Source organism: Pinus tabuliformis, chromosome 8, assembly GCF_031772625.1.
Source record: "Pinus tabuliformis cultivar Carrire ecotype Pingquan chromosome 8, CPIR1, whole genome shotgun sequence".
Taxonomy (NCBI): Eukaryota; Viridiplantae; Streptophyta; class Pinopsida; order Pinales; family Pinaceae; genus Pinus; species Pinus tabuliformis.
In genome coordinates, this window is record NC_142294.1 from 1,436,365,746 (window position 1) to 1,436,437,834 (window position 72,089).

The 72,089-nt window shown below is 37.5% G+C and overlaps 3 pseudogenes; 1 reads left to right on the forward strand and 2 right to left on the reverse strand.

Moving 5' to 3' along the window:
- Window positions 1-1,472, forward strand: part of LOC149241074 (uncharacterized) — a 2,400-nt pseudogene extending 928 nt beyond the window's left edge.
- Window positions 1,473-15,222: 13,750 nt separating this feature from the next.
- On the reverse strand, window positions 15,223-16,548 carry LOC149241075 (aluminum-activated malate transporter 10 pseudogene; annotated as a pseudogene).
- An 8,181-nt stretch (window positions 16,549-24,729) lies between these two features.
- Window positions 24,730-25,470, reverse strand: LOC149241076 (14-3-3-like protein GF14-C pseudogene; annotated as a pseudogene).
- Between the last annotated feature and the right edge of the window lie 46,619 nt (window positions 25,471-72,089).

The following is a 72,089-nucleotide window of genomic DNA, read 5'->3' on the forward strand; positions in this document are numbered from 1 at the left end:
ATATGATGGAAATTATCACATCGATGGTAATTCATGTTCAGATCATCTAGAACGTGTAAATGATGTTTCAACTTATGAAAAGACATTGAATTTGAATCATGAGCTCAATATATCCATCGATTTTGCCAACAGTGCTATGAAAATGGGACATTCATTTGACAAACAACAACCAATCATGTCCCTAGACACCCCAAAAATAGCAAGTTTTTCAACTTCTTGTTGTACACCAAATCAACCCCTCGAGTGCAAGCCTAAAAGAAAAATATCTTGAGATTTTCATAACAGTGAAGAGGTTGAAATATAGTGGATGACTCATATCATTGTGGAGCGAAATCAGCATAAACAAATGAAGGAACATTTGAGGGTTCTGACTCCTAAGATCCCTTATGCCCAGTTCCTAGATTCAAAGGGTATTCATACTATCTCTTCAACACCTAGTTAATTTATGCAATTAGATATTGCCTAAGATTTTGTAACTTTCTCAACTCCTTTAATGCATGAATGGATTTAATAAAACTAACTAGAATATTTTTATTTAATGTAATAATCGTTACATCTCAACAACATTACTTCACTATATAGTATGCAAGATCAAATAAGAGAAACCTTTGTGAAATAATAGTAGGAATTCGTTATGATAATATTATTATTTGTTTTGATAATTGTAGCATCCCCTCTCCTAATCCTTACCATAACATAGATTAAGAGGAGGAGGTTACTATGCTGACTCAAGATCTAAGGTGTCATTAAGGTTAGTATGCTACAACCACCCTCCAAAATTTTGGCTCGCATGCAAATTTTGGAGCCTACCTTGGATCCTACGATTGATCATCCTTGGTCACTTTTTGGTAAGCTGATGATTTCAAGCTCCCCTCCTTGATCGTAAAAGTTGTCTACATTATCATCTTCATGAAGCATGTGTCATCATCGAGGATAGGGGTTGTTGTTCATCATGCAAAGGGAATGTTGTCTTGCTTCAAGGGAATTATGTGCGTATGAGTAGTTGTCATCACATAGGCATGTTTCACACTCACTTCACGCACTCTTGTCACGAAGGTTGTTGCATCAAGCAAAGTATGTCGTATGCATTCTGGATGGTCTATGTCGTGTCACTAAGTGTCTGTGTGCGATCATAGTCAAGTCCCACCAATGTTTACATATGTTTCATTGATCTCACACTTAGCCATTTTCCCGAGAAACCTAGCCCCATCCATCTTCCCGAAATTGTGCACTTTGCTTCTGCAACCATCAAGCTTCCTCCCTTGCTTGATGAAACCATGCAATGTGCAGAGAAATTGACCTCCATTTCCTTCTAAAACCCACAGCCCATAAAGACCCAAGCCAGCACTGCTCTCCAGAAATGCGCAGAGAAGTCAGGCATCCAACATTGCTCTCCAGAAATGCGCAGAGCAGTCAGGCATCCAATATTGCTCTCCAGAAATGCGCAGAGAAGTCTAGCTGCACTGCATTGAGAAATTGCGCAGAAGTGTCCTCCCAGGACCCCCATCCCGTAGCAGTGTCATGTGCCTCAAAACTGCGTAGAGTTGTCCAAGATTCCCTGTGTGTCTTGCATGCAGAAACTGCACAGATGGGCCTCCTAGGGCCTCATTATGGCAGCAGTCACTGTCTATTGAAATTGCATAGATCTATCTCTCAGTGACTACAGGAAAATGTGACATGTTGAAACCGCTTCCAAAGAGTTGAGGAGAAGGACCAAGGAACCAAGTAATGGAAAATATCAGGACCACTTGAAAACTCCGTTGGATGCATGATCATCTTGAGGGCAAGTATGGTAAGTAAAGAACACTTTTCGAGGTACACCTCTTAATTGAGTTTGCAGACTACTTTTCATTGTCATATCATCTTGTGCTTAGTAACATGAATGTGTGCAAATGTAAAAAGACATTTACATGTTTCTTCTACATGCCTTGCTTCATTTTCACTTGTTTGACCAATTATTGTCTTCGGCATGTTGATTGCAATGTCATGCTTTCAGCCATGTTCTGGCCATGCACAAAGTCCCTCTTCGTGTATACAAGTTGTATTCTCAATGTAAACATCTGTCACACTCACACACGAAGTTGTAGGAACTGTTGCACAAGCATCATCGTCGTCGTTCAACGATCTATCACAAGTGTCGCACTTGTTGCTCACACTGCTGGTTAGTCACAATGAGTGTATGTTGTCTTGATGGTTCGAGGTGTCTTGTCGTCAAGTCATGTTGAGTGTGTGTTCGCGAGGTCATGCATGTACGAAGTCACTCATTCACACACTTGGTAATTTTGTTGAAACTCTGTCGATCGGACCATCCTCCAACAGTTGGACATCCGTTGAGCTGCATTACATAGTTTCAGCTCTTAGTGATCATGTACTATTGCCCAGAATTGTGCAGAGCTTGAGGCTTCCTCCCAAACAGTCTGCACTGCAGAATCCTAGAATCAACTCAACCGACTGTCACCCAGAATAGTGAAAAAGTTTCCCAATAAGCCATTTCAATATGTGTTGCCCGCAAGCACATCAACCAAGCCTTCAGCTGGTCAACTGGAGAGTTTAAACGAGTAGTGACCCTGGGCCTCACTCCCCCAAAAAATTGTGTAAAAGCTGCAAAGCATGCCTGCTCTATTGACTGAAGAAACTACATAGACATGTCGGATAGACATCCTGTGTCCGTCTCTGTCTCCCTCAAAAAATTGCACATTTTTTCCAGTCGGTCACCCAGTCAGCTGGCCTGCTACTAGCCGGGAAAACTATGTAGTTTTGATGAGCAGTTCCCCAACTTCCCAGCATCTCGCTCAACTCAGAAACTACACAAGGATATCCAGCAATCTAGCCTCCTAGCATTTTGCAGTTTTTTTCCAACAGCACTCCCGCAACCTGCTTCGAGTGCCCTAGAAAAGTTGTGCAGTTTTTGTCAGCAACACTCCTGCAGCCCGTTGCCAATTCCCTGGAGAAATTGCGCAGTTTTTTCTGCCAGTCCCCCTCTACTGCTTGCACTGCCTCCCTGAAAAAATTGTCCAGATATGCCCTTTAGTCGAGCCAGATCCCGCGGACAGTCACTGCTAATCCGGATCGTCCATCTCAGTCTCCCAGTGACCTCTGCCCAATTTTCACCAACAGTGCTCAAAGCCCACATCTCGGCTTGAATTCTGCCTCGTGCAGCTTCATATCCTTTTCCTCTCTCTTGGTTACCTGCATCTAAAATCGAACAACAATTCATCATGGTAGACTAGGAGATTTCTGGATTTGATGTCGTCTCGTCATGAGTGATTGCAGATACGGGTACGTGGATGAGACATGACGTGACAATGAACGGGATGAACAATGAGATCATGCGAGGAGATTTGTTTGCGAATAGATGAATGAGGAATGCATGCAAGGAGATTATTTCGCGAATGGACGAATGAGGAAGGCATGCGAGGGGATTGTTTTGTGAACGGACGAACGAGGAATGCATGCAAGGAGATTTCTTCACGAATGGAAGAACACATGAAACATGCCAAAGTACAAGCGAAGGAGCGACGTGCAAATGCAACATCAAGTGAACACCAAGACCATCGAAGACTCCACACACCTTGCCATGTGGAGGTGAAGTTATGATACACCAAGAGGACATCCATCACTTAGAAACACTGCAGCTTGAAATGTACACCACCACCAGCATGAACACGCCATCTTTGTCGTGTCGAGTCATGTCATGAGTCATATCGGCCACATCACTACTGTGGGCCACAGTGTTGTAATCAATGTAATGTAACGTGGAATTCAAAGAGACCCACATGTAAATCTAAAGAGTCATATAAGTCAAACAGTCATGAGGGAAGTCGAACAGTCACAAGGACCAATTTTACCCTTGGCTATAAATACCCCTCATTTGTACATGCAACAAACTTTTCACCTTGGCTCCTCCCACATAGCCTTGAGAGTCTATAATCTTTTCTTTGAAGAGCGAGTCATGGCTCCAACACCCCACTATTGGGGTTAGTGATGTAATGGTGTACGAAACTGTCTTGGAACTTTCGCTTAATTCAGAAGCCTGTTAATAGGCCAGGATGTTTTCACACGCGTTTTATTCGTTTGTAAGACTATTCTTTGGACGCTTGTAATGCATGTTGTTTTAACCTGTATTAAGACAGTTGAACTATTTCGGTTGTTTTAGTACATATGTTATTGGAAATGTGTTGTATTAGTTGTTAACGTTTTCTTTCCCATGTGGGCTATCCCGTGGAAACTCGACAGATTCATTCTTGTAAACTTGTTATAATGTTCGTCGCACTTGTGTGGACTATTCTGTTGGGTGTTGTACATGTTATCTGTTCACCTTATGTTTGTAATTGTCACAGCCATGTGGACTACTCCGCCGAAAGCTGCGCATGTCCTATTGTGTTGTGTTTCTCTAGCAAAGTTTGGACTATACCCTTTCAACTTGAAACTCACTTCCACCCTCTGCCTCTTTAGTGAAAGAAATTTGACACAAGCGGCAATAAAAACTCGCTAGGCATGCAAACCTCGTTGTTCGAAGACAAAGAAAACTACTCTCAGGTGCTAACAAGCAAGAGCTAAGGCATATCTTTAAGATAATGGCAACTGGGCCATCATACCAGATGGGACTCCTACACCAAATGGTGTGAGGTCTAGTTGGGACTTCATACCAAGGAGATCCCCTGAATGTTGGCGGGTCTAGTACCGTCAACATTTCTGGCACTAGAAGGAGGGCCAGATGACAAGCTAAGTCCTCACAATCTGTTTTGAATCTCCACATACTTATCATGACTAAACACAAAATTTCTCTTCCGGAGTGTATGTCTTATGGAAATGACTTTGAAATCTCGGAAGAGCTCTGGAATAACTTGTCACATAAAACATACGATGGTGGAGGCCAAGTATCCTTGGTTAGACACACGGTTAGCATTGTAGGCTCCTGTGAAAGGAATGAAATCTTTGAAGATTACATGACCTGCGTGTTGTTCGCATGCACGCTTCGAGGGCTCCCGCTACACTGGTGTGCCATGCTTCCCAAAAAATCTATTCACTCTCTCCCTCATCTGGTCACAGAGATAGACTGTGCTTTCAATCATTTTGACTATAAAGCACTCAATAAAGAAATTTTGAATATGGAAAGCACTTGATGAATCCGTTGAGAAATTTCACACATGCTTTTGTAATCTTGCATACCGATTTCCTAAAGATGAGATTGATTGGGAATTTCTCGATGGAAGATTTGAGTATCTTCTTTCAATTTCTAAAAATCCTCAATTCTTAAAATCATTCGAACCCCTCCCAACATACCTCAGTGTTAGAGTTGCTAAATATAAGATGGGAAAGGTTGTTGTCACAAGTTATTGTCTATCCTCTTCTCATGAAACAGTTCTAGCTCTGCAATGCAAGGTGGGAGAAGGTGCGCGCACATTTGTTGAACTGTCACATCCTCCTACCCCACCTACTCTAGGTATCTATGCATATTTGGCTTGCAAGCCTGCTGGTTGTCATGTGGACTTGTTACCTCAACCTTCGTCCTCGTGTTCTAATGGTTGTCTTGTGTTCTTCCATTCCGGACTCCACACTTTTTATGAGCAAGAATCAAGTTGTTGACGGAGTTGGTGTTTTGCAGCCAACCTGCACTATTATTCATGATGAGTGTGTGCGGGAATCTAAAGAATAAAACACGGTGAAGGATGACTCCCTTCCATCCGTGCATCAATCACTCTATCCTGACATCCCTTATGATTCTGCCACTTTTGATTCTCCCTGTGAAAACTCATTTCCAGATGTTTCTACTTCCAATCATTCATAGGACGCACCGAATGTCAGTATGTCATTACATTGTGAAGAGGAAACATATTCCTCTGAAAAATTTTCCCATCTATCATCTATCATCTATCATTTCTGAAAACACAGAGGGTGAACATCCTTTCTTCTCATCTACCCCTCTGCATGATTCATCAAATCATGAGGATGTCGATGAACATCCCGAATTTTCTGATCATGGCTGTCATGATATTTTTACTTCTTCATTTGATCACAATGTTGATTCACTCGATGTTAATCTCTCTAGGCCACTGGTCTCCGGTGATCTACCTATTGACAGAGTGGAAACCCCGCAAGCTGTCGAGGCACTTCAACCTGGGTTGATGGTTATGTCAGGCCCTCGTTTTCCTAAGGTTGGTTCCACTTCTGATCTAAAAAAATTTGAAACACCCAAGGCTCCTCATCACTCTCTGCTTCGCATTGAAGATCAACCAAACACCCATATTTTGCTTCCTCCACTCGAATCACATGATCCCATCGCTCAAGCTTTGGAGGAATCTTACACAACGAGTGCACTTGCAAAGCATAATTTGTTGTTCTTTCTCATGTTCGCTCATATGTCATAGTCCAAAGAGTGTATGTTTACTGTCTGCACGTAGTGCGTCGCAACACCATGGTACGTCTGCAAAATGTTTGTTTTGTGCATTCACTCTTTTCTATTCTTGTTCATTAGTTTACATGTATATCTTTCTTGTTAACCATACCTTCACCATCATGGCTCAGCCAATGCGCCAGTGGTTGCATTGGAAATATTACTTCACGTGAGTAGGCCCATGCATTGTTTAGCGTAGGAGTAGGAGTAGTCTTTTCTTCTTGCTTTGCTTTGCTTTTATTTTTGGTTTTCATGTGTGTTTGCTTGCTCACTTAGTTTGGTTTGCTTGCTTTCTTGCTTTGCTTAATTGTTTTTCTTTCGCTTTACTTCTGCTTTTTTTCCTTTTTTCTTTCTTTGCTTGCTTGTACCCGTAGGTTAGCCTCTCGTGAAACCGTGTTTGGCTCTCGAGACAAGCTGGGAAAATCTAAGAGGACTTGTACAGCTATCAACACTTGGTTATTTTTTGTTGTCTCTCTTTATGAAGAGCTTGTTGTCTTCAGTTGATGATGCCTTCATGGAAAATATGTTCTGTACAGAGTGAGTCTTGGTGAAAACACAATGCTTGCGCTCTAACTAGCACCAGCTACTCTAGTTGGTTGTTATGGGTTAACCCCTGTCAGCTCATTCAAGTAGAGTAAGGTGAGGGGAAAACCTTAACAAGTATGTCAAAGGATACATAACATACTTCTCTGAAGGAACAACCTCTTCATCTCTCAATAAGTCGAGATCCCTCTTCTGCCTCTGAAATAAATAAGTGCCTACGCATAGTTCTTTAAAAAATGAAAATATAAAAATTCTGAAAAAAAAAAATGAATAAGGTGAAAGAAGAGAAAAGATTCATGGGCAGAGAGGTGATGCAAGTAACTTCACTGGGGTACTGGCTAGGCTCGCTAGCAGTGGAGCGATGCTTGTGTTCCTGTGTGACTCTGTCGGGGTACTCTCTAGGCCTATTGGCAGTGAAGAAACACCAGAGATAAAACTTAAACTCTGATTGTCATATTACTTGTGCACCAATATACCTCTCATCCCCAATCGAAACAACTGGGTTGACTTGGCTTGGATGTGTGCTGATCGATCAAGAGAATGGTAGGGACTACATCTTTCAACCAAGTTAGTGTGGAAACCATGATGATCAAAGAATTGAACAATACTTTTGGAAGGGTTAGACTTGCTTTTCATGAAACAAGATCCATACAGAGAGCTGGAATTCTACTAGTGTGTCGCCAAGTGTTGTAACGCCAACAACCACCCTCCAAAATTTTGGCTCGCATGAAAATTTCAGAGCCTACCTTGGATCCTGCGATCAATCATCCTTGGTCACTTGTTGGTAAGCTGATGATTTCAAGCTCCCCTCCCTGATCCTAAAAGTTGTTCACATTCTCATCTTCATGCAGCATGTGTCATCATCAGGCATAGTGGTTGTTGTTTTTCATGCAAAGGGAATATTGTCTTGCTTCAAGGGAATTGTGTATGTATGAGTGGTTATCATCACATAGGCATGTTTCACACTCACTTTAGGCACTCTTGTCACAAAGGTTGTTACATCGAGCAAAGTATGTCTTATGCATTCTGGATGGTCTACGTTGTGTCACTAAGTGTCTATGTGCGATCACAGTTAAGTCCTACCAATGTTTACATATGTTTCACTAATCTCACACTTAGCCATTTTCTCAAGCAACCTAGCCCCATCCAACCTCTTGGAACTGTGCGCTTTGCTTAAGTGCATAGAGACATTGACCTCCATTACCTGTTGAAACCCTGCAGCCCGCAGAGAACCTAGCCAACACTTCACTCCAAAAATGCGCAGAGCAGTCAAGCAGCTAGCATTGCTCTCCAAAAATGCAGAGAGCAGTCCAACTACATTGCACTCAGAAATTGTGCAGCGGTGTCCTACCAGGACCCCCATCCCGCAGTAGTTTCATGTGCCTCAAAATTGTGCAGTGTTGTCCAAGATGCCATGTCTGTCTTACATGCAGAAACTGTGCAGATGGGCCTCCCAGGACCTCATTATGGCAACAGTCATTGTCTGCTAAAATTGCGCAAATCTATCTCCTAGTGACTATAAGAAAAGGTGACATGATGAAATCGCTTCCAAGGAGTTGAGGAGAAGGTCCAAGGAACCAAGTAATGGAAAATATCAGGACCGCATGAAAACTCCGTCGGATGCATGATCATCTTGAGGGTAAGTATGGTAATTAAAGAACACCTTTCGAAGTACACCTCTTAATTGAGTTTGCAGAACTGCTTGTCATTGTCATATCATCATGTCCTCAGTAACATGCATGTGTGCAAATACGAAAATAAATTTACGTGTTTCTTCTACATGTCTTGCTTCATTTTCACTTATTTGACCAACTGTCGTCTTCAGCATGTTAATTGCAATTTCATGCTTTCATCCATGTTCTTTCCATACACAAAGTCCCTCTTTGTGTGTAAAAGTTGTATTCGCTATGTAAACATCTGTCACACTCAAACAGAAGTTGTATGCATTGTCGCACAAGCGTCGTCACGGTTTTTCAACGATCTATCACAAGTGTTGCGCTTGTCTCTCACACCGTCGGTCAGTCACACTGAATGTATGTTGTCTTGATGGTTCAAGGTGTGTTATCGTCAAGTCATGTTGAATGTGTTTTCACGAGGTCATGCATGTACGAAGTCACTCGTTCACACACTTGGTCATTTTGTTGAAACTTTGTCGATCGGACTATCCTCCAATAGCCGGACATCCACTGAGCTGCATTGTGCAGTTTCAGCTCTCAGTGATCATGTATTATTGCCCAGAATTGCACAGAGCTTGAGGTTTCCTCCTAGGCATTCTACACTGCAGAATCCTGGAATCGACTCAACCAACTATCACCCAAAACAGCGTAGAAGTTTCCCAGTAAACCATTTCAATCTACTTTGCCTGCAAGCGCATCAACCGAGCCTCCAGTTGGTCAACCAGAGAGTTTGACCGGGTAGTGACCCCAGGCCTCACTCCCCAAAAAAATTGTGCAAAAGCTTCAAAGCATGCCTGCTCCGCTAACTGAAGAAACTGTATAGACATGTCGGACAGACACCCTGTGTCCGTCATTGTCTCCCTCAAAATATTGCGCAATTTTTCCATCTAGTCACCCAGTTAACTAGCCTGTTGCTCGTCCAGAAAACTGTGCAGTTTTAATGAGGAGTTCCCCAGTTGTCCAACATCTCACTCAGCTCAGAAACTGTGCAAGTATGTCCAGCGGGACAACCTCCCAGCATTGCGCAGTTATTTCGAGCAGCACTCTCGCAGCTCGCTACCATCTCCCCATATAAATTGTGTAGTTTTTGTTAGCAACACTCCTACAGCCTGCTACCAGCTCCCCAGAGAAATTGCGCAGTTTTTTCTGCCAGTCCCCCTCTGCTACCTGCACTGCCTCCCTGAAAAAATTGCGCAGATCTTCCCTCCAGCCGAGCCAGTTCCCGCAAACAGTCACTGCTGATCCGGATTGTCCATCTCAGTCTCCCAGTGACCTCTGCGCAATTTTCACCAACAGTGCCCATAGCCCACATCCCGACTTGAAATCTGCCTTGCGTAGCTTCAGAACCTTATACTCTCTCTCGGTCACCTACATCCGAAAGCACACGACAATGGATCATGGTAGACTAGGAGATTTCTGGATTTCTAAAATTTTTGATCTCTTCAACTATCTTAAAACCTTAATTAGACATCATTGTTGTGTTTGTCTCGTCAAAACGATTCTAGGGATATAAAAAATTTCCTCAATCTGGCCTTCTGATCAAGAGATATGACCTTGAAATTCTAGCGAATTAGAGAGTGCCACATCATCAGCCTAACCACGTGGTTACCATAGTTAATTTGTTGGCGCCACCTGGCAGTGGTTTATTGGTTGTTAACCCATTCATGGGTTGAGTTACTACAATGCATAACCAAGCACGAGGCCAACTATGGAAGGCCAAGATTAAGTGGGGAAATCAAAGACTGAGCAAGGGCCTCGTGCCTGGTTATGCATTGTAGTCATATGGCTAGTGACTTAGCTTTCAAGTGATCCTCACGGAGCCTGATACATCCATCCAAGTCATGGATAAGGTTACGAGGCTAAGAATGTAGCAAATTCTTTCTCCCACGCTACACTTTGTGCCATTTGCAAAAGGATCAAACATGGATTGGCCATAGTGATTCTAAAATTGATTAGACTTACAACAAGGTTCAACCATCACTATTAAAATTATGTGAAGCAAACGTTAGTGCTATCCCTCATAATCTTACAGCAAAGTTACCATCTTTGAGTCCTTGACAGTAGAGCTACTAAACACAACCAAGGGACTCATCCATCCAGTCTATCAGAGTTTTGTAGTCCCTTGCACCCAACGATTCATATAGGGAACAAACCATACTCAATGGATACTTTTATAGGCCTCAAGGAGTTCAACGTTCCTCAAATAAACAAGAAATCCTCCTTTGTGGTATGATTATAGACATAAGCCATAAATACAAGCACATAAGTGACTATAATACAAGCCTACAAGCATTTCATTCTTAAGGACGAGAATTCCAAGCATGAGCCACATAGTTGGTCATCAAACATTCATTGCTACAGACCTGAAACCAACATAGATGACATTCAACAATCATATATAATATAATGGCATGACTTAGTCCTACAACATCACCCAAATGATTATATATGTGTGGGTTTCCTGCATAAAGGAAAGTAATGCAATCCTCATGGTAACAAGCATACATCCATCAGAATTTAACCATTCCAACCATAGTGAACCATGAACCATTCTTATAATAAATACAACAATGGCTTATGGCTCAATAATGAGCTCAATAATAAGGAATGCATTTATAGACACTTATATGGAATTAATAGTGGAGTTGGAAATACAATGGTATATACAGGCCTTCCTTAATATTCCTCCTAAGCTTGCAAGATTTAGATTAGGGCCAAACAACCAATTCATTCCTAGTTTATTTATCTATTTAATTAATAGAGATATGTTTATCTCACCATACACAGACCTTAAGCCAAATTTCAAGCCCAGAATGAACACAGAAATAAGCATATTCCTGTAAAGATATTCACAGCACTTGCAATATATTTTTTATGTCCAATTCACATCCTTGACCATTAATCTAGGCAGTTAACAACTTTGTGCCAAAATATAATATATGACACATGAATCATAAGTAAACATAGATACATTATTCCTTCAGGAATGAACCATTCCTCATCCATTTCATGGACCTTTAAGATTGTTGGGGAATTAGTTATGCCTCATCACTGTGGGTGGGCTAGGAGGGGTATAGGGGACGTTAGCCACCTGGGCGAGGATGGGTTGGGTGGTCGTGTCCATGGCGAGGCAGTTGACCCTCATTCTCTTTAAACAAAGGCAACATTGTTCATCCCCCTTCCTTGGAATCTTTGGAGAATCAACTCAATGAAGTTACTCATTTGTTGGAACAACTTGGTGAGGATCAGCATGAGGATCGCAATGTTATTATAAGTTTCATGAATGCTCTACAACACAACTAATGGCACATGCAAAACTATTTCGCCAGTATTTAGAGAGGACAAGGGAGATTTCAAGAAAAGATGGAGAATATTGAAGGAATGCTAGCCCACATGGAGAAACACATTCAATGTGATTTCAAACCCTTTCCATCTCTAGGATTTGGTCTTGATCACCCAGCTCTAGTTAATTCCTCATATGCATAATGTTTGTTGGATATATCTTAATTTTGAACACCTTTTGGTATGTTTGTTCTATTAAGTTTATACTACTTCGAATATTTTGGCATTTACCTATCTATTTGGGGATTTATCTTTTGACCAATAAATCTGATATGAGTGAGGCCAACATATCTTTGAGAAAATGTAAGCACTGTAGAAATCTTTATGATTAATAGAATGGTTTTGATTCACAAAAATAAAAATTAAATAGGTATTTATGATGAGGCATAAATTATTTAGTTTGAGTGGGATTTAGTCTCTATTAAGTCTCAAGTTCAAACCTCGTGATAAGGATTGAGAATGAAACTCTAATTTTAAAGGAATTAAACTATAATTTTAAGTGAGATTTAATCTCTATTGAGTCTCAAGTTCAAACATCATGATAAAGATTAAAGATAAAACTCTAGTTTTACAGAAATTAAACTATTTAATAAAGTTTCACAAAATAATAATAAAAACAAAAGTATATTTTTTCTTTTGAAATGAAAAACATTCTTTTTTAAATAATTAGAAAATCTATTATAAATTAACAATAAATAAAAAGAGTCATTATTAAATACTCTTTACAAACTACCATTCACAAATATAATTTAACTTATCACCATTAAAAATAAAAAATAAATAAATAAAATAAAATAAAATGTTTTTAAAATATTGGAAGAAAATTTATTATTTTTTTTCATGACAATCCTTTTAACTTTTATTTTTTAGGATGTTACAACTTATCAATACCTTGTTTAATATAATCTCAATTGTTTGTTATGAGCGAGAGTTAAAGTTAATATATTGTTGGTTTACCGTAAACTTCATCGTTCACCTTTCTTGCGGGATATTTATTATTTAGTTTAGTCAATAACGAGTAATGGTTTTCAAAAGTGTAAAGTATACAGAAGGAATAGAAGATTTTGGAAGATCACTTTGTTACTCACTCTAATACAAGTAAAATCGCTTCTCTATAAGAATATGTAGATGACAGATATCTAAAGTCACTTAGAGAAGTTAGAAAGGGGCATACAAATCTCTGAAGAGGACTCCGCTTATTAGATTTTAATGACTAATGAGCAAAATTAGGCTACTATTAGGATTGAAGAAGGCATTTTTGGTATTCAGAAAGACGTCATTCAGTTCCTTCGGTACAGTCTAGTGTCAAAGCAAGAGAAATGGAAATGACAACAAAGGAAGTGGAATTGGAGTAGAGTGACGCTCTTTCAGAGGTGGAAAGAGAGACACTCTTCTAGGAAAAACAATCTAATTCCGTTAATCATTTTTTGGTTAAGTTCATTTATGTGCTAGTTTTGAACTTCTTTATTCTAAGTTTTGTGAATATGGGAATCATGATAATATAAAAGTCCTTTAAAAAAAGGTAGCACATCTCACTTGTGGTGACTACAATTACATAATATTTTTTTTAATATGAGTTATCTTCTAAAGTAGACAATCTTGAATTCACCAACCAATTTCTAGGTCAATTGTGGGATCCCAAGCACATTGTCTGTGATCTTAGGCTTGGGCTTGTGAATAAAACTATCAATCTTTGAATGCTTCAAGTCACCGTCCAAGTCCCCATAATTTGCCATTATGGGGTAAAAGCAACACCAATGGCATTGATTTTGGCCAAAACTTTGATAGATTACACGTACATCCAATCCATATTGATTAAAAGAATGTAGCACAAAAGCGACATTACTCGATGATTAATATACAAGAATTAAATGTCTCCTTACACTCTCGATGAAGCTCCATCACATCTTTTCTTTGTTCTTCATTGTTGCTAAATATTTTTGTTCCCTCTTTTATGATATCATAATATAGTATAATCATAATAAAAGGATAAAAAATACTTATATATTAATAATATATATTTAAATTGTGTATAATAAATATTAGAAAATTTATTATAAATTGAATTTATAATATTTGATTAGTTATTTCGCCATAATGCAGAGTCGATGCTCATTTAAGGAGGAAAAGATAGGAAGGAATGTCGGGATGAACCGACTATTATTTATAGCAGCTGGTTGTGACAGATAAACCAAAGGATTTTGACAGTACATGGGAGAATTGCCAAGAAAATGGCCTCAACAAGCAATGGAAGCAATGGAATTGGTGACACTGTGGAGTCGGGGCACAATGGGAACATATGGGACGTTGTTGATAGCTCCTGCAAGCAAGTAATCAAGGAAATATTGAAAGAAAACAACGAAAACATGGCAGTCTTGTATGCCCAACTATCGGGTCTTGGTAAGGACATGGAATTGCTTCAGAAAACTATGGAAAGTCTGAACACATACGTCTTGAACCAAGGCCATAAGGTTGAAAACATTGAAGTTAAAGTTGAGACAGCGACTATGGGTGTGTTGAAAGAAGTCTTTGGATTCGGGGATGGCTTTAGCCCTCATGCTGAAGGTGTCACAGTGCTACAATTCGGGACCTGGATCCTGGGGTTGGCAGAGTTGAAGAACTGGTCATGCCTTCTAACGAGGCTCTGGGAGAAGTTGACCTTGGTAGCAGCATAACAACTGTCTTTTTCTAGTTTAAATATGTTTTTTGAACAATAGAGTATGGTGCAATCTTTTGGAAGGTCTATAGTATAAACTATGTAAAAGGTTCATATGTAAATAACACAGATAGTAATAGGGTCTTTCTGGTTAAAATGTTGAACAATATTGAGAGCTTGCTCTCCTTGAATATATGGGACCTGAGCTGTTTCCAATTTTGTTAATAAGAAAAGGTACCAATTTTATTGAAAATTAATAATTAAATTAAAATTATAAAAATTCTATTCCAAAATAAACACATCTATCGATAGTTAATATTTACTCTCATATTATCAAAAATTATTAAGCCCACATTAGCTTTTCTAATACAGGGGGGAAAAGACATATATTTTAAAATATGTTGAAAAAATAGCAAAATCATATATATATATATATTATTTTTTAATAAAAAAATACTATATAAATATTATTTTATTTTAACATGTTTATAAATTTTAGAATATTTTAAAGAATGTAAACCAAATCAAACAGTGGTACAACAATTAACTTTGTTAAGAGAATTCCCAAATCTATAGTACTCTCAACATTCACGTTGATTAGTCCGTTATTATTGTTTCAACCCCACCGTACCTTGAAGAGATCCAGCCAGTCCTTCCATGTTACCTATGATCAAATTGTGAAGATCATCTCCAGCCCATAAAGGGAAAACACCCAAATTAATGACGAAACAGACCACACAACCAATTAGTATGGTAGATATCCTTTGACTGGCCATTTTGAAAAGGTTTTCCACTCTGTAACCAGCGACAGCGACAAGATTGAAGGTGAGAATGAAGATGACTACCCCGTAATGGTATATTTTCTTCATCACTAGAAAGAAACGTGAATATGTGGAAGTTGCGCCTGCATCACCCAAACGATTTAGCAGATGTATCAGAATCGTGAAAACTAAAAATTTGAATGCGACTCACTACTCATTTGTAAATGTTGGAAATGAGAATGTAATGACCTAAGGCAAAAACAAAGACACCCGGTATAACTAGTTCGAAATTTTGCCATGCATGTTCTACAACATAGCTGACTTCTACTCCGAATAATACAGCTAACACAGTGGCACAACATCTGTTCAGACTTTTGACCAACGTCGCACCTGTAATATATTATTATAGAACAAAAAACTAATTTGAATGAGCGCAGTAAGTTTCTACTGATGCTATATACTCACGAAATCTTCATATCCAAATTCTATAATTCCAGAGAGAACAATATTGTAATAGATACTTGAATGACTGTAAATTTAGGAATATTTAGAAAATGAGATGGGCAAGAGTGAAATTTTGTTGTTGTTTATCAAATTTTCAAAATATTCCAATATAATTAATTACTAATTACTAATAACAAATAACAACAAAAAATAATAATAATGTGTTCAGATTTACTATTTAGTAAGTATTTAAACCTTCTGTAACTACAATCCATGGATCCCAAGTTGATGTTCAGGAGGGTGAATAGATCTAAACTAATCAATGTTTTATGTGAATAATTACCAACATTGAATCCAAAGACCAGGCCAACAGTCATGACTGCCCATATGGCATTTCCACCAACGGTGTCCAACAACCAGGCCAACAGTCATGACTGCCCATATGGCATTTCCACCAAAGGTGTCAAACAATGGCCTCACGAAGTAAAAAAGAGAGACCAAAGACAGTGCAAGGCCAACTTTGATGGAATGGATAACTCTTCGAGGATCATCTGCACCCACTTGCCAAATCCTCCTGCACACAGAAAAAACAAATAATTCCCATCGCTGCAAAGCTTCAAAAATTCTCCCGACCATAGGCTTGCGGGGTTTGATGGTATTCGCAGCCATTCCTTCCTCGACATTAATCTTCCACTCCATAGGCTGTGACTGAATCTTCTCGTCATCCATATCCGACTACTGCTCTCTGAACAAAGTTGGGGTCTAAACTTCAAACTACTAGAACCTTAAATATATGTTGCGTTCTATCTATGACTTGATCAACGCCTGGTTACCATGTACCGGTAGAATCCCTGATCCCCTCGCCGTGCTTCTAGAAGGTTTCGCGACCGACTTGGTGCGGACATCTTTTAAGGAAGACTATATGACAAGCTGGTCATAACTGTCCAAACTCAATTTAAACCTCTTTAAATCTCTAGCATCTCTGCATTTCCAATTGCTTACATGGTAATAGGATAGTACCCGAATTGAGATTAAAATGGGATTTGTTGGTGCATTTTCCAATTGTTTTGTTGGAAAAAATAAATAAATAAAATAAAAAATTGTAACAAGGATAGTATTGGAATTAAAATTAAAAATAATATTGTTGGAATTTCAATCAAGATCAAGGAAATATAATTTAATTATAAATGTCAGACCAGGAGGTAATTCCTCAAATCAAAAACTCATATATTCATTCAAGTTGTTCATTATTATAAACAAGAGGGAGTGAATGTTCAATTCATCTCCCAATGACTCTCTATCTTCTCTATTATTTATTTACATTAATTACAGTGGTACACCCAATCCCTCCGATTAGGTGTCAACATTCCCCCCCTTAATCTGAAGGGATGTTGGTGAGTCCAAGCATCGTTCTGAATTTTTCAAGCTTTTCTCTTCTAAGTGCTTTGGTGAACATGTCTGCAATTTGCTCATTAGTGGAACAATGGCGGAGATGGATTGTTTTGGCCTCAACATGATGTCGCATTAGATGATATTTAGTATTGATGTGCTTTGTTCGATCATGGAACTTTGGGTTCTTGGCCAACTTTATTGCAAAGGTATTGTCAATCATGAGTGGAGTCAATTGTATTTGTTTTACCTGCAAATCTTCAAGAATTTTCCTGAGCCACACATATTATTTTGTTGCCTCAACTGCTGCCACATATTCTGCCTCTGTTGTGGAATCTGCTGGAACTGATTGTTTGCGTGACCTCAAGGATACAGCTCCTGATCCAAGACTCATAACATAACCTAAAGTAGAAACCCCAGTTTCTTTGTCTCCATCGAAGTCTGAATCAGAGTATCCAATCAAGCTGAAGTCGCCCACCTGTGTATACTTGATTCCAAAGTCTTAGGTTCCCTTCAAGTAATTTAGAACTCTTTTTGCAGCAGACCAATGTCTCTCACAAGGCTTTTGCATAAATCTGGAGAGGATTCCAATAGCAAACGAAATGTCTGGTCTGGTAGTAGTTAGGTAGTTGAGACTTCCTACAAGCTGTCTATACTTTGTTGCATCCTCAAATTCATTTCCTTCAATGGATGTGAGCTTTAAGTTTTGTTCCATTGGAGTAGTCATAGGATTGCATTCAGTCATGCTAAATCTGTTCGACAGATATCCAATGTACTTTTTTTTAGAAAGGAATATGGACTTCGGATGTTGAGTTACTTCAATACCAAGATAGTAATGAATATATCCCAAATCAGTCATTTCAAAACCCTTCTTCAATTCCTTCTTTATGGATGCAATGTAGCTTTCTTTGTTCCCTGTCATCAAAAGATCATCTACATATACCACAAGATATACAACTGTTTTTCCAACTTTCTTGAAAAACAAAGTTGCATCATCACGATCATAATGTTTGAAATTGAGTTTCAGAAGATGCTCAGTCGGTTTTTCATACCAGGCTCGTGGTGCGTGTTTGAGGCCATACAATGATTTCACAAGTTTGCATACTTTATGTTCATGTCCTTTCACAGAAAATCCTTCAGGCTGAGACATAAAAACATTTTCTTTTAGATCTCCATTCAAGAAAGCAGTTTTTACATCCATTTGATGGACTTTCCAACCGTTCTGAGCTGCTAAGGCAAAGAGTGTCCGGATGGTAGCCCATTTTGCTGTGGGGGAAAAAGTTTCCTCATAATCGACCCCTTCCTTCTGTGCAAAACCTTTTGCCACAAGCCTGGCTTTGTGCTTGTCAAGTGAGCCATCAGCTTTATACTTGTTCTTGTAGACCCACTTGTAGCCAATTGGTTTAGTTCCCAATGGAGGATCAACCAGCTTCCAAGTGCCATTCTTTATCAAGGCATCATACTCCTTTTGCATTGCTTCTCTCCATTCATCATGAGAAGCATCTTCTTTGAAGGAAGTTGGTTCAAAATCTGTAGACAAATTGAATTCACAATCATAAGAAACATCCATATCAACAGGTGAATCAGAGTCATCTACATTACCTCCATTTGTCCGGTTTGAATTTCTAGTTCCTGTCTTTCCAACCTCATCAAGATGAACACTTTCAAGTGTCTTTGTCAGCCACTTTGGGGGACCTTTCTCAGATGGTCCAGGCTGCTCCGTTGATTGAGTTGGGACTGAATCAAGATTGAGTCTCCCAATTCTGTCAATCACATCACTCAAAGTATCATCCGTTGTTGGAGTTTCATGTAGGGGAGAGAGTGTTTCAGAAGAAGATTCCACAGATTGATCTAGTATAGGAATCCCCCCTTCAAGATGTGGAATCTGATTATCAAATTCTTGAAATGATTTTGCATTTGTGAGTCTATCCAAGCGATCAAGTTGCCTTTCAACAACATTGTCAATTTTGGATGATTCAAGAAAGATTACATCTCTAGATACAACAAACTTTTTGTTGGCTTCATCATAGAGACGATATGCTTTGGAGGTGTTTGAATACCTTAGGAAGATACACTTACGGCTTCTTGCACCAAGTTTGTTTCTATGTACCTTTGGTATTAAGGCTTAGCAGGTGGAACCAAAGACCCTGAGATGCTTTACCGAAGGAATGTGCCCATACCACATTTCATAGGGAGTCTTGTTTCTGATAGCATTAGATGGACATCTATTCTTTATATATATAACACATAGAACTGCATCAGCCCAAAACATCATTTTTACATTTTTGAAGAACAACATGGAGTGTACCATATTTAAGATTGTCCTATTCATTCTTTCAGCTACTCCATTCTGTTGGGGATTATAAGGCACAATTGTTTGATGTTTGATCCCATGTTGGTGAAGATAGTTTTCAAATTCATTTGAAGTGTATTCTTTTCCATTATCAGTGCGAATAGAGCCAATATGAGATTGTGCATCATTTTCAATCCATGTATGAAAGTTCTTGAATGTTTGAAAAGCATCAGATTTGTTCTTCAATAAATAAACCCAACACATTCTGGTGTAGTCATCAATAAATGTCATCATATATTTATTTCCATTTGCAGAAGGAACAGGCATTGGACCACATAAATCTGAATGAATGAGTTCAAGTTTTCTATGTGCTCTGGAGTGTGAATCATGAAAGCACTGTTTTCTATGCTTTCCTAAAATGCAAGCATCACATTGCTTAAGCTTCCTAGGAATTGTAGGCAAACAAGTAACACCATTTTTCTTCAACAAGCAGAGGTTGTCATAGTTCAAATGTCCAAATCTAGCATGCCATAATAAACTTGATGGAAGTGTACCTTCTTCATAATGAGAATTGTATGAGAAATGTTGTGCACGAGCAGAGGTACCTTGCAGCTTGAGAAGCCTTTCTTCTTCTATCCCTATCATGACAAGTGAGTGGTCAGATGCTTTTCTCACCTTAAGCTTGCCATAAAACATATGAATGGAGTGACCTTGCTGGCGAATCTAGACCAAGGACAGCAAGTTTCTCCTCAGCTATGGGAGATATAGAACATGATGCAGAAGAAAGTCTGGAAGACCAGGGAATTTAAGCCTGAATGTGCCAAGCCCTGATAGCTTGAGTTTTGATTGGTATGCAAAGTATATTGCTCCATCAACATTGTCAGTAAATTCTTCAAAAAAATCTTTTCTATGAGTCATGTGGCAAGTTGCTCCTGAATCAAGCAACCAATCATTTTTCGAAGAAGCAAGTGAAGCATTAAATAAGTCTTCATTTACTCCAATATTACATTGTGCCACAACATAATGAGCGGATTCAGGTGCTTTACCTTTGGGTTGGTTTCTTTGTTGCTCAATTTTGTCCCAAGGTAACTTGCATGTGGAGGCATCATGTGATCCATTTCTTTTGCAGCGTATGCAATGCAAATCTGACTTTTCTCCTTGAGAGTGTCTACCCCCCCTGCCTCTGAAATATCTTCCTCTTCCTCTTTGACCACCTCTTCCTCTAGAAGAATCTTGGGCAAGATTATTTCCTTTATGAGCAAGGCACACAGCCTCTTCAAAAGATTCAGGGCTTGTCTTCTTTCCAAAAGCTCTCTTTCTTTCAACAATTTTTTTCACAAGAGAGTCAAAGGTAATATCTTTGAGATTTCCATTTGCTTGCAATGACTCAAGATAATTGGAGTAAGTACGATAAAGTGCCTTGAGAAAAGTGATCAAAGGAATATCCAATTCAACCTTAGTGGCTTTGAAATCATGCATTATAGATTTTACTTCGGATGCAAGAGCAAGAGGATCATTATTTTGTAATTCAAGGGTGAAGAGTTTAATCATGAGTTGAACAACTTCAAGTGCAGAGTGTGAGTCATAGAGTTCCTTCAGCTTTTGTAAGGCTTCGAATGCATTTGAAAATGGAAAAATGTGTCGACTCACCTCTTCACTTACAGATGCTACAATCAATGCATAGGCTTTGTTGTTCTTATTTTCCCAAATGGCGAGCTCCTTGTCTGAGGTAGGTTGGACTGGCGCTTCGTCTCCTTCTCCAATACACACTCCTTTCCATAGCTCATTAAAAATGAGAGTGTTGGATTTTCCTCGACCATTTAGGATAATTCTCCTTACCAATGAGAACTATTCCCACAATAGATATGATTGAATGCATATCGTTATACCAACAACATTCAACCTAGTATCACCTTCTTTCACCTGTATACTAGAGTTTGACGTTTAAGAGATGAACGACGGAGATGAACGGACGAGATGAACGGAGGAGGGTCATCGATGGTAAGTGATCAACGATTATCACAAGCAAAACAAGTCGGGGCGATAACCACGGCTAAAGGCGGATTTCGGGTTACAAGTGGGATTTCAGGCGGATAAAAAATGGTAAGTGGTATTGAGAGGGGAGCGCCTGATTCCACTGAGGGGTTGACACGTAGTGACTAGGGGAGAGAGAAAAACTGCTCGTATCGGGCGGGTAACTCTTGTGCAACTAATGCACCCGAAATCGCTATAAATCGTCGAATTTGGAGGTTACAATCAACGATGGAGATTAAAAGGCACTTTTCAGGTAGGTAACCGTCGTGCAAGTGGTCCCCTCCGAAATCAATGTCAGCCGTCGGATCTGGAGGTTGAGATCAACAGTGGAGAATGAGCCAGATAAAGTGAAACCTTGGGAACTGTGTCCGAGTGGGTTTAATGAAGGATATGATCGCATCGCAAACATGCAGCGGTATTGATCGGGGAAAGAGATTTGCGATATGCGATTAAAAAGCGGACTCGACGATTTATATATGGGTTTATAATACTTGAGATCTGGCTCAAGGGAATACAGAAAAGGATATATGTGAATACGAAAAAAAGATATATGGTTTTTCAATGCGAAAGGGTATATATACCATACTCAGAGCAGGAGGAAATCCAAGTCATTACAGCACCTTCGACAAATGTATTAAACGAAAAATGAACGAAAGCTCTCCTTCGGCTTCAATGCACCATTCGACGCAACAACAATGAATGAGATTTCGCAGGGTTATGACAGAAATGTCAGCCTGCAAAAGATGCAAAACAAAGGCAAAACAGAATAGGAGTTACAAATTAAAAGGAAGCCAAAAAATGGCACCTGCTCTGATACCATGTCAGACCAAGAGGTAACTCCTCAAATCAAAAACTCATATATTCATTCAGGTTGTTCATTATTATATACAAGAGGGAGTGACTATTCGGTTCATCTCCCGATGACTCTCTATCTTCTCTATTATTTATTTACATTAATTACAGTTGTACACCCAATCCCTCTGATTAGGTGTCAACAATAGATGTTATCTAAAGTACCTATAATTAAAAATTATTTTTTCCAAATTATTCACGTCCCTAACTTAAAGAGTGACAAGTCAAAATGCAAAGATAAGAGTTTACATTGTAAACCCTACCTAGATATGTTATAATAATATGCTTTAGATATTGATATTTTGAATGTAATTTTAAAACAATCATATTATATATTTATATATTAAAAATAATTTCATTTTTAAAATGTTAAATTTATTTTTAGATTCAAAAATATGATTAAAGATGATAAAGCAATAATGTTATCTTAATATTTCAACTTTCGTTTTTTCTTGATTTGATGCTAGTTTGCATGAAAGGGGCTTATAACTTTTATTATAATTGGCCCATTATATGTGTTTTAGTCATTATATCTATAATGGTATAAAGTTGGCATAACTTTAAATATCATTTGAATATTGAATATTGCAAGTTTTATAGGGAGGTAAAAGAGGACTCAATAGGAGAATTATATAGATTAGCAAAGTTGGTGCAAAAAAAGAAAAAAATAACAATGTAGATGGCAAGGTGATCATTCTAGCTAGGAGATTAGCTAACATATCATTCTCTTCGGATGAGAGTAGTGACCACCCAACATAGATGCTAGATTCTGCCCAATGGTTGCTATGACTCATTGGCTTTTTGCTTGCGGTAGGAATTATCTTTTTTGTCTTCCCATGTCAATGCATGTCAAGATTTAGCACACCTAGTCTATTTTTATAAGTTTTTATTTACAATATGTTCTAGTTATACGAGGTCTTGGCAACCTCAAAACTCTAAATTTATGTTAATGGTCTAGTTTATCTTCATCCATACGAAGTAATAATTTTTTTTATATGTAGTCTTTATTAAATATAATGGAAAGTGCCTAACTTCAAAATAAAATAATCATAATGTTATCCCAATAAATAAATTACAGCATGAGTGCGCCTAATGGTTAAGAGCATGTGTTTCCTCCTAAGAGATCACTGTATGTATGCCTTCGTAGACTTAGCAGTCAAATCGTTGCGTGGAGATGGCTCTCTTGTCCCACAAACAAGGGGGTCTCATACACCAATTTCAATTAAAAGGGCATATGCAGCACTTCAAAAAAAAAAAGACATTTTAACGAACAACAATATATTATTTCTACATTTCATTTTCAATCAAATTTATTCCAGCAATGGTCCTTAAACCATCTATCCCGAATTTCTATTATATAATAAATGTGTCCCAAAAACTTAAATGACCACTTAAGTATTGTTCTTCTCTATCAAAGTAATCACTTTTGATTTTTACCTTTTGTTTTTCATGTCCTACTATTTGGTTTGGTATAGGATCTTTTCTAGCATAATCAAAGTCAAACCTTGATTTTTTTCCAAAAATATGGAGATAACAAATTATATTAATAAATTGAAAAATACAAACATCCAATCTTTAATTAAATTTCATCACAAATATATCAACATCTTTAATATGTAACCATAAAATAAAGATTTAAATTTGAAAACAAAAGTAAGGTTTTTCATTGAAGATTTAAATTTAAAAACAAAAGTAAGGTTTTTCATTGAAGATTTAAATTTAAAAACAAAAGTAAGGTTTTTCATTGATGTAATGGTGAAATCTAGTTGTTGAGATTGCATGTTTTTTGGATTAGTTGTTGAGATTGCATGTTTTTTGGATTTTTGATGTCTCCCACTTGATCTATTGCATTGGCTGCGTACATTTAAACCAATTTTCTAGTGATTTGGGTTGGATTTGGTTGGCCGGAATAGAGAAAAGTCTAGTCCGAAAATGATGCATTTTATTCCATATTTATCGAGCATGTAAAGCTAGAAATAGGTCACATTTACGATGTTGTTGTACATGATAAGAGTTTCATAGTTCCTCCATGGTTTCTCTGGAAAATTAAAAAAAATGACATGGTGTGAGTGGCTGAAGGGTACACCTGGTTAATCATACCTCTGACCGTGAAGGTGTTATTCTTGACGATAGTGTGATGCAATGGGAAAAGACCCAGAGCCTGGAGAGTTCGTATGTGGAGTTCCCTTGTGCCGAGGAGGGCCCTCAGAAGAGTTATATATAGAAATGAACTCCATGTGATGGGAGTGTTCGCCTTGGTGCCTCCATACACAAACATTCCCATCCATCTTCTAATATTTTATCCCGCCCTCAACAATGTCTTCTCTTGTTCTCAACAATGGTCAAAACTTTTTGAATAAATTAATTTTTGATCTCTTCCACATATCCTCCTGCATATATTTGGTCCACAATGTTAGATTGTCACGAACCATGATGAGAGTGTTGTCCTTGGGAGAATCTTCACCTAAGGTATCTAACTCCCCAATCACCTCATCAAATGTCTGTTTTAAGAGATTACAGGCTCTGGTGAATTCAAAATCTCATAGTAAAATACAGAGAAGTTAAGAGCCAACCCTAGCCTAATAGGATGCGTTGGAGTCAGTTTTGCTGCAGCAATATCCTACGTAGACTTGTAAGCAAGAAAAGTGTTCTCAGCGGCCTCCTTCCTTTCGGCGCTTGTCTTAAACTCTGTAATGTATCGATGGTAATCACCCTTCATCTTAAGATAGAAGAACTTGGACTCTGCGGCGGTGGAAGAAGTGATGAGATGGGAGTCGAGGAGGCAGAGAATGCCCTCACATATCTTGGAAAGCTCTACTTCCACCTTGTTCCTATACTCCCACCACATGCTCATCATTGCCCTTGATTTCTTCCTTCTACTCGATGGAGGAGATGATCCTCCAGGAGGCCATGCGGGCATCAATCTCATTCTTGTAGGCGATAGATCGCAGGTTGCGCTCCTCCACCTCCACGCCTTTGGTCACTTTCTCCACGAACTCCACCATCTCCTCATAATGCTTTGTCTGCTCAACCATCTTTGCCATGTATACATTCTCCTCCGCTAATGACTCCAACATCGTCATTGCTGTCATTTGTGCACAGATCTTAAAAACCTAACTTTGCCTCTCTATCTTCAAGAAATGGTCGTTTCAATGAAGAAACACACTAAAATGGCATAACCAAGTACTTTGACTGGATTTTCTGTGAAATTAGCAGCACAAGATAATAAAGGGTTGTACAGGGAAGCGAGTGTTTAGTGGGTCGCTGGAGAGTCACAGTTATTAATTACAAAATCGTATGACTTCGAAGTAATTGTTGGAACTGACAATTGAAATGACGTCTCAATGACTTTAACCCTCGAACTTTCGAAGTAATTGCCTCAACCAACCATTGAAACAAGGCAAGCCTTATTTCCTATGTTATGCGTTATTTAATGCCCCTAAGTACATCCTTTGCATCTCTCCATAAGGACGAAACACATGGATTATTGCATGGCTACCATGAGCATGCATGTAACTTTATGGGAACTCCTATTTCAGACTCCATAGAAAAATAAATGCTGTCTGACATGCCAGGCATTTACCTTTCGCCCTCTCTCTCTAGGTTGCTATCTCGATTTGCGTGCTGTCACTCAGAGGGCGAAAAGTAAATACATGGCATGTCAGGGAGCATTTACTTTTCTATGGGGTCCGAAATAGGAGTACCGTAACTTCATCACCATATTTCTAATCGATTGATGGGTTAAAAATTCAATTAATTAATATATGTCAAATTGGTGTAAGTACAATAATTATGTGGGCCATGTTAGATGGATGGACACTTTTTGTTTGGCTCTTGGTGGAGCATAAAAGGATTGGAATGCAATCATTACCACTTCCTAGATTCATCTAATTGAGGAGGTCTAACTTTAAAACTTTTGGGAAGGTTTCACCCCATTCTATCCAAAAATTTAGTAGCAAATGGGAGGACACTTTATGAAAGGATTTTAGATATCATCATGTTGGTATTTTTGAGTATTATTGTAAAATGTGGCTCTTTATTCTATTTTGAGAATATATATAGAATCATATTATTGATTGCTAAGTAATATGAAATGGAAACTATATCCAATTGTAATCATCCATATTCAGTTTATCACAATATTTTTCTAAAAAAATCATTATTTAATGATACTCTAACACATAGGTTTTTTATTAAGAGAAATTTGAGGTTTAAAATGGGCTTTTTAAGGAAAATAATAAAATAACAATTAAAACAATAAAATAAGAGTTATGAATTTATAAATGAAAAGAAAGAAAACTTTTTTTATGTATGTTTAGTCAAATATCAAGTGTAGGTTTACTCAAATATCAAGTGGGCACCTGCTAGATGAGGAATTGAATTTTTAGGCATCAAGTGGGCACTTGCTAGATGAGGAATTGAATTTTGCATCCAAGAAGTGCCAACTCCATTTGAGTAAACCTATATTGAAATAAGGTGAATATAATATTATTATTTGTTTTCCTCCAAAAATATTTACCCCATGGATGTCATTATTATTTTGAATATTATTTGTTCTTTTAAATTTCATTTTGTTAATACAATTTTTTTGTTTTAAGGTCCATTGTTGATCTCAAAATTCCCCTAATATTTATTTACTCAAATAATTATTATAAATTTAGTTGTTATTTTCATGGGATTAAACCATACAACACAATTTTTATATATTAATCTTATTTTGTGAAAGATTCTATTATCATTTTGAAAAGTATTTGTTCTTTTAAATTTCATTTTGTTAATACATTTTTTTTGTTTTGAGGTTTATTGTTAATCTCAAAATTCCCCTAATATTTATTTATTCAAATAATTATTATAAATTTAGTTGTTATTTTCATGGGATTAAACCATACACCACAATTTTTATATATTAATCTTATTTTTTGAAAGACTCTATTATCATTTTGAATATTATTTGTTCTTTTAAATTTTATTTTGTTAATACATTTTTTTGTTTTGAGGTTCATTGTTGATCTCAAAATTCCCTTAATATTTATTTACTCAAATAATTATTATAAATTTAGTTGTTATTTTCATGAGATTAAACCATACACCACAATTTTATATATTAATCTTATTTTCAGAAAAACTTTTAAACAATGGAAATTTAAGTAGAAATTAATATGACAAACAAAATGTTATCCATGTAACTTGATTTTTTTCAAGAATATGAAATTCAAATTTATGTTATACAAATAAAAAAATTCTTGTTTTACATAAATAATAAAATCTAAATAATTTTATGAAAAAAAATTAAACTATTTCTTTACTTATACACTTGAATATATCCTTCCCACACATAAATTATTAACTAAGATCTAATATTTTCATATTTGTATTTTATTAAGTTTCTATTTTTTTTTAATATTTAAAAAATTCTATTTTTGCGTCATGTCTTTAATTATTTTATTCTATCCACATAATCACATCTCTGAAGTGAAGGGGTGAGTTTTAATTAAGTCTAAATAATTTTATAAACCCCTGTTTGGCAATGGAGGAAGCAAAGTTTTGAAAGCGAGTCTAATCCGAAACAAAACTCAGTATACTATGTTCCAGTTATTAAACCGTTATCTGCACACGCTTTTTGAGTTTTTATTACCTCAAGCTTACTCGGAAAGTTTGAGCGATCGGAAATACGGTGATGAAATTACATGCATGTTCACGGTAGCTATGCAGTATGTGCTTCGTTTTTATGGAGAGATGCAGAGGATGTACGTAGGGGCATTAAGTAATGTCGTAGTTTAATTATTTTATTTTATTTTAACATAATGGAAATTCTGCTCATATTTTTGATAAAGTTTGGTAAGAATTTTTAAAATTTTAATTATAGTGATTAATTTTCAATATTTTAGGTGTCAGAGAAGTTTTTAATAGTGTTGAATCTATTTTTACTGTCAAAATATGATTCAAACATTGAGTTTTTGAATTTTTTTACCTAAATTTTAACCATTTTTAATTATTAGATAATTCCTAGGCCTCCGTAGACGACGCCTTATATAGGAAGTTCAACGGCTATGTAGGGTCCAACGTCCATACATATCTGCCCTGCCTCGGCCCTTCAGAGGTCATTTCCTGGTATTATTAAAAAAAACCAGTAGAAATAAAAACTGGCAACCATTAAATCCCATGCTATAAGGCCTTTATTAGTCTTTAAGAGTACTTTTTTCTCTGCAGGGTCAGTGTGAAGTACACCTCTGCATATAAGGCCTTTATTAGTCTTTAAGAGTACTTTTTTCTCTGCAGGGTCAGTGTGAAGTACACCTCTGCATCTGCGGATCATTATGCATGGGACTCCCGTCTCTTCTGTTTATCGGCAAAAAAATAACGCGACCAAATTATTTCCGGTGACCGCTCCATGACCATACAATACCGACGAGAACGCGGCTCATGGACATAGCATACATGATACTGCCAATAAATACCAGGGTATACAATACAATATACGCATTAATGACAGGCTAATTTGAAATTTGATTTTGAATTTATTTACCCGCTCATTCGATGTTCGAATTTGAATTTATCTACCCGCTCAACCGATGTTCTTAGCAGCTACTGCAACGAGAACATGTTGTTTATAATCTACACAGAAAGTTTCTTCGGCATCTGCGTGTCTTTTTAAAGCCCTCGGCACTCTGGTTTCTCATTTTTACGATAATAGCGGTTATGAATTCTAACGCTGTTCATGAGAAGGTGTTGAAGCTTCTGTGTGGACTCCAACGAATTCTAAGGCATCCACTCTTACGTTACGACTAGGCAGCCCATCTTTCATCGGTAAGCGGTGCTATGCCTAAATATTTTTACGAGAGCCAGCTGTGGGATGGAGGGACGCTGGAAGACTTTAAACTTCTGCTAAATTTGGCCATGAGTGCTTTTGCAAAACATCACCTCTTCGACGATCGTTCAAGCCTGCTAGAACATAGAACTGGCTGACCAGTGCTTGTTCTCCTAAATTGCCCACAAGCTGAGTCTGTCTTTGCTACAGTGTTCAAGTTACAAACACTGAATCAAATGTGGAGGTTGTGCTTATTCTATAATATGTTCGAGAATATAGATAGATTAAATATCACGTAAATTTATTTATGTATTTCTGCAGGGTTGTGGTTTATTGTTGTATATGCTTTACTATTGCTGCAGCCTTGTAAGTGAGCGCGCAATGGTGACATTTAGGAGTTTTTGTTGACTGATATATCTATATGCCGACTTCCATGATACTGGTTTTTGTTGACTGATATATCTAGCTTCCATGATAATGCCACTGAAGTTCAGTTGGGGATTCTGAAAACTCAATATGGTATCATTCAAGCTTAAACCACAAAAAGCCTCTAAGGAATTAAACATGATACTCGTCTCTAGTTTTCTGGTTTTGTATCAATGAACAGTCGTTTCATACATGCGTCGCCTGGCCCTTAGTTAAAAGTCTTTTTAAGGGTTTGTGAAGAGACAGGTTGCATTCAATTATTCGGATCTGTGGGCACCGCATGTTAGTCAAAAAAAGTAGAACACGCTTAACCCCTTTTACACCACATCTGATTTAAACTTATTTTAAAGTTTAATGCGAGAATAAATCAAAATATTTTAAGAGAGTTGAATTAATTATTTGCACTTTGCCAGAGGTTTCTAACAGTTTTAGAATTGCCATTTAAAACAGTGAATGCCGATGTCTTTTTAAAGATAAGAAAAGTATGTAATACGGTTTATTCATAAGTAATACGGAATTTATTTAATAGAGTATTTAATAGAGGTCGCCAATAGGATGTTTAATAATTTTCTAAATTGTTAAATATTTTCGCAATTGAATGTATAATAAAGCAGAAACAATGTTTTTATTTGTAATTGATATTAATTAAAGGTTAAATATCAATGATACCCATGTGTAAGTTGTTTTTATTTGAAAATATGGCGTGGTTTTTCAAATGGATATATGACCATAAAGAAGATTCTACATGTTGATCATTTTATGAAAAACCATTTTTCAAGAAAATAATGATTTGTGCATCATTATTAGATTACTTCACAATGTATGATTAATTTCAAAAAATTGAGTAGCATTTACCAAGTTTTCGTTTAATTTTTCTACATTCTAGTAATTCGAGGAGATGGAACAATGAATAAATAGGTAGTGATGATACTTTGTGATGAACATAATTGAATACTTGTGTTTACGATATATGTGATTTATATGTTTCTTCCATATGGGTCTACCATGTGAATTCCATGTCACCTCATAGACCACATTATAGATATATGTGATGTTTATGTTTCTTCCATATGGGTCTACCATGTGAATTCCATGTCACCTCATAGTCCACATTATAGACGAGTGTGGGCTAGAAGGAACTTATCTACTTCAATTTTCGTTAGTTTAGGAAAATGAATTGTTTCCTCTCTATGTATAATTGATAGATTTGAAATATAAAATGCGGACCATTGATCATCTTTCACATCAATATTTTTCCTGATACTATCACTACAAAATTATTGCTTGTTTACATGGGAAATTACTATGCTACTTAGCCTATAACATATGCAAGAAAAGAAAACTTGGGCAACGTCAAGTTTAAACTTGTTACAATATGGCATGAGATGATACATAAAGAGGGTGTGAATACATGCTAGAAAATGCATGAAATAACCAAAACCATAAGAAACAAGACATATTTATATGAAATGTGAAATATTAAAGAGGGCATTGATTACACAAAGCAAGACTATGTTAAAAAATGCACGAATTTTACCATTTGTGATGGACAACAAAGTACTTTTTCATGTGCACCCTTCTACAAGGACTTGTGCCAACATATTAGGATGAATTACTAATGGATGTTCCTCCTTTCTTCTATTATCTTTGATATTTTAATTATAAAAATTTCTTTGGCCTACATAATTACATACCCAAAATAATTTACTTCATTATAACAAGGTTTTTGTTAGGGAAATTTTCAAGGATGGAAATTTATATACAATTTTAGAAACTTTAGTGAATCTTACTAATCCCTAATATGTAAAGCATACAAAAAAATTAATGCATGTGCCTTTCTTTCGGCCTTTTCCCTGTTTTATGAAGAAACAGGTTACATTCAATTTTTCATAGTTGCAAGCAACACACTACTTCACTCATACATCCATATTCATATTAGTAAAAAAAAAAATCATCATTATCAAAATAAACTCTTTTTTACACCTCACTGAGTTTAAACTTATTTTTAAGTTCAATTAAAAACACATCAAAATCATTTAAAATCTCTAAATTAACTATTTGTCAAAGGTTTCAAACCATTTTAGAATTGTTATTTAAGATTAACTCAAAAAAAAAAATAATGAGATGATTTTGCTCTCCCTTTCTTGAAAAATATATATAAGTTTTCTTATTTCAAGATGATTTTAAAAAATTACAATTTAATTGTTTTATGTTATCACATTTTTTTTGGTTGGAATTTGAGGATACAATTTCATTGAACTCTTAATTTTTTTGATATATAAATTATATTTTTCAATGTCTAAATAGATTCAAGTTTTAAAAATTCTCTTGCACATTTTTATAAAATGTTGAGCTATATATATATGTTAAATTATTAAACTAAGTTTTTAATAATATGTTTTATTAGTTTTTATTTTACTAATATTGATTTTCCTTTTTAAATAAAATATGATAAAAGATGTGTTAAAATTGGAAACTAGGGCCAAATTCCACCTTGGGACAGCTCATTTGATGGAGATGATGCTTGCATTAAATTCCTATTTTCGAGAGGTCCAAAATTGATATTAAGATCATCTAATTTGGACAAGGAGAAGTGTGATTTTGAATTTATACCCTCATGTGTGCAAATTGTTCAGGTCTACAACATCATCATGTAGGCTTAGGAAGCCTAATGGACGTGTCTCTTCACCCTCATCGAATAGTATAAATACAAGTGACCTCTCACCTCATTTGGAATCATCATCACTCACACATTCTCTCTCTCTCTCTCTCTCTCTCTCTCACGTGTGGCACAAGGACATATTTCTAGACAGAACTACAGGGCCGAAAATTTCAGGAGTTGACCAGGGTTTGTTTGACCAATTTTGACTGCGATTTTTAGAGGAATATTTTTGTTTGACTAGGCCACATTGACTAGCATAAAAACCGAGATTTTTTGGGTTGTTTCACCTATATTGACCATAGGGTTGACTTTAGTTTGACCAAGTTTGACCACAAATTTTGTGATTGTTTTGGGCTGACTTTGACTGCTGTTGGAGGCCGAGTTTGAATACCTTTAACCGAGCTTCAAAGGAGAAGTTTGACTATTTCGTTGACCATCTTTGAGCGCAAGGAGAAGGATAAGTTCTATTGATGGGTCAAGATCTTAAGGCGGCTTGAAGAGAAGTATCTTTGTGTAATTTTGATCTATTATATTTGGCGCATGACTTGATCTATAAATATGATAATCTAGGTATAACTGATGTCTGAATAAGTGAAAAGGGTAAATTATCTTTTATAGATCTGTACGCAGGTTCAGCGCAGTAGAGGCGCGTATACACGCTGGTTCACTAACTTAAAACAACGTATACGCAGGTTGGCCTTGATACAGAAGCGTATGCACGCAGGTTCCACATATTGAAGTAGTGTACATCTCATGAAATATGTTTTAGCTGCTTCTGTTTATTGCTGCAGTGTTCTGGGTTCAAAATTGGTGTCTGGTTACTGGTACTGTTGTTTTTTTGGTTACAACATTTTGAGAAGTTATTGGTTGATTCAGTATTTGTTTGTACAAAGGAGATTGGTTGATACAGATATACTTGATGTTTGATCGATATTCATGGATCCAGTCTGAAAATTTATGAAATGTGGTCCCTGGAAGAAAGAGAAGGTTGTAGCCTTCTGTAGGTCAGCACCTACGTACTAGTATCTCAGCTAGTACAAGAGCTAAGGGGGTTGTAGCTCCCTTCCAGGAGAAGCTGGAGAACGAGAGAAGGTTGTAGCCTTCTGCAGGTAGCAGCCTGCGTACTGGTATAAGACTGCACCAGTACAGAATCATTGTAAAAAGAAGTTTCTAATTTAAAAGAAAATAGAGACATATTGCAGCAAGTGGTTTTCACCCACATTGGGTTTCCACCTTACATCTTGGTGTTCATGTGTGTTGATTATGTGTGATGTTTTGCTCTGCTTCTGTTTACTGATCATATGGTTAATAATGTTCTGATGCACTCATTTAGAAGCAACTAACTGATTTATAAGTTTACTGAATATACGATGGTTGCATTATACACAGTTGCGTATACACGCGGTTTTCCTTATCTGAAGTAGCGTATATGAATCTGAATTTGGAAATGAAAAAGTTATATTGATTAGATAATACTGATTCACCCCCCCTCTCAGTATTATTTCCAACATCTATTGGTTGTCACTCTTTTCAATCCCCGATATCAAACCTCCGATACAAGACCTCTGATATCCCTTCCCGCTTATATTTTTAGTCATTACGTTTTAATAATAAAAGTCTATCAGAAAGTAATAATATCGCATGTTTCAAAGACACAACCATAATATTTCACTGATATAATCCTCCAATATGCTGACATGTACAAAAGCCCATGTGAACCCACATTTTATCATTTAATGCCCAAATGTAACGAATTTATGATTTCTAAGTTCTAAAGATTTGATTATTGTGGCTTGATATCACTATATTTTTCTCATAAAGACATTAATTGATATGAAGTTGGTTATTCGCTCTAAGGAATTCTTCAATTAAGTAAGTATCCACTTATTCCCGTGTTTTCCTCTCCAAGCCAGCCCTGATAAGAAATACTCAGCGAAAATGTCTAGGGCAACTAAACCCAGGAAGAAACCTGTTGTTCAACAACAACTAGTCCCTCCTTCACCTGAAGCTACTGAAATGCCTGCATTATTCTCGGGTACAACCTGTACTCTCGATCTTCGAAAGTATTGCAAACCCTCATGTGTTGCCCCTCTATGTTCCTGATAAAATCTTAGCCCGAGAGATTGCCTACCAAACTGTAGGGAATGGCCTTTCAAAGATTTTGAAAGATGCTAAAAAGACAATGTGGCCTACCTTCCCTATTTAATATGGTGTCTATGCTCTTGACAATTTCACGCATGCTAGTCTTGAGATTGAAAAAATTCAATGTTTTAATTTCCCAACTATTCCCAATAAGTAATGTGATCCTAATGATATTGCTAAGAATGTCACTGCATAGGAAAAACTTAGGCAATTCACAAATGAGCCAGACAAATTTGATGATTTATTTGAATCAAATTCTATCTATGCAAATGTTGAGAAACAAGTAGCAACATGGTTAATTCATGAGGATTTGATTAAGTTTAATCAGTATAGGAATAAAAGGATAACTCACTTGCCTATAGATTTATTGATGCTACATCAACAAAATACAGAGCAAGATACAACCTCGGCTAGTACAGGACAAGTCCATAATGTATCTCAGATAAAAAAGACAGGTACTTCCTCTTCTTCTCAAGTAGAATAAACTCTAACAGACAAAAATCTGGATGCAATATGGGAGCAATTCACAAAAGAAACAGATCATAAAAGTCCAAAGACTCCATTGCAAATGAAGATTACATAGACCCCAGAAGTTACAGGGAAGAACTCGCTTACTATTGAGGCTTATGATAAAGCTTTGGACACTGATTATTTAGAAGTCATCCCAGTATTCGCGACCTTTGATTTCGTTTTGAAAATTGACGAAGTTCCTCCTCTTGATGTGTTTTATAGTCCAAAACATAGAGCTATGGTTAGCAGACAGAGAAAAAGAAGGATAATTGAACAAACCCAGGCCTTAGTCCCTTGTAATTCTTCCTTTGAATTAATTTGGAAAGATACTCAAGCTACTCCTACCGAGGATCTCGAGAGACTCTCGCAATTTGTAGGAGCATATTCTGGTGCTACTATTGATAAAGCCTCTAAAGTACAACAACTCCTAAGGGAGAAAAATGAAAGGATTATGAAGTTAGAACAAGGTTCTGAGAATGAAAAAAAATAATCGCTCAACAATGGCAAGCACAACTTGTAGAACTGCAAAAGAACTTTAATGACTTAAAGATTCAACATGAATAGGATCTGAAGAGCAGGGTTACTCAAATCTAAGAACTTCAACAAAAGATTGAGCAATTAAAGGTGAATATTGAGATAACTGAATTTAAGAAGGAAGCAGGAGAACTAAATAATCTCCTTGCTCAACAACATGTTATTTTTTGTCATAAATTAGCCACTATCCATGACTTATGTCATTCAAGCTATTCATTAGTGAACCAATTGTCTGATCTGAGGACATACTATAAGGAGGTTGAGGAGAAGATTTCAGATTATATAGAATGGAAAGATAGTACCGAAGGGAGATCAGCTGATCTCCCTAAAATTGAAGGATCATAGAAAGAGATTGTCTTCCAAGAGTGGGAAATAAAACTTTAGCATGCAGAAATGGCAATTTTCAGTGCTAGAGATATTTCAAACAATCTCACTGAATCTATCAGTGATAGTTTATTGTAGGTCAACTTGATTTCAAACTACCCTGAGGATACCTTTCCCGATGTTAAATTGTTAACTAAAACATGGCTGGAATCATTGAAGAAGAAGGCTAAGAACATCAAGAATTTGTCAAAGGTTGACTTGGAATGCCATTGGCATTTCTTAATTAACCCTCATATTTAGTGGCTAATGTTGAGATGTCTCTCCAACATGACCACTCATCTGCTTCCATCACTCAATGATGCGATATTCACTGCACGAATGCACATATAGCCTCATTATCCACCTGAATTAAAGCCAATGAGAGATATATGTGAACTTCGACAGCTTATGGGAGAGCAACCTTCATCCCAACCATAGTTAAGTTGTTACAATTGAAATCTATTATTGTCTTTTTACTTTATTTCAAGTGTGGTTTGTTAAAACCACTCCAATCTTTTATGTTACTTTACTATACTTGTAGTTTCATTAGAAGTTAGAAATCCCCTTCATTGATATGGAGGAGAGGTTCTGAATTTTGGCAAGAAGTCTTTTGGTTTGCACTACTGTAACTTGAAGTGATGTTAATAGAAAGTAGAACCATTTCTGTTTCAGTTATGAGCAGAGTCAACATATATTGGGTACTGCTATCTATGCATTAGTGTTGTGTTTATGAATTGAATGGTTATTTTAATTGTGTTTATCATATATGTTTTTGCAAGCAATTAAGCATTTATCACTATTGATGTGTTTGATTGAAATATTTTAAATATATGCATGAACAACGATATCTTATATGTGTAATGATTTTCATCAACTAATTTAATTAACTATTTAATTAAATTAGTTACCTTTATTTGTTTTAACCTCATAAAAGACTTGATGATCTATATTGTCATGTTATATGTGAGATATTTCTAAAGTCACATATATAGAGAAACCTTTTCTCATGATATATATTTTAAGTCTATTTATTCTTTACTTCTTAGTTTTATTTACATCATTATCCTCACACTCATATATCTCATCCATCTTTATAATTTTTATTAAGGGAAACCGGTCCCATAATTCTAGTCGGAGCCACCATTCCAAACAGAAAAGGAGTTGCTTTAAGTTCCCGACCGGGTGGTTTTCCGCGATGTTGAGGCAGAATATTTTGAGCCTTCAACATGATGCAACACACTATTCATAAAGAACATAAAAATAGTTGGAGCATTAGTCAAACGAAATGGAACTACAACAAACTCATAATGCCCATACCTGGTCCAGAAAGTTTTCTTGTAGATGTCATGTTCCTTAATGCGTACCTGATGATATCCTGATCTCAAGTCAATCCTTGATAACATTGTTGCTCCCTTGAACTGGTCAACCAAGTCATCAATCCTCGACAATGAATACATGTTCTTAGTCGTCACATTGTTCAACTTCTTGTAATCAGTGCGTAACCTGCGAGTACCATCCTTCTTCTTCATAAACAACACTGATGCACCCCAAGGTGATACACTTGGACTGATGTATACCTTGTCTAACATTTCCTTCAACTGAAATTTCAATTCTACTAACTCTGGAGTGCTCATCCTGTACAATGCCTTTAATGTTGGTGCTGGCCCTGATACCAACTCAATAGAAAAATCACTTCCTTTACAGGCCGCAACTCTGAAATCTATGCTTGAAACACATCATGAAATTGTTGCGAGGTCAGGTACCTACTCAATACCTCCGCATCCTCATCCTCCTTACCTTGATCATTAGAAATATGCACTACAAATAACGCACTTCCTGCAACTGCGCTTTGTCTGCACTGTCACCATTTTATCCGATGTTTCCTTGTTCTTACCCTGTAAGATTCGTTGTTCTCCATTATCATCCAAACAATAAATAACCTCATCATAGCAGTCTACCTTAGTCTTGTGAAGATATATTTGGTCCATACCCAATAACACATTATACGATCCCAATGACAATACATTCAAATGTTGAGGTAGGCATAACATTCAATTCAAATGCACAAGCTTTTACCCAATGATGAACTCTCTTCTTTGTAACTATAGCCAACTACACTAACAAAAATTCTACATGCACTTTTTTATTCAAACCATAGATATCCACCAAGTTAGGGTTAACATAACTATAATTAGGGAGAATTTCAACACTCCCTGTCAACTAGGGAGAATTCCACCTGATCATCATGCCATCCTTTCATCATGAACCATCTCTGAATCTCATCTCATCTCTGCTCTGCTAAACATTGATATCAATAATGAAGAAGAATCAATCAAGAGTGAGTGACAAGACGTTACCACTCTCCACTGACAAAAGTTATTCTAGAGGTAGAACTTCAATTAGACTTGATCCCAGATCAAGTTGTTGAACACCATGCATCCTAGACATAGGGAGTATGGCAGTACACGATGTGTCCATCAGTAGTGTTATGGTCCCTATCCACTTTTCCCAACTCATTGGCTATATGAGAGGTACTTCCCATGAGTCCCAAACTACATGGGTATGTGTATGCTGGGACATCATTAGGAGAAGGTGAACCACTCATCCTGCTCATATGCCATAGGAGAAGGTGAACCACTCATTCTATGCATATGTCAATCGTAGGGGAAGGTGAACCACTCACCATACACACATGTGTCATCAATTGTAAGGGAAGGTGAACCACTCACCCTACACACATGTCAACCATCATCAGGTAACACAAGAGAAGGTGAACCACTCACCCTGTACACAACGCACTAATAGGGGAAGGTGAACTACTCACCCTATAGTCACTCATAGCTCCAAGAAGCACCGCAAGCCCCCAGGAGCTCCTAGAGCTCAGTGTCCAACTCAAGCGGGACCCCCATGGGAGGGTCTTTCCATGACAGTTCCTTGAGCCAAAAAGGTATTTTTCTTGAGGTAGAGGGATCACCAGGTGGAGGATCAATGGGATCCATCAGGCCTTCAACATCGGACATCAACTCATTTGTCAAAGGTTCATCCTGCTTTCCTGCAATATCATCATTGTCCTTCCTTGTGATAGGGAGATCTATGGCTTTCCCAAGGGTAGAATCTTCATTGAAAGTGATATCATGGCTCATTTCCACTTCTCTTTGACCAGGCACATAGATTCTATATGCCTTTGAATTTTCACTGTAGCCCACAAATGTACTTTCCTTCCTAGATGTTTCTAACTTGTTTCTTTTCTCTTTAGGCACATGAAAGTACACGGGACAACCAAATATTCTAAAATGAGAAACATCAAGTTTCTTACCAGTGAAAACTTCTTCGGGTGTCTTGAAATCTAATGCTTGACGTGGGCTCCTATTTTGAACATACACGACAATGTTGGCAACTTATCCCCATAAGAACTTCAGTAGGCCTTCGTCATGAAGCATGGCACAGGTGGCTTCCATGATTGTTCGATTCTTTCTTTCAGCAACTCCATCTTGCTCAAGAGTGTATGGAACAGTTGTTTCCCTCTTAATTCCAGCCTCTATGCAAAAGTCATTGAATTCATTTGATTCATATTCAGTTCCATTGTCGGTCCTCAATATTTTGATCTTCTTCCCTGTTTGATTTTCCACCAAGGCTTTGAAAGAACATAACCATTTGAACACTTTGTCTTTCTTCTTCAAGAAATAGATCCATGTTTTGTGAGATAAGTCATCCACAAATATTGCATAGTATAAGTATCCTCCTAATGATGTTACGAGCAACATACCGGGTAGATTAGAATGGACCAATTGAAGAATGTTAGTAGTTTGACTTTCACTTGAAGGGAAGGGTCCCCTTGTAAGTTTCCCAAATGCACAACCCTGACAAACCCCTTCATGATTCATGTTGAATTCGGGCATACCTGTGAACATCTTCCTTACCCTAGGTAAGGCTTTGTAATGAACATGAGAAAATCTTCGGTGCCATAATTTAGATTGAAGATAAGTATCGAAGTCATAGCTCCCAAAGGACTTCCTCCAACTTGATAGAGACCTTCATCCCTAAATCCAAGAGTGAATGCATCTTTAGGGTTCCTTTGCCAAATACATACCTTTCCGTCAATGAATGCTACCTTGAAGCCTTTATCTTCAATCGCAGAAATAGACACCAGTTTCTTCTTCAAATCAGGCACATACAATACTTCTTGTAGATGAATCGTTTGACCTTGATTCAAGTGAAGAGTGACCTTCCCTATCCCGTTAATGGGGTAGGTGGCATTGTCTCCAGGTATGGTCTCCAAATTAGTCTTCTTTTCAATCAAATTTGAGAGGTCCTCCATGTACACATTGAAGTGCCTTGAGGTTCCACTAATAATCAACCAATGATCCAAAGTATCCAAAGGAGAGGGAGTTAATAGAGCGGAAATAAGATAAAAAAAAAAAAAAAATGTTTTCCTACATCATTACTTTCCTGATACCTGGAATTTCCTGTCCTTTTGGGAGGTCGATCACTTCCATCTCGAGCATCGAGAGCATTCCTCTTTCCTTTATTGTTGAACATGTTGTTCCTTTGATTGTTGTTGCCTTTGAAATTGTTGTGGTTGTTGTTGTTGTTGTCATCCCATGGAGTATCCTTCTTGTGAGGACATTCTTTAGCATAGTGACCAAACCTGTTGTAATTGCAACACCTTCATTTTCTTCCTTCTTTGAATCCTTGATCCTGTCTCTTTGGACCATCATTGTTCTTCCTCTTTGCATGAGCAGAGAAAGCAGTAGGTTCATTTCCATTTGAAGGCTTATATCTCTCCATCATTCTTGTCTCTTCTTGAGTGCATCTAGCCAATAATTAATCGAAACTAGGAATCTTGTCATTTTTTAGAATGGTGGTGTTAAACACATCCCATTATCTTGTAATACCTCCAAGAGCGATGAGAGTGAGCTCCTTGTCAACAACGACTTCACGAATAGATAGAAGGTCATTCTTGATTTTTTGTATTCCTCATGAAGTAGGATTAGATAAACTCCCCTTTATCTGTCCTTCAACTTGTTCTTGAGAAAGAGGATTGATTTGCATTTTTTACTTTGAACATCCCAATAAGCTTATCGTACATCTCCTTAGATCTTCCCAAATCAGAAATATAGGCAACCAAATGATTTTGAATGGAGTCAATGATAATTATTTTAGCTTTGACCTCACCTTTCTTGTACTTTGTCTTTGCAGCAATAGGTGCATTGGAAGGAGGCTCCACCACTTTTCCCTGCACATAGTCCATAGCATCATGCTCTTCCAAAGTCAAGTCCAAAGTGACCATCTTCCATGCATGATAGTCAAATTTGTCCTTAAGCTTATCCTCAGATTTGAAGTAAGATGTAGTTGCCATTGAAGCTAGACCAATATTCTTGTCTAACAACTCTCTCTTAGTGATTGCTTTTCTCTCTCTTGCTTGGGCTTTGTCTTTACCTGGGCTTTGCTACCATGTTAATTTTAGTTAATAATGCTATTTTCTATGCTTAGCACAATTACTTCAATGTTCCTTTAGCAACCCATTGACAGTTTCCAATTTATATTTCCAATAGCAATCACATTAACCATTAATCACATTGCCAGTAAAAGTAGATAGAACATGAAACAAAAATGTAAAAGACAAGCCAAGATAAGAGGACACCAGATTTGGCGGATGTCAGGGAAAACTTTTTGATCAATTCTTCTTATTATTATATCAAATATTCAACACAGAGAGAGAGTACACAAGTCAAATTGACTTTCCAAATTCAAAGTCAAAACTACCTTGTCAATTTCTGCAGTTAAACTTCAGCCCTAACCAGAAAGTCAAAGATGGTCAACGAAATAGTCAAACTTCTCCTTTGAAGCTCGGTTAAAGGTATTCAAACTCGGCCTCCAACAGCAGTCAAAGCCAGCCCAAAACAATCACAAAATTTGTGGTCAAACTTGGTCAAACGAAAGTCAACCCTATGGTCAATATAGGTGAAACAACCCAAAAAATCTTCGTTTTTATGCTAGTCAATGTGGCCTAGTCAAACAAAAATATTCCTCTAAAAATCGCAGTCAAAATTGGTCAAACAAACCCTGGTCAACTCCTGAAATTTTCGGCCCTGTAGTTCTGTCTAGAAATATGTCCTTGTGCCACACGTGAGAGAGAGAGAGAGAGAGAGAGAGAATGTGTGAGTGATGATGATTCCAAATGAGGTGAGAAGTCACTTGTATTTATACTATTCGATGAGGGTGAAGAGACACGTCCATTAGGCTTCCTAAGCCTACATGATGATGTTGTAGACCTGAACAATTTGCACACGTGAGGGAATAAATTCAAAATCACACTTCTCCTTGTCCAAATTAGATGATCTTAATATCAATTTTGGACCTCTCGAAAATAGGAATTTAATGCAAGCATCATCTCCATCAAATGAGTTGTCCCAAGGTGGAATTTGGCCCTAGTTTCCAATTTTAACACATCTTTTATCATATTTTATTTAAAAAGGAGAATCAATATTAGTAAAATAAAAACTAATAAAACATATTATTAAAAACTTAGTTTAATAATTTAACATATATATAGAGCTCAACATTTTATAAAAATGTGCAAGAGAATTTTTAAAACTTGAATCTATTTAGACATTGAAAAATATAATTTATATATCAAAAAAATTAAGAGTTCAATGAAATTGTATCCTCAAATTCCAACCAAAAAAAATGTGATAACATAAAACAATTAAATTGTAATTTTTTAAAATCATCTTGAAATAAGAAAAATTATATATATTTTTCAAGAAAGGGAGAGCAAAATCATCTCATTATATTTTTTTTGAGTTAATCTTAAATAACAATTCTAAAATGGTTTGAAACCTTTGACAAATAGTTAATTTAGAGATTTTAAATGATTTTGATGTGTTTTTAATTGAACTTAAAAATAAGTTTAAACTCAGTGAGGTGTAAAAAGGAGTTTATTTTGATAATGATGAATTTTTTTTTTACTAATATGAATATGGATGTATGAGTGAAGTAGTGTGTTGCTTGCAACTATGAAAAATTGAATGTAACCTGTTTCTTCATAAAACAGGGAAAAGGCCGAAAGAAAGGCACATGCATTAATTTTTTTGTATGCTTTACATATTAGGGATTAGTAAGATTCACTAAAGTTTCTAAAATTGTATATAAATTTCCATCCTTGAAAATTTCCCTAACAAAAACCTTGATATAATGAAGTAAATTATTTTGGGTATGTAATTATGTAGGCCAAAGAATTTTTTATAATTAAAATATCAAAGATAATAGAAGAAAGGAGGAACATCCATTAGTAATTCATCCTAATATGTTGGCACAAGTCCTTGTAGAAGGGTGCACATGAAAAAGTACTTTGTTGTCCATCACAAATGGTAAAATTCGTGCATTTTTTAACATAGTCTTGCTTTGTGTGATCAATGCCCTCTTTAATCTTTCACATTTCATATAAATATGTCTTGTTTCTTATGGTTTTGGTTATTTCATGCATTTTCTAGCATGTATTCACACCCTCTTTATGTATCATCTCATGCCATATTGTAACAAGTTTAAACTTGACGTTGCCCAAGTTTTCTTTTCTTGCATATGTTATAGGCTAAGTAGCATAGTAATTTCCCACGTAAACAAGCAATAATTTTGTAGTGATAGTATCAGGAAAAATATTGATGTGAAAGATGATCAAGGGTCCGCATTTTATATTTCAAATCTATCAATTATACATAGAGAGGAAACAATTCATTTTCCTAAACTAACGAAAATTGAAGTAGATAAGTTCCTTCTAGCCCACACTCGTCTATAATGTGGACTATGAGGTGACATGGAATTCACATGGTAGACCCATATGGAAGAAACATAGACATCACATATATCTATAATGTGGTCTATGAGGTGACATGGAATTCACATGGTAGACCCATATGGAAGAAACATATAAATCACATATATCGTAAACACAAGTATTCAATTATGTTCATCACAAAGTATCATCACTACCTATTTATTCATTGTTCCATCTCCTCGAATTACTAGAATGTAGAAAAATTAAACTAAAACTTGGTAAATGCTACTCAATTTTTTGAAATTAATCATACATTGTGAAGTAATCTAATAATGATGCACGAATCATTATTTTCTTGAAAAATGGTTTTTCATAAAATGATCAACATGTAGAATCTTCTTTATGGTCATATATCCATTTGAAGAACCAAGCCATATTTTCAAATAAAAACAACTTACACATGGGTATCATTGATATTTAACCTTTAATTAATATCAATTACAAATAAAAACATAGTTTCTGCTTGTTTCTGCTTTATTATACATTCAATTGCTAAAATATTTAACCATTTAGAAAATTATTAAACATACTATTGGCTACCTCTATTAAATGGATTAGACACATTATTCATATACTCTATTAAATAAATTCCGTATTACTTATGAATAAACCGTATTACATACTTTTCTTATCTTTAAAAAGACATCGGCATTCACTGTTTTAAATGGCAATTCTAAAACTGTTAGAACCCTCTGGCAAAGTGCAAATAATTAATTCAACTCTTTTAAAATATTTTGATTTATTCTCGCATTAAACTTTAAAATAAGTTTAAATGAGATGTGGTGTAAAAGGGGTTAAGCGTGTTCTACTTTTTTTGACTAACATGCGGTGCCCACAGATCCGAATAATTGAATGCAACCTGTCTCTTCACAAACCCTGAAAAAGACTTTTAACTAAGGGCCAGGCGACCCATGTATGAAACGACTGTTCATGGATACAAAACCAGAAAACTAGAAACGAGTATCATGTTTAATTCCTTAGAGGCTTTTTGTGGTTTAAGCTTGAATGATACCATGTTGAGTTTTCAGAATCCCCAACTGAACTTCAGTGGCATTATCATGGAAGCTAGATATATCAGTCAACAAAAACCAGTATCATGGAAGTCGGCATATAGATATATCAGTCAACAAAAACTCCTAAATGTCACCATTGCGCGCTCACTTACAAGGCTGCAGCAATAGTAAAGCATATACAACAATAAACCACAACCCTGCAGAAATACATAAATAAATTTACGTGATATTTAATCTATCTATATACTCGAACATATTATAGAATAACCACAGCCTCCACATTTGATTCAGTGTTTGTAACTTGAACACTGTAGCAAAGACAGACTCAGCTTGTGGGCAATTTAGGAGAACAAGCACTGGTCAGCCAGTTCTATGTTCTAGCAGGCTTGAACGATCGTCGAAGAGGTGATGTTTTGCAAAAGCACTCATGGCCAAATTTAGCAGAAGTTTAAAGTCTTCCAGCGTCCCTCCATCCCACAGCTGGCTCTCGTAAAAATATTTAGGCATAGCACCGCTTACCGATGAAAGATGGGCTGCCTAGTCGTAACGTAAGAGTGGATGCCTTAAAATTCGTTGGAGTCCAAACAGAAGCTTCAACACCTTCTCATGAACAGCGTTAGAATTCATAACCGCTATTATCGTAAAAATGAGAAACCAGAGTTCCGAGTGCTTTAAAAAGACGCGCAGATGCCGAAGAAACTTTCTGTGTAGATTATAAACAACATGTTCTCCTCGCAGTAGCTGCTAAGAACATCGGTTGAGCGGGTAGATAAATTCAAATTCGAACATCGAATGAGCGGGTAAATAAATTCAAAATCAAATTTCAAATTAGCCTGTCATTAATGCGTATATTGTATTGTATACCCTGGTATTTATGGGCAGTATCATGTATGCTATGTCCATTAGCCGCGTTCTCGTCGGTATTGTATGGTCATGGAGCAGTCACCGGAAATAATTTGGTCGCGTTATTTTTTGGAGTTGTCTATAATGCGACTTTTTGAGATTCCGGTGACGGAATCCGGCGGAAGAAATTGAGATGAAATCATGATTTGTTGCAGTTAAAATGGTTTTTTAACTGCATATTCGGATTCAGCACCCTGAAAAACCCCTGGGACGGTTTCATTGTGCAGAAATTAACTATCAAACTTGGATTCCAATAAATCACTGCCGGATTTTCACCGGAAAAAATCGCCGGAAAGGCTTTCAAAAAGTCGCTTTAAAGACTACGTCTTATTTTTTTGCCGACAAACAGAAGAGACGGGAGTCCCCATGCATAATGATCCGCAGATGCAGAGGTGTACTTCACACTGACCCTGCTGAGAAAAAAGTACTCTTAAAGATTAATAAAAACCTATAGCATGGGATTTATTGGTTGCCATAAAAACTAACATTTTTTACGGTAACTTCACCCATCTGAGCAGCCCTGGTATTTTACGTCCTGCAGGACGTATTTTCGATTTCAAAATGTATTTGACATGTGGTTGAAATTCTTCCACATCAGGTTTGACGTGTTTATAAATCCAGAAGCTGTCATTTTGACGTTCAATGTCAAATTTAAGACGTAAAAATCTATTGTACCTGGAGCGCGGCAAAGTAGCCAGCTTGCAGTCAAACATTATGATACCTCATTTATCAGTATACGACTGGTACTAATTATGGGAAATTATATAGTAAACTCTATCCATAGATATCTGTGAATCTCTCCCTCATTACCTTATGTCTATACGCATAGGGCTTCCAGGTCAATATATTAGTACAAGCCTATGGCTATGGCTCATTACCTTATGTCTATTCGCATAGGGCTTCCAGGTCAATATATTAGTACAGGCCTATGGCTATGGCTTTGAGATGTGCGTATCTCCCATCACGGGAGGCGAGAGCTTGAGCTCCTTGGATGATTCCCGATCCTGCAAACTCACCAGATTTGTTGTAACCAGTGAGTTGCGGACCACGTGGAAAACGAAGCCCGTGTTCGATCCTCTTAGGCAGCATTGTTAGATCGGCTTGAGCGTATTTACAAAGAGGGGATGCCTGGAAATAACGATGTGTTACTCCCCATGGAGCCCCTCTGGGCGGGGCCGGTGTTTAAGGGAAAGTTGATGAGAGTGGCGTATCAGGGCATGCATTGTTCGCATTGCCAAGAGGCGGCGGTTCGAACCTGCTGGAGGTGTAAATCCCAGGTGTGCGATTGAACAATCAGGTTGCTTAAAAGGCACGCCACATACCAAACAGCCTTGAATTTGATGTCCTGTGGGACGTATTTTTCATACCAAAACATATTTGAATCTAGACGAGAGCTAGGGTTCTTATGCCAACCCTAATGACAAGGCTTAACCCTTAGTAGGGTTTTCAGGGTTGTCCTTATCCATATCCTGCAAGGGATTAAACCCTGTCATTGTCTTGAATTTGATGTCCTGTGTGACGTATTTTTCATACCAAAACATATTTGAATCTAAACGAGAGCTAGGGTTGTTATGCCAAACCTAATGACAAGGCTTAACCCTTAGTAGGGTTTTCAGGGTTTTTCCTTATTCATATCTTGCAAGGGATTAAACCCTGTCATTGTCTGACACAATTGAGAAAAATGTGGAAATTTTGCCGTGTCTGTCGACCTCTGCTTAAAATTACGTGTTCTCTTGTCCAGCAAGTATCCCATATGAATCTCGTGGAAGCCCCTTCTCAGGTGAAGCTTTTCTTATCTCTATTTCTTAGTATTGTATATTTGAATATTTTTATCTCTGTTTATTTTTTTCCTTATTATTGGTTCATTAACAGACCCTAAATTGTCCTCTTACAGGTACATTTTGAACCTTGGCTTGGTTTCTGAACATTTTAACAAATGTTGCTCTGGAAAAAAAGACCTTGACTCCTGGCAAACTCTTGCCCTACAGGTTGGAAGCCCTACGTGCTTTGGCCGAATTACATCTTTAAATTCGGACTTGCTTGCCCTCGTGGATCATACATTTATGTAAATGTTGAGGCATTCATTAAAATTCCTAGGCATGGCCCTTAAGTATTTCAACTAGAGGTTTCTTGATGAACCTTTATGGTTTTGTGGTTTACATGACTTCCAAGATGAGCGAATGCCACTCTTTTACACTGTATTCCTCCTTAGTTTACGTTAATATATGAAACTCTTGCATTGTACTCCAACTTTGTGAGTTTGAATGTTGTTCTTATTCTCATAAATCTTTCTTTATACCTGGCCAGATTACAAGGATAAACTAGATTTATGGTTTGCGGTTTACATGACTTCCAAGATGAGCGAATGCCACTCTTTTACACTGTATTCCTCCTTAGTTTACGTTAATATATGAAACTCTTGCATTGTACTCCAACTTTGTGAGTTTGAATGTTGTTCTTATTCTCATAAATCTTTCTTTATACCTGGCCAGATTACAAGGATAAACTAGATTGGTTTGAAACTTAGGTTTTATATAATTTATATTCTGATTTGTTTGAAACTTGGGTTATATATATATATATATTCCGGGTATTCTTTGTTTATACTTTAGTGATTAAATTTAGCGATTAAATTTAGCTATGGATTTTGTATTCCAACCAATGTACTTCTAAGTGTTATAGTAGTTGTTCGTTTCTAATTCCTTATGAGATATGCTTTATATAACAATTTGCTTGGTTAATGGAGTAATTATAGATATATTTTGCTAATGCTAGGCTCAACGAACTTTAATTGAAGTTAATTTGTGATCAGTGAGCACACTATATAAAAGTTTAAACAATTAATTTAGGCTATAGCTAAAAATAGATTAACATGTACAACTCTTTGCTAAGGCTCAGTAGAAATACCTTTTTTTTCTATTGATCATTACTTAGTGGAAGTAACACATGATCTAGTACTTTGTTTAATTGATAGACGTGAACATGGAAACATATTCAAGTCCCCTTATCCTAGTTTCCTGGTTGGGTTTAAGATAAGGATTTGCATTGTTTGTGCATTGTCATTCCTTTCCCATTATATCCTAACATCCTATACTGCGGAGTTTAACAAGCTTATATTTATTTCCGTGTTTTCTTTATCTGATAAGACTCCTTAAGGATAGTTTCACTATCTCATAAGACTCCTTAAGGATAGTTTCACTTTGCAGTGATTATCTTAACTTGCAAAAGGTCAACTGCCTGGATTTTATTTTATTTATTTTATTTTTTATTTTTTTGTATTTTTCATAGTTGAACATTTAAGTACATAATTAAAATTATTAATTTCTTAACGGTTGAAAAGTTTTGTGAAATCTGATTGTATGTTATTTTGAAATATATATGTTAATTTAGGAAAAACATGGTATTCTCAAAAGGAGATTAAAGAAAGATGCAAATTTTGTATGTCATTTTGAGAAAAGAAAAACATGGTAGCCCAGAGATTAAAGAAAGATGTCCGAATAATTGAAAGAGAATTTCTACATAAAAGAATATCACTAACAAACAAATTTAAATTTAAAATAAAATAAAAAAACATAAAAAATGCAAAAATAACTCATCAAATTTTCATTTCACAAGCAAAAAAAAATGCAAAAACGTCATTTCACAAGCAAAAAAGATTTGAAATTCGAAGCCTGCTTCCGAGCTAGACCCCATTTGGACGGCAAGGGCTAACGAGCTTGCTATCAAGCTCGATAGCCATATAGCTTTTGGTGGGGACGGAATGTTCGGAAAGCACGGCGCGCGTCTGTTGTATATGGAGCTTGCAGCTAAGTGGGCATTTAATGCGGCTAATTAACCCTTTCCTTTTGAAAAGGTTTTCGACCCTGTAACCATGGATAGCTACAAGATTGAAGGTGAAAATGAAGATGCCCACCCCGTAATCATATCTTTTCTTGATCGCTGAAAGAAACGCGAATATGTGGACGTTGGGCCTGCATCGCCCAAACGAGGCAGATGTATCAGAACCCAGAAAATTAAAGAATTGAATATACAACTCACAACTCATTTTTCAATGTTGGAAATGAGAATGTAATGACCCAAGGAAAAAACAAGGACACCTAGTATAACTCGTTCGAAATTTGGCCCTTGATGTTCTGCGACACAGCTAACTGTTGGATTTAGAGACGTCTAATTACAATAATTAAGTTGGACATACGTGCATTATGATTATGATACCAAATACTGTCAGCAAGATTACATTTATGTAATGATTAAAATATGCCAAATAATGTGATTAATTAAGTCATGGCATTATACGTATTTAAATAAGGATTTGGATACAAATACATATAGAATAATGTTAAACAATTATAATTGTTAATGGACCGATTATAGTTGATTAAAATAATAGCAGTAATAAATTTGAGCTGAATAAGGAAATCTGAATCTATTCTGATTGATTTCAGTTTTTCTGGAAAGTTCCCGATTTCAAAATCTGATGAAATCCGAAATTTCAGATTTCTTGACAGACTTGTTTCAGCTAAATTTCGGCTGCCCTAGGATTGGGGTTTTGCACTGCTATAAAGGGGCTGAGTCTCCAAGGCTTGCAATCAACTCAGAAAAATTGTCTCCTCCATTGAAGACTAGATACTCTGTCATTTAGGATAGCCAGAGAAAAGGATTGCAAGTTCTTGGAAGGATTCAAGAGCCAATAACTCAAGTCAAGACCACGAGCCTTTGAAGATGGAAAGTAAGTTCTTGGAAGGATTCAAGAGCCAATAACTCAAGTCAAGACCAGGAGCCTTTGAAGATGGAAAGTAAGTTCCGCTGTGCATTAATTTTAATTTCTTACAAAGGAGTAGATCTTGGTTAGGGTTTAAAGTAATTAGGAAAACCCACAAAATAAAACCATCAATTGGTATCAGAGCACCCTTAAGAACTGTCTCTCCCGTCATATTTTTCGATCCTTAAAATTTCTGTTTTTTCCTCAATTCGAGATCTGACCCGGTCTGATGGACCTAAGGGCGAGGTAGTCTCTATTGTTTTTTTTTTTTTTTTTTGGAGAAAGTTTGTACTACTCGGCTTTGAGGCTGAGCATGCCGATGATCCGAATTCACAATCGGTTGATCGTCAGGTTTAAATTTCTCTATTTTTTTTTAGTTAATGAACATAAAGTACTGTAATAAGTAATTATATGGCGCTGTAATTGTGAGATCTTCCATTAACCTGAATATACAAGAAGTTATAGTCATCGTTAAAAAATCGGCATAAGTTGTTATCTATTTTTCAATCCACTGGAATAGTCTGATAGTTTGACTACGCATTTTTCAATTACTGAAAACAAAACGTTGTAATCACCAAGTTTATTGGGCTATGGTCCGGATTTAGTATTACTTCAACTTTCATTGTAATGCATTGTGTAATAACAAAGTTCAGTTAATAAAATACAGTTGTTCGATGCACAGTAAATGAGGCCGGTCTGCTTACGATATTTAATTGCGATGTGAAATTTATTTTCTCGTTTTAATATCCTGTAAATCTTTTTAATGGGAGAATGAGAAACAAATTTTATTTAGGGGCTAAATTTTGTTATTGGAGAGTTACCAGCAATTTTTATTTAGGGGCTAAACTATTCTCCAAGCAATTTTTATTTAGGGTCTAAACTCTGTGCATTAATTTAGTTATAAGGGCGAAAATATGGTAGAGTAATTGTGAGTAATTGTAAGTGATTGTAATTTAGGTTATAATAATTATAATTACTATATATATTATGCTATATTTAGGTTAATTATTAGGATTTAGATATTATTTAAAATTGGTATTAACACCAATTAAAGGGTTTAATACTGAATTCTAAATTGATCACAATAATGCTAATTATGGCATAAAAAATTTGTATTAACGTTAATTACTGATATAATACCAAATTCGGATTTTATCACAATAATGCTAATTATGGCATAAAATTTGTATTAACGTTAATTATTGATATAATACTAAATTCGGATTTTATCACAATGATGCTAATCATGGCAACCATAAAATTATTTAGTATTCTCTAAATAAATTATTTAGTATTCTCTAAATAAATTATTGAAGCATTTCTAAAAGGTAATCATTGTAGAAACTGCTAAAGTTTTACTAAAACCTAATAATTATTTTGATGAATATAAAAGTGTTATAAGATACTGTATTCTATATAGGACGAGTAGATTCTATAGGTACGTCCTAGATTAGGTTTTAGACATAATTTTGGAATCTAACTAAAGACGTTTTTTTTTTTAGTATACATGTGTTGTTTTCGCATGAGTCAAGCATTGATGTTCGCAAACGAACCGCTCTCTGTAAGACGATTGCAAGGATGACTCATGACAAGTTGAAATAACATGCTGGCAATGGACGTGGGTGTTAGCTTTCCCAAAGGAGGGTTGGCGCCTGCTAAGTTGTTTGGTGCATAAGGGTAGTGTATAAAAAAAAAAAAAAAAAAAAAGGTTACATGTTTGTACTTTATTCACTACACCAAAGTGCCTGAAGGTAATGATTGCACCCAAAGGTGTTTCATTGCTGAATGGTGTTTTGGCTAAAGTTTTAATGGAGCAAATAGTTTTACACATGCCTTTAGATAGATTTTAGAATTATGATTAAGGATCAAATCGTGATGCATCATATCTAAATTATTTCCTTGTTCTTGAATTTTTCAGATCCAAACATAATGTCAAGTCTAAGTCAGATTAAGCCCCTCATGGGGAACAATTTCAAACAGTGGGAGGAAAAGCTGAAATTAGTCTTAGGGATCATGCAATTGGACACAGCACTGAGATTTGATCGCCCCAAGCCTAATAAAGAGAGTGAGGTAACTCCTCAAGAGAAGGCTGATATTGCTAGATGGGAGCATTCAGATCGCATGTGCATAATGGTGATGAAGCAAACGATCCATGAGACTTTTCGAGGCATCATACTTGATACAGAGACAGGCGCTATTGAATACCTTAAGGCCCTTGAAGAAAAAATTCACAAAGAGTAAAAAGACTGAAGTTAGTACACTCTTTGTGAAGTTGGCAACAATAAAATACAAGGGAAAAGAAGGGGTTAGAGAACATGTTATTGAGATGACAAGACTGCAACGTACCTTGAAAGGGCATAATTATGACATCTCTGATGAGGTTCTCATTGAGTTCATTTTTCTGTCTCTCCCGTCTAACTTTAGTCAATTCAAGATGACTTATAATTGTCAAAGAGAGACGTGGACACTACCTAAGTTTGAGGCTCAGTTGGTGCAGGAGGAAGAGAGACAGAAAATGACTAAGGGAGAAAGTGCTCATGTAGTAACATCTAATCCTAAGGGTAAAGGCAAGAAGCGCAAGTTTACTGCCAAGGAAAAGGGACCTACCAAGGTAGCTGCAAACAATGTCGCGCAGAAAAGCAAGAAGGAAGATACTTCTGCGAAAGCAGAAGAAAAGAACTGTTTTTTCTGCAAAGCGCCAGGACATACAAAGAAATTCTGCACCAACTATCATGCATGGTTGGCAAAGAAAGGTATGTCTCTTGCTTTAGTTTGTTCTGAAGTTAATTTAAGTTCTGTATCTAGATATACTTGGTGGATAGATTCAGGTGCAACGACTAACATCAGTATGTCGATGCAGGGTTGCCTAAGCCATCGCAAGCCAAGTGAGGCAGAGCGCTACGTTTACGTAGGAAATGGCAACAAAGTAGAAGTGGAAAGCATAGGAAAATTTAGATTATTATGTAAGACAGGATTTTATTTAAGTTTTGATGCTTTAGTGGTTCCATCTTTCAGAAGGAACCTAATTTCTGTATCTTATTTGGACAAAAATGGTTATGTATGTTCATTTGGTAATGGAAATTTCAGTTTGTGTCAAGATTCTAAGCTTCTTGCTTCTGGTATCCTGTCTTCTTATGATAATCTTTATTTTCTAGATATAGACACTTCACATTCAGAGGCACTGCATATAGATAATAGAAAACGTAAATTAACTTGCGAGAAATCTGCAACATTATGGCACAAGCGATTAGGACATATCTCTATGAAAAGGATAGAACGTCTTGTGTCTAATGATATTCTCCAACCTTTAGATTTTACAAACTTAAGTGATTGTGTAAATTGTATAAAGGGAAAACAAACTAATAAACGTAAGTATGATGCAAAAAAGGTGTAATGATGTCTTAGAATTGATTCATACGGATATCTGTGGTCCTTTTCCAAAGGCTACAAGAAATGGTGGCCGTTACTTTATCACATTCATAGATGATTATTCAAGATATGGTCATATTTACTTAATAAAAGAAAAGGCGGAAGCATTAGACGTGTTCATAAAGTTCAAAACGGAAGTTGAGTTACAACTTAACAAACGTATAAAGTCCATTCGTTCTGATCGTGGTGGTGAATACTACGGTCGTTATAATGGATCAGGAGAACAGCGTCAAGGTCCCTTTGCAAAATACTTAGAGGAATGCGGAATTGTGCCTCAGTATACGTTGCCAGGTTCGCCTGCAATGAATGGTGTTGCTGAGCGACGAAATCGCACCCTTAAAGACATGGTGAGAAGTATGATTGCTCATACAACTCTACCTGAGAATTTGTGGGGAGAAGCCTTAAAGACTGCAGCATACATACTTAATAGAGTGCCTACTAAAGCAGCTAACAAGACCCCTTACGAGTTATGGGTTGGGCGCAAGCCTAGCTTGAATCATTTGAGAGTTTGGGGATGTCCATGTGAAGCTAGGCCTTATAAGCCAAGCAAAAAGAAACTGGACGAAAGAACCGTTAGTTGTTACTTTATAGGCTATTCTGAACGATCTAGGGGGTTCAAATTCTATAATCCAACAGAACATACAGTTTTCGAGTCAGGAAGTGCAAAATTTTTTGAGGATAATGAGTTTGTGGGGGGAGATATGACAAAAGATAGTATTTTTGAAGAAGAAGAGACGAATGCGAATGAGACTATGGACCAAAGTCCTAGTTTTGTTCAAATTCCGATTGCGTTTAGAAATACATCTTTTGACAATGTGCAAACCTCAATCATCCCAAACAACTCAGTTAGAAACTCAACATGGAATAGAGAACACAAATGGACCTAAACCCAACCCAAACCCTCACATTGACATGACAAATGTTGATGGCCTAGGGCCTGTGGGAGATTCAGAAGTTGGTAATGATGTTCTTCCTCCTGTTGAAGATCAAGTTGTAAATGAACCTCAAGAAAATCTAGAGCCTGTGCCAATTAGGAGATATACTAGAGAGAAAATATCTACACAATCAAAGGATTATGCATATCTTCAAGAACATGAGTTTGACATTGGCATGTTTGAAAATGATCCTGTTAATATCAAACAAGCTGTGGAAAGCTCTAACTCTCAAATGTGGATTAATGCCATGAATGAAGAGATGAAATCTATGTATGACAATGACGTTTGGGATATCGTTCCGTTGCCTAAAGACAAGAAACCCGTTGTTGCAAATGGATATTTAAGACTAAGCGGGATTCTAAAGGCAATGTTGAAAAATACAAGGCACGTCTTGTTGCGAAAGGTTTCACACAGAAAGAAGGCATTGATTATAAAGAGACTTTCTCTCCAGTTTCATCGAAAGACTCTTTAAGGATTATATTGGCGCTTGTAGCACATTATGATTTAGAACTTCATCAGATGGATGTAAAGACGACGTTTCTCAATGGTGACATTGATGAAACGATCTATATGAAGCAGCCAGAAAACTTTGTATCAGGTGATGCAGGGTCTATGGTTTGCAGACTTAAGAAATCTATATATGGGCTAAAACAAGCATCTCGACAATGGTATTATAAGTTTCACCAAGTTATTAGCTCATTTGGTTTTGAGTCTAACATAGTAGATGAATGTATATACCTTAAGTTCTGTGGGAGTAAATTTATTTTCTTGGTTTTATATGTAGATGACATATTGCTTGCCAGTAACGATAAGGACATGTTGCATCAAACTAAGAATTTTTTATTTAAGAACTTTGAAATGAAAGATCTTGGTGATGCATCATTTGTTCTAGGGATTGAAATACTTAGAGATAGATCTCAAGGTATTCTGAGGTTATCCCAGAGGAACTATATCGATAAGATTCTAACAAGATTTGGCATGCAAAACAGCAAACCAGGAGATACCCCTATATCAAAAGGAGATAAGTTTAGTCTGAAACAATGTCCCCAAACTGACTTAGATAAAAACCTCATGAAAGATATTCCCTATGCCTCAGCCGTGGGTAGCATCATGTATGCACAAGTATGCACGCGTCCGGATATTGCGTTCATTACCAGAATGCTAGGGAGATATTTGAGTAACCCAGGTATGGAACACTGGAAGGCAGCCAAGCGAGTGTTGAGATACCTAAAGAGAACAAGGGACTATATGCTCACGTATCGGAGATCGGAACAGCTTGAGGTCATTGGATATACCGATTCTGATTTTGGAGGATGTGTCAACAGCATGAAGTCAACATCAGGATACATCTTTATGATGGCAGGTGGTGCTGTGTCATGGAAGAGCGCTAAACAGTCATTGGTAGCCTCCTCCACTATGGCAGCTGAATTTGTTGCATGTTTTGAAGCATCTAATCATGGTGTATGGCTGAAGAACTTCATCACAAGTCTGAAAATTGTGGATTCTATTCAGAAACCACTCAAATTATTATGTGACAACAATTCAGCAGTGTTATACGCAACCAACAACCGAAGTTCGTCAAAGTCGAAGTACATTGACATTAAGTTTTTGGTTGTAAAAGAGAGAGTGCAGAATAATGAATTATGTATAAAACACATAGGTACAGACTCCATGATTGCGGATCCTCTTACTAAAGGATTACCACCCAAGAAGTTTCGCCAACATGTTGCTTGTATGGGTGTAATATCTGTTTAGGATAATTAGAAAATGTGGGAGTCTGAATATGTTTTAAGTTCTGTTTTTGATGTTCTATGTAATGCAATTGTAAACAATTTTGATGATATATACAAGTTGCATTCAGTTTCAGTTTCATTATTTCTTTCTTTAAAGTTTAAATTTTTGGCCTCATACAGTAAAGTAAAGGTGACTCAATTAGAAATAGGCACGTCTAATCACACTTGCGTGTAATTTCTAAACTATATGTCCAAATCAGATTCATGTCATTCAGTTATGTTGGCAGCGTGATTTATGTCAGTTTAGTTGCGAATAAATGTGACAAATGCCGCTTAAGTCCTTTGTTAGCATAATTGATGGACGGAATTGTTTAAGAAATACGATAAGTAAAGACGGAAAAGTTGCATGCAATAAAGTTAAGGATATATAATCAAAAGGTTGCACTTGTCCATGTGGGAGATTGTTGGATTTAGAGACGTCTAATTACAATAATTAAGTTGGACATACGTGCATTGTGATTATGATACCAAATACTGTCAGCAAGATTACATTTATGTAATGATTAAAATATGCCAAATAATGTGATTAATTAAGTCATGGCATTATACGTATTTAAATAAGGATTTGGATACAAATACATATAGAATAATGTTAAACAATTATAATTGTTAATGGACCGATTATAGTTGATTAAAATAATAGCAGTAATAAATTTGAGCTGAATAAGGAAATCAGAATCTATTCTGATTGATTTCAGTTTTTCTGGAAAGTTCCCGATTTCAAAATCTGATGAAATCCGAAATTTCAGATTTCTTGACAGACTTGTTTCAGCTAAATTTCGGCTGCCCTAGGATTGGGGTTTTGCACTGCTATAAAGGGGCTGAGTCTCCAAGGCTTGCAATCAACTCAGAAAAATTGTCTCCTCCATTGAAGACTAGATACTCTGTCATTTAGGATAGCCAGAGAAAAGGATTGCAAGTTCTTGGAAGGATTCAAGAGCCAATAACTCAAGTCAAGACCACGAGCCTTTGAAGATGGAAAGTAAGTTCTTGGAAGGATTCAAGAGCCAATAACTCAAGTCAAGACCAGGAGCCTTTGAAGATGGAAAGTAAGTTCCGCTGTGCATTAATTTTAATTTCTTACAAAGGAGTAGATCTTGGTTAGGGTTTAAAGTAATTAGGAAAACCCACAAAATAAAACCATCACTAACTCCTACTCCGAAGAATCCCGCTAACGCTGTGGCACATGATCTGTTCAAACCCTTGCTTAACGTAGCACCAGTGTTATATCATTGTAGAGCAAAACATTAATTTGTTTGAGCGCACCAAGTTTTTACTGATACTATATACTCACGAAATCTTCATATCCAAATTCGATATTTTTAAAGAGAATGATATTGCCAAAAATATTTTATATTGGGGTTTTCGCAGTGTTATATCAGATATGATTTTTTGGATTCAATTAAGTTACGTAGTTTTTAATTGATTAATTTTTTATGATTTTTGAACAATCTACTTAACATAACATTCATCATGTGATGCTCACAAAAATGAAGATGTAAGATACCCTAACCATGATTTTCAAAAAAATCACCCTGTAACCTTCTAGACCCACAATCCATGGATCCCATTATGTATTGAAGAAAGTTAATACCTCTAAAGTAATAATGTTTTCTATAAATAATTACCTGCAGTGAATTCAAAAACCAGGCCGACAGTCAGGACCGCCCATATGGCATTTCCACCAACGGTGTCAAACAGTGGCCTCACGAAGTACACAAGAGACACCAATGACAATACAAGGCCAACTTTGATAGAATGGATAACTTTTCGAGGATCATCTGCACCCACTTGCCAAATCCTCCTGCACACAGAAAAAACAGATAATTTCCATCGCTGCAAGCTTGAAAAATTCTCCGAACCATCCGCTTGTAGAATTTCTCTTGAATGGTATTCACAACCATTCCTTCTTCGACTCCATAGGCTGTGACTGAATCTTGTTATCGTCCATATTGACTACTTCGGATCTAAACTTCAAACTAATAAGTCCTTAAATATATGTTATGGTCTTTCTGTGACTTGATCAAGGCGTGACTACCATGTACCTGCAGTATCCTCTCGTCATGTTTATAAAGGAGTATAAGGCTTCGCGACCGACATGGTGCGCCCATTTTTCATGGAAGGCTCTTTGACAAGCTGGTCGTAGCTGTCTAAACTACACTTAAACTGGAGTGTAAACCCTCTTTAAATCTCTGGCCCATTTCTTCATTTTCCATGTTTGGTGATATAATCCGTTAAAAGTGAAAGAAAAATTATATTATAATAAGGATGGTATTTGGAATTAGACTAGTATATAATGTTAGTGCTGGAATTTCAACAGATATCATTGAAAACAATAATTTTATTATAAGCGTTATTTAAATGAAAATTATTAAATAACAATGTTATGGTTTAGAGTATGGGCTAAAATGGTTTCTGTCGTGTTAAGAGTTCATTTTTTGGAACTTAGGAAATAAGTTAATTACTCAAGACTTACAAACATTTAGACAGAATGAAAACCTGCACGGTTACTACCATCAAAAAATAAATAATATTACGGAATGCGCGGCTGTGGGGTAATTCAGTCAACTATATTTCACTCTGGGGGCGCCGCTCCTCTCTCCATGTGCAGAAGCTATGAGCGGTACAGAAAATGGCGGCTTACCTACGAAAGACAATAGGAATCCAGCTGACTCAATTTGTCAATAAGAATGATTAGAGTTCTGGATTTATAATGGTGGGACAATGCCGCTGAATCATTTTTATTCTCCCCGATTTTTACTTCTGATTTAACATCATTCTTAATATTTACTTGCAGTGGATTGGCTTTTTGGTTTGTTGATGGTTCGCTTTGTTTTAATATAATATTTATTCTTATTTAGCGAAATTCGCAAATGGTTTTGGAATATGACAACAAATCAACTCATAAAATAAATAAACATGTTAATAAATGGAATAATATAAAATTGTTATTTATTTTTATTTTCTTTATAATTGCTCTTGTTTTATTTAAGAATTTAGTTAAATTTAGATGGTCAAAAAAATGTATTAATTAAAAAGAATAGTTTACACCGTTTTAACAAAAAGTTATTATAGTTTTACTTTAAATTTTATAATGTATATTTGAAAATTTTGTTTGGATTGAACGAAAACAGATTTCTTCTAATTTGAAATTGAAAAACAATATGTTGGAAATTTTAATCCCAACCACCGTCTTAAATAACCAACAAATGCCATGTTTGCTTAGTCAATACTGTAGGGTTGTGATTTTGTTTGGTCAAAGCAAAAGTTAACGCACTTAATGAAGTTTGGTAAATAAATATGGGCAAGCATTCACTCTACCACTGTTACTTACACTCCACAACACCTGCAAGTTAGAAAACCAATTATTTTGTATAATGGCCCATCTTGTGTATTAATTATTTGCTCTGTCATGTATTAATGTCATTTTGCATTGTTGGAAAGTTAGAGAGCCAGGGAGAGGGTGAAAGTCTGAGAGGTAGTGAGGAGAAAATCGTGGAGGAAATATTGGTGGGCGTGTGAAAATCAGTGTTAGTGAGTTTTTCAGACATTTACTCCCCAATCCAGTTTGTGTTTTTCACTTGGAGCAGCAATTCCTATGCTTTGAAATATAGTACAAAGTATGTTATGTTGCGAAATATAATACAAAGTATGTTATGTTGAGATGTGGTCTTACTACAACCTTTTTGTTTATGCTCTCTTTTGTGGTGAATTATTTCCTGTGTATTATTTAAGCCTCTGTGCAGTTGCGATATCCTTGCCGCAACATAAGACTTACCTTGCCGCAACTGAATTCTGAGCCACACTCCTCCCCTCTTCTTGTGTATTATTTAAGCTTCTGTGTAATTGCAATATCCTTGCCGCAACATAAGACTTCCGCAACTGAATTTGCCGCAACTGAATTCTGAGCCACTTCCTGTGTTTTATTTAAGACTCTGTGTAGTTGCGATATCCTTGCCGCAATATAAGACTTACCTTGCTGCAAATGAATTCTGAGCCACACTCCTCTCCTTTGCCCTTGTGAAATTTTTTCTAACATGGTATTAGAGTGGGTTAAACTTGGTTAGTGTAAAAACAAGTGCTTTTTACTAGCAATTAAAAAATTGTTTTGAGGGCATAATTTTTGAAGTGTATTTACCAGCACATAGAAAGTTTTTTTCTCTCACTCAGAAATGGAAACATCAAGCATAAGCTTGACTAATCCTCAGATACCTCAATTTAATGGCAAAAATTATGATTATTGGGATATTACAATGAAGACCCTATTTTCTTCTCAAGACATTTGGATTTGGTGGAGAATGGTTACAATGCCTTGTCTCAAACAGGAAGAGATTTTTTGAGGGACAATAGGAAGAAGGATGCAAAAGCCCTCTTCTACATTTTCCAAGCATTTCATGAAAGCATTTTCCCAAGGGTTGCAACAACAACGAAGTCCAAGCAAGCATGGGACACCCTCGAGGCAACCTACCAAGGCATCGCAAAAGTCAAGACAAAAAAGATGCAAATTTTGAGAAGAGACTTTGAAACACTTTGTATGAAAGAGTCTGAGAATGTGGACTCATTTTTTACACATATAATTGGGTTGGTTACTCAAATTAGGTCTCATGGTGAGACACTTGAAGAAAGGAGAATAGTTGAGAAAGTTTTGAGAAGTTTACCAGCAAGGTTTGATGCCATTGTTGTGGCCATAAAAGAGACAAAGGATCTCTCATAGTTCTTAGTGGATGAGCTTCATGCATCACTAATTTCTCATGAACATAGACTGAATAAAGCAACAAGCTCCTCATTGGATCATGCCTTTAAGACACAAGTTTCATTTGGTCAAGGTCGAGGCAGAGGAAGATCATATGCTAGAGGAAGAGGAAGAAGCCCACACAGAAGTAGAAGAAGCAACCCTTCAAGCTCAAGTGGAAGGGGCAACAATCAAAATCCAAGTCAAGGTTCAAGCCAAAATCAAGCACAAGGCCAGAGATATGATAAATCTCAAGTTCAATGTCATTATTGTAATAAATATGGTCATTATGCAAATGAATGTAGAAAGAAGCATTATGACATTAGTAACAAATCAAGTGTAAATTTCACAAAAGAAAATTAGAACCATGATAGCATGTTTTTAGCTTGTAATGTAGCACAAGAAAAACAAAGTGATATATGGAATCTAGATTTAGGGTGCAGCAACCACATGTCAGGGAACATAAAAATGTTTTCTAATCTAGAAGAAAGTGTGAAATCTGAAGTGACATTAGGCACTGATAGCAAAGTCTCTGTCATGGGCAAAGGAAGAGTTAATATCCTAACAAAGAAGGGGGAGAAGAAGTACATCTCAGATGTTTATTTTGTCCCCTTTCTGAAGCATAAACTCATAAGCATTGGACAACTCATGCAAAAGAGCTACAATGTCTTCTTCAAAAATGTTGTGTGCATAATTTTGGATAGGCCTCCAAGCAAACCACTGATTGCAAAGGTTCATATGACAAACAATAGAGTTTCCCCTAAAAATAAGATTAGATTTGGAGAAAGAAGGTGCACAAACACAACTATCAATGAACTCACAAGAGGATGAAAGAAATGTCGCAGCTGTCACACAAGTAAACTTTCAAGAAGAGGTCAAAGATAAAAATTGGTTATGGCATTTGAGATTTGGACATCTCAACTTTGGAGGTTTGAATTTATTGCATAGGAAAAGCATGGTGAAGGGATTACCACTCATAGAGAAACCAGACAACCTATGTGAAGGATGTATCTTGGGCAAACAACATAGAGAGACATTTCCAACAGGAAATTCAGTAAGGGAAAAGGCACCTTTGGAGATTGTCCATTCAGATTTATGTGGACCAATGCAAACACCATCAATTGGTGGAAGCCACTACTTATTTACATTCATAGATGAATACACAAGGAAGACATGGGTTTATCTCCTAAAACAGAAAAGTAAAGTATTTAAGTGCTTTCGCCAATACACAACTCTTGTTGAGAAGCAAAGCAGACACTACATCAAAGTCCTCAAGACTGATAGGGGTGGCGAATACATCTCAAATGACTCCCTTCGATTTTGCAGGGAGCATGGAATTCACAAGAAATTTACAACAAGGTATACACCTCAGCAAAATGGTGTAGCAGAAAGGAAGAATATGACCATTATGGAAATGGCAAGGAGTATGTTGAAGGCAAAGCATTTGCCAAATGACTATTGGGCTGAAGTTGTCACTTGTGCAGAATATATCTTGAATAGATGTCCAACCAAAAGCTTCTAGAGGCATGGAGTGGAAGAAAGCATAGTTTCACTCACATGAGAGTCTTTGGATGTGTGGCGTATGCACATGTCCGAATGAGTTGAGGAAGAATTTGGACAACAAGGGGGAGAAATGTACATTTGTTGAATACAATGATGAATCCAAGGCATACAAACTCTACAATTGATTAACCAAGAAGGTCATAATCAACAGAGATGTGAAGTTCAGAAAAGAAGAAGCATGGGATGGAAGTTTAGAGAAGACAGTCAATGTCAAAGCATGCATACCACATGAGGAAAAAGAGGAATTGAAAATAACAAATAATTCCTCAACAGTGACTCCCTTTACTCCTATTCAAGCGCAACAAAGTAGGCAACAAAGAACACCATCAACAAATAATAGGACAACGACACGTAGTCAAGAAAGTGCTTCTCTAAGAATGTCGCAAAGCGCAACACCAAGTGATATGTCAAGCCCTTCTTCAACAAGCACAAGAAAACCAAAATTCAGAAATTTAAATGAGATTTACGAGCAAGATGAAGTTGATAGTAGCACTGGTCTGAATTCCTTATTTGAATTATTTTGTCATGTAAATGACCCAATCCATTTTGAATATGCAGTTAAAGAATAAAAATGGGTTGTGGAAATGAAGGAAGAAATGGAAGCAATACAAAAGAATGACACATGGGAGTTAGTGAACCTTCCACAAGGAAAATAAGTCATTGGAGTGAAGTGGCTCTATAAGGCCAAGAGAAATGTTGACAGTAAGATTGAAAGGCACAAAGCAAGGCTAGTTGTCAAAGGATACAAGCAGCAACACAGAAGAGATTATTCAGAGACGTTTGCGCCAGTCGCGAGGATGGAGACAGTGCATACAATTCTAGCGATTGTCGTGCAACATGAATGGAAAGTGTGTCAAATAGACGTAAAATCAATGTTCTTGAATGGAGTGTTGAAAGAGGAAGTGTATGTTGCGCAACCACCTGGTTATGAGGTAGAAGGCAAAGAAGAAAAAGTGTATTGGTTAAAGAAAGCTCTTTATGCGCTGAAGCAAGCACCATGTGCATAGTACAACATGATAGATGCCTACTGGTTGGACAATGGTTTCAACGAATGTGACAGAGAGCCTACCCTCTATATCAAAGATAGTGATGGTAAGATTCTTATTGTTGTCTTATTTGTAGATGATTTGATTTTTACGGGCAGTGATGATTTCCTCATCGTTGATTTCAAGCAAGTCATGAAGAATGAATTTGAAATGACTGACTTGGGGTTGTTAAGATATTTTTTGGGCATAGAAGTGAAGCAAACAGAAAATGACATTTTTATTTCTCAAGCAAAGTATGTAGCAGACATTTTGGAGAGGTTTAATATGTAGAACAACAAGCCCACACCAACTCCAACTGTCATGGGGTTGAAGTTGAGCAAAGAAGATTGCAGCAACAATGTCAATCCAAAATTATACAAAAGTATGATATGCAACTTGATGTATTTCACTACCACTAGGTCGATGTATGCAGTAAGCTTAGTGTCGAAGTTCATGGAGATACCCAAGGAAACACATTGGCAAGAAATGAAAATGATTCTAAGGTATGTCAATGGGCAAAACAATATGGTATTTTGTATGCCGCAACAGATGATTTCAAGTTGGTTGGTTACACTGACAGTGATTAGGTAGGAAGTGTCGATGATAGAAAAAGCACGTTAAGATATGTTTTTCATTTGGGTTTTGGAGCCATTTCATGGGCCTTCAAGAAGCAACCAATAGTGTGACTGTAAACAACAAAAGTTGAATATGTCACTCCAACAACATCAGTGTGTCAAGCAGTTTGGATGAGAAGGACGTTGAGTGATCTTCTCACGACCAAGGGGGAAAGGAAACTATTTTCTGGAACAATACATCAACAATTGCATTATCAAAGAATTGTATTTTTCACAAGAGGACCAAGCATTTGATGCTAAATATAATTTTATCAGAGAGTTGATTTAAATAATGATGAAATTTTGTTGCAGCACTGTAGGTCATAGGAAGAGTTTGCTGATATTTTCATAAAAAAACCATTGGCATGTGAAAATTTTGTTTATCTTAGAGATTGTTTGGGAATTGTCAATGGCGACAATTTTTATTAAGGGGGAGTGTTGGAAATATTAATCCCAACCACCACCTTAAACACACTGACAAACACCATGCTTGCCCAGTCAACTACTTCACAGTTACAATTTTGTTTGTTGGCGAAAGGACTAAAGTCAGATAAGAAGTACAACACTGACCATTCCACAACACAACAGAGAGTTTAAGACACTTAATGAAGTTTGGTAAATAAGTATGGGCAAGCATTCACTCTGCCACTGTTACCCACACTCCACAACACTTGCAAGTTCAAAAAACCAATTATTTTGTATAATCACTCATCCTGTGTATTAATTATTTGCTCTGTCATGTATTAATGCCAAATTTGTATGTTGAGATAAATATGAATGTAAAAGTCAATTTGCATTGTTGGGCAAGTTGGAGAGCGAGAGAGAGGGTGAAAGTCTGAGAGGTAGTAAGAAAAAAATCATCGAGGAAATATTAGTGGGGGTGTGAAAAAAAGTTTTAGGAAGTTTTAGAGACATTTACTCCACAAACCTACATTTACTCCGCAAACCTGTGATGTGTAAATCACAGTAAGTCTTTTGTGTTTTTCACTTGGAGTAGCAGCGCCCATTTATCACGGGAATCTATTTTCCTATGTTTTGAAATATAATACAAAGTATTTTATGTTGCGATGTGGTCTTAAACCTTTATGAGTAAATTTACCGCAACTTTTTTGTTTCTACTCTGTTTTGCCATGAGTTATTTCATGTGTATTATTTAAGCCTCTCTGTAGTTGCGATGGTCTTAAACATTTATGAGTAAATTTACCACAACCTTTTTGTTTCTACTCTGTTTTGCCATGAGCTATTTCATGTCTATTATTTAAGTCTCTCTATAGTTGCGATATCCTTGCCACAACATAAGACTTACCTTGTTGCAACTGAATTCTGAGCCTCCTCTACCCCGCAAAAACAAAAACACGAGTATAAATCATTCGAAATTCGGCGTCGCATGTTCTGCGACACAGCAAACTGCTACTCTGAAGAATCCCGCTAACACTGTGGCACATGATCCGTTCAGACCCTTGCTCAATGTAGCACCTGTATTTGATCATTATAGAGAAAAACATTAATTTGTTTGAGTGCAGAAAGTTTTTCCCGATACTATATTCTCACGAAATATTATAGCCAAATTCGATATTTTCAAAGAGAACAATATTGCAAAAATATTCTAGACCTTCTACACCCACAATCCATGGATCCCAGGTTGCGTGTTGAGGAGGGTTAATACGTCTAAAGTAATAAATGGTTTCTATAAATAATTACCTACAGTGAATTCAAAGACCAGTCCGACAGTCAGGACCGCCCATGTAACGCCCTGCGGTTGACAGGCGACCGGGCGCGTGCTCCCCCTGCTATGCGATGCGACTAATTCATGAAAGAACTTCGAGGAGCGACCAAGGGCGTGATATCTTGTTATATGGATGAGTTGGCATTCTAAGGTTTATAGGATGAGTTGGTGGAGCTCGTTCACAAGCCGACCGAGAGGCGTTAGGCAAACACGGAGGTGAATTGGGGGGCGGTCCTGCGCCATGGGCGGGCCGACCTAACAAAGACACACATTGTTTGATGAACGCGCGCGGTTGGTGGAATAATGGAGAGTCGGCCGAGGCATGACTCCACACGATAGGAGGTGTATATACATGTGAGCAAGGCTTGTCATTTTCCATCGCACTTTACACTTGGATCTCAACAAGAGGTGCAAGGAACAAGAAGTGCAGCCGCGGTATAGGCACGAGTTATGTGCCTGCCCGCCTGGCACGGTTGCACAAGGAACTCGGCACAAACATTGGGCAGTCGAAGGCGTGTGTCACGCCCCTACACCTGCGGTACTCTTTCAACCGCTTATAGCGAGGTGCGGCACTACCAACCATTTTCTTTTCACCAATACTTACGATTGTAGACTATGCCTAACATTCCATACTTAGCTTTATTTTCGTTACCAAGTATTATTAATGTGTTCCTTTATACAAGTGAAAGCCCATAACATTCACATAAACAGCATTATACAAGAGAAATGCACAACAGTATAAAGGGAGGGGCAACTCCCTGCAATATGAGTCTGCCTGAGTCAATATATTATACAATCTTCACTTTTACAAAGTACAAGTTAAATCTTGGGAAACCCCAAATTTACACTTAGTCAATTTTCAACTTCGGCAAACTCGGTTGCCCAGCTCGTCGGCGCCTCCGCACGGTCGCCGCACGACTCACCAACCCTTTGTTCACCTCGTCGCACAATCGTGTTGTTTTCCCAACTTGGGTGCGCCTCCAAGTCGCCACACACGGGCACCTCTACCCGAGACACACCTCCGTTCACAATCTCAACACTTCACCAAAAGTCACACCATGCACACTTGCACGACGGGCGGGTGCTCACCCGAGTCGCCCAAGAACCCGTGCCAAGTCGTCGCACAATCAGAGCGCCACACACCCGTGCACACCTTACTCCAACCGGTGGGCGACCTCTACTCGCCCCCTTCACTCAAAACCAAGATGTGCGTTCACCTCCGTGTGGCTTCGCCCAAGAACAGGCACATCACCCAAATCTGCGCCCTCCTATCTTGCTACGTCCACCTTCTAGTTCTGTGCACTCCTCTTTACATGTTTGAGCGATGAGCAAGTGATGAAATGAGCTCCAACGCTCTCCCAATATATATGAGCATTGGGCAAGGTCGCAGCTACCCAGTCGACCTGCCCACGCTCTCAAACGCACCCACACTTCTCCACAATTCACCATCGGCTTTTGTCTCCAAGTGTGGTCGGACTTCACAAGTTTCAAGCCATGCCTCCACGCATATATATCAGCTCGCCCTCCTCTTCCTTCTGCACATTATAACACATCTCCATCGCACATGAAGCCATGAGCTCGCACTTCTCCTAAACCGCACGCTCGTTCAAGCCTCCAACCGTGGTCGCACTTCGGCGGAAAGTGTTCAGGACCGCAGGTCCTTACATCCTCCTCCACCTGAAGTCGTTGTCGTCCTCAACAACATACCATCTTGGTAGCCATCCACCAAGATCAACAATGTCTATCTCATCCATGATGTCAACTCCTCCACATACTGCAACCATCTCTGCAACATATGTAGAACCATGGTCTCCATCATGTCTCGCCTCGGCAACCATCTGTCACCAAGATCACCATACCAAGGTATACACCTCATCGCTATGTCATACACTGGAAATCATCTCAATCCATGACCATCAACCACCCTGCCACAATCTCCACATGCTGCTCCCCATCGTGGAAGGCTGGTCCCTCCCTCTCAAGCTACATGCTTCCTGCAACCTCTCGTGTCGACCTTATCATGTGTCATCCTCGTGTGAATTGCTGCCAAGATATTCCAACAAATGCTAACACATCTCTGTACACTGGATCCCCTCATGTCTGAACTAGTCGGGTAGCTAATCCAACTGTCACGCTTAAACCATGAGAATGCACATCCTCATGCCACCATCAATTGTTTCTCAGAACATCCCGTCACATCCTCAACTCGACCAAGAATCCATCTCCATACAAGTATGCCATGCTCAGTTCCATGAAGTAGCCCTCATCTCATCTGCAACATGCTGTCCATGATGTCTGGTACTAATGTGTTGCATGAAATCAGCCACATCTAGTCCAACACCATCATCCATATGTGTGCCTCCTCAATATGAAGAGACCATCTCATCAAACTCCGACTCTCGATGTGCCACATCCAGGTCCATGAAGCAACTTCCATCATATCTGCAATGTGCCATCCCTCAAGCCTGCCATAGAAACAAGTATACACCTGTCTCATCTATCCATGTGTTGCCCATGATCATAGATCAATCAGCTCCCATGTGTCAAAAGTGGTTAAGTCTCGGCTCAACCCATGCCCAAGTGTTGCCACCAAGGCATCATCATTGTCGTAACTCCATCACTCCAAAGTGTCTCATATCGATCCTCCACATCAAGTCACTCTTTCAAGCCATTCCCATACATGTACTCGAAAGTATGCACCCCATCCTGCATCAAAGTCTCTGACCTCAGCTCCTCAATGCATCAGATCCTCCAAGTCCACCATATATGAAGTCCCTAAAAGTCACAACCTCATGTCATCATGAGCTCCATGAGTCATCTACGACCAACATCTCAGCAAGCATACAAGTCTCGGCCCAAAGGTCTCTACAAGATGCCTCAGCTCTCCATGTAGTAGGAATGCTCCATAGTTTGCTCACAACTCCATCCAAGTCCATGGCCTTGTTCTACATAAGTGCACCACCTCTCCATCGGCTCATAATCAAAACATCTCCATGTCACATCAACAAATCTACCTGCACAACATCCCTGCCTTGGCACTCCTCATTGGATGTTCATAAGTGACACCTCTACAAGTGCTCCTGCATAATGTCCCTGCATAAGACTGCCATGCTCCATGTCTCCAACCTGATGTCCATGACTAAGTTTCCCACGTAGTCCAACTAAGTAGACCCATCACAACAATCGGTCATCCTCATCCAAGTCTGCAATCTTCGGTCTAGTGAACTCAGTCACCCAACCATATCATCATCGCATCATGAGTCCCTTCCATCATAGCTCCCCCACTTAAGGTTCCACCAAGACTTGCTCTTGGTCTCGGCCATGAGAAGTCCACCCAAGTATCATCATACCCAAGTGTGTGTGCCTCCAATCTGTCCATGAGTCATGCCGGGCATTTAGCCAATTCTCCATATGGCTAAAGCATGACCCAATCCTCCGCAACAATCATCATGTTCCTCCCTTGTCACGGGCCTTTTACCTCCTATCATAAGGTCACAAACAACCCCAACAAGTCCTGCAACAGTCAACAATCCTTGCTTCTCCATACAAGGTCTCATCATAGTCATCCATGGTAAGATCCTCCCTAGTATCAACAAACTAATTTTTCCCTTCCCTGCATATGGTCCATCTACCAAATGCTCAAATGAAACACAAGTATCAATACTTACTTCATCATCATCATGAGGCTCCTCCATGTGAGTATCCTCATCCATCCATGTCTGCAAACTGCATGATCCTGGTCCAACTTGATCAGTCTCAAGTTAATTCTCCATCGTTGTCACATCTGCAACATCCTTAGTTATCACAGCTTCCTCTTTCGTGTTAGCACAATCTATAACTTCATCTTGCTCCATTGTCCAACCAAGTTGAAGAAGTTCGTCTTCAACATTCTTTTCCAAGACTTCAAGTTCCTTTCGAATCTAGGGATTCTCTTCTCTCATCCGCTTCAACCTATATAAGGTAAGCAAGAGCTTCCCTTCGCATTCTTCCAAACCTGCCATGCCTTGTCATTCAGCTTGGTCCAAGCACTAAGCTTCACTTCTGCTAAACTTGTTTCACCATTCACCTAAATCACCATGATATTCCACCTGTCACCTGCAAAACTTGAGCTTCCTGCCAAGTCTTCGGTCTTCATAGAATCAACTTCTTGATTCAGTTCACCACCTCTGATATCACTTGTCACGAAGTGCAGGTGTGTATCAGCTTCAACGCTTCAACACCAGCACCAGCTCCCCGGCACTAGCTCTGATACCACCTGTCACGCCCCTACACCTGCGGTACTCTTTCAACCGCTTATAGCAAGGTGCGACACTACCAACCGTTTTCTTTTCACCAATACTTACGATTGTAGACTATGCCTAACATTCCATACTTAGTTTTATTTTCGTTACCAAGTATTATTAATGTGTTCCTTTATGTAAGTGAAAGCCCATAACATTCACATAAATAGCATTATACAAGAGAAATGCACAACAGTGTAAAGGGAGGGGCAACTCCCTGCAATATGAGTCTGCCCGATTCAATATATTATACAATCTTCACTTTTACAAAGTATGAGTTAAATCTTGGGAAACCCCAAATTTACACTTAGCCAATTTTCAACTTCGGCAAACTCGGTTGCCCAGCTCGTCGGCGCCTCTGCACGGTCATCGCACGACTCACCAACCCTTCGTTCACCTCATCGCACAATCATATTGTTTGCCCAACTTGGGCGTGCCTCCAAGTCACCACACACATGCGCCTCTGCCCGAGACACACCTTCGTTCACACTCTCAACACTTCACCAAAAGTCACATCGTGCAAACTTGCACGACGGGCGGGTACTCACCCGAGTCACCCAAGAACCCGTGCCAAGTCGTCGCACAATCCGGGTGCCACACACACGTGCACGCCTTACTGCAACCGGCGGGCGACCTCCACCCGCGCCCTTCACTCAAAACCAAGATGTGCGTTCACCTCCGTGCAGCTTCGCCCAAGAACGGGTGCATCACCCAAATCTACGCCCTCCTATCTTGCTGCGTCCACCTTCTAGTTCTGCGCACTCCTCTTTACATGTTTGAGCGATGAGCAAGTGATGAAATGAGCTCCAACGCTCTCCCAATATATATGAGCGTTGGGCAAGGTCGCAGCTACCCAGCCAACCTGCCCACTCTCTTAAACGCACCCACACTTCTCCACAATTCACCGTCGGCTTTTGTCTCCAAGTGTGGTCGGCCTTCACAAGTTTCAAGCCATGCCTCCACACATATATATCAGCTCACCCTCCTCTTCCTTGTGCGCATTATAACACATCTCCATCGCACATGAAGCCATGAGCTCGCACTTCTCCTAAACCGCACGCTCGTTCAAGCCTTCAACCGCAGTCGCACTTCGGCGGAACGCGTTCAGGACCGCAAGTCCTTACAGCGCGGGTGAGGGCATTCTAAGGCGCTAGCCCGCCGCAGTATTGAACGAGCTCGAGTTGTATTGTGGGCAAGGGCCGTGCATGGGCGCGCCCTCCCACCTTGGCAAAGAGTTTTGTGTTATATATTGGGTGAGTTGTTGTGAGACCACCGTGCGCTCTTGCACGGGTGGGCGCCCAACTCGGGTATAACGTCGGTCGAGTTATACTCCCAGTCATTGTAAAAATTCTCTCATATAATAAAAGATTGATTTTACATGTGATGTTGTTTTCTTGCCGTTCTACATTGTTGATTTTTTATATTAATGAATTCCCCACATTAATATGTTATTCATGTTTCATGATGAATGTTAAGGCGTAGTTCGTAAAGTAAGTTAACAATGGAAGATGTTAATTACTTAGGCGGTGCCGCACCTGGCCAATTTAACGAAAAAAGAATTGGGGGCGTGACAGCGCATATGGCATTTCCACCCACGGTGTCAAACAATGGCCTCACGAAGTACAGAAAGGACACCAAACACAAT